The sequence below is a fragment of the Pocillopora damicornis genome, chromosome 7, assembly GCF_964200805.1.
Source record: "Pocillopora damicornis chromosome 7, jaPocDami1.2, whole genome shotgun sequence".
NCBI classification, from domain to species: Eukaryota; Metazoa; Cnidaria; class Anthozoa; order Scleractinia; family Pocilloporidae; genus Pocillopora; species Pocillopora damicornis.
Window position 1 is genome coordinate 23094641 of NC_142676.1, and position 62990 is coordinate 23157630.

The 62990-nt window shown below is 39.6% G+C and overlaps 4 protein-coding genes across 12 annotated transcripts; 1 reads left to right on the forward strand and 3 right to left on the reverse strand.

The window, feature by feature from the left end:
* Positions 1-542: 542 nt before the first annotated feature.
* Positions 543-2275, forward strand: LOC149043205 (uncharacterized). The gene has a single exon (XM_089212348.1). It carries the CDS (start codon positions 543-545, stop codon positions 2145-2147), a length of 1605 nt encoding a protein of 534 aa, XP_089068474.1. The 3' UTR covers positions 2148-2275.
* A 3013-nt stretch (positions 2276-5288) lies between these two features.
* On the reverse strand, positions 5289-26429 carry LOC149043206 (xanthine dehydrogenase/oxidase-like). Of its 7 annotated transcripts, none has more exons than XM_089212353.1 (41): positions 26190-26429; positions 25817-25893; positions 25124-25181; positions 24477-24573; positions 23525-23633; positions 23111-23237; positions 22879-22940; positions 22366-22440; positions 21868-21951; positions 21370-21511; positions 20943-21110; positions 20370-20446; positions 19949-20045; positions 19722-19831; positions 18864-19060; positions 18249-18414; positions 17052-17150; positions 16562-16679; positions 15956-16007; positions 15448-15574; positions 15257-15376; positions 14505-14624; positions 14292-14393; positions 13750-13813; positions 13135-13204; positions 12804-12891; positions 12516-12539; positions 12261-12347; positions 11515-11640; positions 10902-10967; positions 10307-10452; positions 10082-10163; positions 9897-9992; positions 9634-9762; positions 8938-9065; positions 8506-8620; positions 7966-8031; positions 7432-7620; positions 6089-6162; positions 5764-5857; positions 5289-5644 (listed from the first exon to the last, which is right to left on the reverse strand). In XM_089212353.1, exons 2-41 carry the CDS (start codon positions 25865-25867, stop codon positions 5594-5596), a joined length of 4053 nt encoding a protein of 1350 aa, XP_089068479.1. In that variant the 5' UTR covers positions 25868-25893; positions 26190-26429; the 3' UTR covers positions 5289-5593. The 7 variants fall into 7 exon arrangements, with proteins under 7 accessions (XP_089068479.1, XP_089068475.1, XP_089068477.1 ...); XM_089212349.1 differs by having other exon boundaries at positions 25817-25919; positions 26190-26428; XM_089212351.1 differs by having other exon boundaries at positions 25817-26022; positions 26190-26428.
* Positions 26430-27946: 1517 nt separating this feature from the next.
* Positions 27947-49813, reverse strand: LOC113669307 (xanthine dehydrogenase/oxidase). Of its 3 annotated transcripts, XM_089212357.1 has the most exons (39): positions 49643-49813; positions 48662-48719; positions 46248-46344; positions 45384-45492; positions 44971-45097; positions 44036-44097; positions 43168-43242; positions 42849-42932; positions 42351-42492; positions 41684-41851; positions 41008-41084; positions 40589-40685; positions 40362-40471; positions 40002-40198; positions 39484-39649; positions 38819-38917; positions 38311-38428; positions 37692-37743; positions 37264-37390; positions 37073-37192; positions 36789-36908; positions 36568-36669; positions 36008-36071; positions 35547-35616; positions 35200-35287; positions 34835-34921; positions 34243-34368; positions 33606-33671; positions 32983-33128; positions 32758-32839; positions 32435-32530; positions 32172-32300; positions 31436-31563; positions 31008-31122; positions 30450-30515; positions 29577-29765; positions 28826-28899; positions 28497-28590; positions 27947-28377 (listed from the first exon to the last, which is right to left on the reverse strand). In XM_089212357.1, the coding sequence occupies exons 1-39, from the start codon at positions 49691-49693 to the stop codon at positions 28327-28329; spliced, it is 4029 nt and encodes a 1342-aa protein (XP_089068483.1). In that variant the 5' UTR covers positions 49694-49813; the 3' UTR covers positions 27947-28326. The 3 variants fall into 3 exon arrangements, with proteins under 3 accessions (XP_089068483.1, XP_089068484.1, XP_089068485.1); XM_089212358.1 differs by lacking the exon at positions 34243-34368 and having other exon boundaries at positions 49643-49812; XM_089212359.1 differs by lacking the exons at positions 44036-44097; positions 44971-45097; positions 45384-45492; ... (1 more) ...; positions 48662-48719; positions 49643-49813 and adding an exon at positions 43333-43404.
* Positions 49814-52962: 3149 nt separating this feature from the next.
* LOC113669320 (uncharacterized) lies at positions 52963-55320 on the reverse strand. The gene is made up of 2 exons (XM_089212360.1): positions 55218-55320; positions 52963-54436 (listed from the first exon to the last, which is right to left on the reverse strand). The coding sequence occupies exons 1-2, from the start codon at positions 55318-55320 to the stop codon at positions 53757-53759; spliced, it is 783 nt and encodes a 260-aa protein (XP_089068486.1). The 3' UTR covers positions 52963-53756.
* Positions 55321-62990: the final 7670 nt, after the last annotated feature.

Here is a 62990-nt window from a genome sequence, read left to right on the forward strand (position 1 = left end):
AATCATCCTCTTTGTCATGAAAAAAGGCTTTCAACTGAACGCGGCGAAGGAATTTTTCAACGTCTTGCTTAACTGAAAATTCGTCGGTTTTTTGTGATATGGGAACTAAAGGCTTAAATTTTGTTCCCATATCACAAAAAACCGACGAATTTGACAGGGCTGGATGATTTTTGCTTTATTGGCACTTGCATTTTCAAACTTCATACTAAAATAACTAGAGTTTATTCATAACATGTTAATTATATGTCTGCGAGCCGAAGTATTCATTCTGACCACCTCTTTATGACGATTTGTTTAAAATTCAGACGATAGAAATATACATATAACTCATAACGTTGATCGTCAACATCTTTTTTCTTAAACTTTCATTAGACAGGTGAAGTAGTCAAAACTTCCGCTAACAGATGGCGGGAGTATTGTTTCTTCTTTGTGAGCACTTTCACTTTCAAAACATTATAATAAAAAACTGGAGCTTATTCGAAACATGTTCATTCGGTATCAAAGATCTCAAGTGTGCGCTCGAAGACTCTGTAACGCGGACAATGACTAACAATTTGCTGATTGAAGTTTTTGCTCGTGTTTTATTCAGCTTCACACGCGGCGTGACAGAGCATTACGACCCTGATGGGCCTGAAGTGGAGACCGTTGGATTTAACGATAGCTTAAGCAGTGAGGGTCGAGAGTGGAATTGTCAGCCCGTTGATAAACCTATTTATCAGGAATATTCACCGCCATCGGACGACGATCATGATCTCTTGTCAGTAGGGAACTTTCGGGTTAGATATCGGGTCATTGACGCGAGCTCACCAGATGAAGATGGAGACGATCAGCAAAATGAAGATGACGAAATGGCATGGAAGCAATTCAGACCATCCATTCTTCGCACAGTTTGTCAATCAATGTACATCGGCGCATTAATTTCACTTTTAACACCTACCATCTTTGGCCTTTTTTACATCGTGATCTCTTATGTCTCGTACGAAACGACACGTAACTGCCAATTTCAACCGAAGGAGACAATCCCAGTTAAAATACAGTGGATCAGAATATTGTCTGACTTGATATGTGATGCCTTTCTTTACATGTGGTTCTTTGTAGGAATGCTTTTTCTTTTTCGACCGTATCAGTTAAAGGGTGTGAAAAGAAAACTCATTCTTGTTCCTTTTGTCCTGTTCTGTGTTGATACAGTGTATCGTGTTGTACTTCAAATCTTTAGAATATCTCATTCCAAGCTTCCTTTCACTCAGAAGATTCCTCTCTATGTTATATTTCAAATTAGCATATGTTGCCAAGTTTATCTTCTAACAAATCACTTCCGGAAACTGTCGAGGAGAGCGACTTTATTTATAAAATTGACGACACCCTACTGCGCCACTTTTTTTCTTGCCATGTTTATAGCAAGGTTTATTTATCCAATGTACAACAAACAAACTGAAAATGGAAAACTCCTTATTGCACTCTTCTCACCTCTCTTTGGAGTTGTCTTTAAGGTAACCTCACGACTTTGCACTCAACGCTTGAAGAAAATTGTTCATCCGGGATACTCCTACGTCTTGTTAGTGCCGTGGTATTTTGGGTCAGCGATCATGTTTCGAATAATGCAGGCTGACCTTGACAACCTCAAACTCATCGCTGTTCTTGGAATAATCCACGGGGTGGTAGAAGTTTTAGAACGAAGCACCATGGTCTTCATTGATCATATTTGTCATGTGATCTTGAAAAGAAGATCAGCTCCATTGGGAAGTTTACGCACTCCTCGCCGTGAGAGACTAATGGCTGATATCGTTATCATAAGCATGTTGTCTGAATCAACTGCTATTGTGTGTGTCAACGGATTGTTGTACGTATACCAATTCATTTACTTACGAAACACGTCATTGCTAAAGCTGCTTCAGAAATTTGCAATTCATACCTCAGTTCCGCTGGTTATTGAATGGTTTTTCACCGGCGTATCCTTGGCCATCCAGACTCGCTTTCAGAATATAGCAGTTATGGCCATTTGGCGCAAGAGATGGAAAAGACACATATTGGTTGCGATAACTAACCTGGTTCCCTTGGCTATTTGGATGACAGCAAATCTCTGGGAATTTGTGGATGGGCGCTTTGATGAGTCTAAAGATCACCCTTGCAAAATGCCCTTCACATAGAGAACTTCTAAAAACTAAATGCCGGCAGTCTTTCAGCCTTCCTTGTGTCAATTGACTTATGGTGGTGCTTGAGATTGATGACATGTTACACTTACCTGTTATTATTATCCAACTGCACAAAGTAGAGTTCAAATATCCTGCGGTATTTTTCGGTTATTTGGACATTTAGTTATTTGGTACTGTAAAAAAACCAGTCGGTTGCGTGCGCTACGCTTTGCTTTTCCTGCCTTATGAGAAATGAGCAGAAAAAAAAGCAGTTGAATAAAAAATAACTTGTTAGAAGTTTTGGTGTATAAGATCGCTGAGCATTTTTACTCGTTGTACTTTTGTTTTACTCGTCAGCGATACTAAACACCAAAATTTCTATTAAGATATATGTATTAGTACTAACATGATTCCGAGTACAGTTAGGAGTTAATAAGCACGAGATAAATTGTTAAAAGACAGCAAAATTTACAATTTACTTATTACATCAAATTGCAAATGAAATCGTGTTATTACTTGTTAATAATGTAGAAGAAAAAACATCACAGAAAGTCAAGACCACGGAATTTTCAAAGCGTGCGGACGCTCTTTGTAATGTGCACTCGTTTTATAAGGATCCTACCATGAAGCTTTCAAGAACATCACCTTTCTTGTCGGTTTAAAAAAAGTCTCATATCTCCTTTAATATGGACATACCGTGTACATACAGACATTGAGGTACATTTATAATTCTAAACTTTTCAAGACAATGTATTTAGGCTGTACTGTTTCTAAGTGAAATAATTTACTGTCCAGCAGTCACGCACTCAACAAAATGATTGGTAGATTGGAAAAACAGAGTTCGGTTAACTCTCAAGAGACTCTTAAAATCAATCCACTGAACTCCACACTTAAGTAATAATTTCTGATGCACTCAAGCATGAATTCAACCTTTCAGAGTTTTAGGATTGAAAATAATTTGTACTGCGATTCGCTATCAGTAATAGTGACTTTCAATATTCCGATAAAAATAGACTTAAACTAATCTATTCTGAAGTTTTAAACTATTCGCCAGACTTAGTTAGATGCAGTGTTGGTAAACTTGTGCCCTTTAGGTACAACTGCTGGGGCGCAACTGAAAAGTCCCATACTCCATCCTGAGGGGTGGGGTGAGGGTTAATAAACGAGGATGCAATATTGACTATGATGTCTCATCTTCTAATGTTATTTATTTAATGACTGAGTGGAAGAGCCAGACAAGGAAATATTTGACTCGAGATCAGAACCGAGAGCCAAACATTTTCACGCCCTTAATATTATATAAAAAATTGATTAAGTAATTGTTTTATTATACAGTTTTTGAAACAATCTGCCAAGGAAGAACGAGCAGGAATAGGTAAAGTTTTGAAAATTTTGAAAATTTCTTTTGAAAATTTTTTAGGCAAGGTGAGAAATATATTTGGGAGCCACGGTTTTAGCTAAAAATTTTCAAATTTGAAAAATTGAAGCGGTTTTTTACAGATGATTTCTGGAAAGCAGTTGGCAAATTAAGTTAGGATGGCTCATGTACTTTACAGAAAATGTGGTTTAAGTTCTACTCATTCTTTATTAAATTTGAGTGGTATAAATACCTTGTCTAAAACAGTAGTGTAATACAATAGCAAACGAGATATACCCATCCCAATACAGCGTCATGTGATGAATAGCCTTCACTAATTTTAGAACAAGTTTTATAAAATCATTGTACTCTTTCTTGTTCCATCACTGAAAACAGTCAAGGTACTTCGACACGATTCAGTGCGAGAGCTACTGCCACTAGTTTGACTGGTAAGACGTTTTTTTGGTTTGTTTTGTTTTTTTTTCCTTTTTAGGTCTAGTGGAGTTGTTAGAAATTACCAAGCAAAATCAATCCGTGACTTTCTTCCATTATATGTTGTGCAATAACAGATGAAGTGCCCGATGAATGGATTTGTCCTTCATGTGAACAATAACCTAGGAAATCAGTTTTCCACGAAAAAAACTCCTTCCATTGCGGCTAAGCCATATTTCTCTACCAGAGCATGCTGTAAATTAAAAACATCGGTCGCAGCGTCACGCAACATTGCGTGATTTTCCAAACGTGACATGCAGTTGCTGCATTATTTTAAGACTTAGAACCTATGTGGCCCTGTAGTGATAAAAGAGAGCTTCATTTGTAAGCACTGTAGACTTCAACATAAGAAGAACTTAATAAATAGCTCTTTCAGTGAATAAATTATCTAGTCAGAACGAAAAAAAATTAGTATACGCATGAATTGGAGCCATTCCTGTCTGAGGTTAAATACACGAATGGCTCCAGTCTCTGGTCGTCCGCCTAAACTGACTTAATGAGTTTTGTCAGCAGAGTTTATCAGCGAATGACTTTTTATCGCCGGAATATCGCTGAACGACCTCGCTGAACAAGATAGACTCTGCCTTCTCTTCGTTATGTAAGTAGCCATTTCTTGTTTGACTCATCGGCGTTTTCACATTGATATTTCATTGTTCCGCTTTGAGACACGCGGTTAACAATACCCATGAGCAAGGAGTTGAGATATAACTTATTAACTTTAACTATTTTTATCATCCAATCACAGGTTGGAGCCATTCCTGTATTTAGTCGCTAGTCGGGATATTTAAATACGACTCAAAAAAGTTATTGCCTTCCATGATGGGTCCATCAACTTCTCGAAAGAAATGAAATGTTTTAAGAGATATCCAGTAGGAGAGATTTCTGGACGTGAACGCTCTACTCCGATAGATCCTGGGCATGGGTATCATGATTTCCAAGATTCATTTTTCGAGCGATTTAACGCATCTTCTTGGGATGTTTGCCTGTTTTTGGATTATTAATCTCTCTGAGGAAACGACTGTAATGAAGGGATCATTATATATTCTGTCATGGGACAGAAAAGTAGAAGACCAAACCAGCAAGTCAGTTTCTGATGTTAATTAATTCTGGGTATTACCCAAGTTTGTTTTGTTCGTTTTGTTCGTTTTGTTTTCTTCGGTTTTGTTTTGTTTTTTTTTTTTTGCGAGGGGCGGGGGTTCACCTCTGAACGTTGAATTTCACCCCCTTCCCCCTTATTTATTGTATGATGTACTAAAAAAAGTTTATGACTCGTGATTTCTTTGAAAAAAAATGAATAAATAAGAGACTAAGATAAGAAAAATCTTTATTTGAGGTCATTAGTGTTCAACTATTAGGTCAGGGTGAGCATATAAGGGACAAAGCTTTTCTACTTGATTTTGATAATAATAAGAGTAAAATGCAGGAAAAGATGCCAAGAGAACATTTAATTGAATTAGGAAGTCTTGGGAATGAATTGTGGTCTAAAACTTTCGAAAAAAAAAATTTTAATATTTGCAAAGCTCTTTTATTATTAAATAATTGAATGATATCAATTTCGTTGTTGCGATCAAAATTCTCCTGTTACAACATCAGCTTTTTAGCTTTGGTTTCTTCATGGGTACACATTAAAGTCCTTCACGCTGGGATCCGCAACGGCGGTAAACTGAGAAAATAAAATTAAGAAATGAAATCAAGAACAATCAGGAACAATAGACAGCGCTTGTATAGTTGTTACGCACAACACAAGAGAAGAAAACAAGCATGCAGCTGTGACTTTGTTACCTGTTGTGTCAACTGGTCAATACAAGCCATTCTGATGCGCTCACTGGTGGCAGGACTGTCCAGTCTGAAAATCCCTTCAATACCTGATTCACGTCTGTGAAGAAAAAACGATGAAATTAATTTACACTTTAATCTTTAACTTTGCCTCGGTCAGGACGTCAACATGCTAGCGCAACTCATGCCCTTTCGGTCAGCCAATTTCCTTATGATTGTTAAAACTAGAGCTAAAAATTGTTGCCCTAGCCTGAGAATTTGGAGCTCTAACATATTTATTAATGTTACGCTTCGCCTCACTTTGCTGCAGAATTTAGGAGATAAGTCTCACCTGGCGTCGGTGATGGCCTCTTTAATGGCGAAGAATACAGATGCAGCTAAAAACAAAGAAGGTTCTCCAACGCCCTGAAATTAAATACGAGACTCTATTGTTTACCAGTTTGGTTTAAAATGTGATTTATTCCAGCTCCAATAATCTTGCATCCGTTCAACAGGTCCAGTGACAAGACAAACGTGGTGCTGCGTCGGTAGGAGAGAATAATAGGGTGATTTAGTATTATTAACTGAGTTGATAGTGTAAATTGGCCACCGTAAAGAGTTTAAAAGCCGACGTTTCGAGCGTTAGCCCAATCGCTCTGAAGGTGGCCAATTTACGTTATCAACTCAGTTTATAATACTAAATTACCCTGTTATTCTCTCCTACTGATGCAGCACCACAGTTTCTTAAGAAACGTACCCCCTTTATTCATGATTGGTCAGTTAGCCGGTTAGTTGGTCAGTCAGACAGTCAGTCAGACAGACAGAAAGGTAAACAGACAATCACTTTGTTGGTCGGTCAGACAGTCAATTGGTCAAGTCCAGCAGCCAGTCTGTCAGGGACTCAAGCGGTGGGTCAGTAAGTAAATCAGTCTGACTGTCAATGAGTCAGTCAGTGAGTCAGTTAATGAGTGAGTCAGTTAATGAGTGAGTCAGTAAGGCAGTCACTGTCGATCGGTCGATCATCATTGAAAAAATAGAGTACCCTTAAAAGGTATCCGCCGCTTTCGCCCCCTATCGAGTTCGCCCCTTCGAGTTCGCCCCTACCTTATACCGTGTTCGCCCCCACACTTTTCGAGTTCGACCCCCACCAAGTCGAGTTCGCCCCCAGATTGAGTCATGTCTAAATTAGTTGCTATCGAACATTGCAAACAAGTTAGAACCAAGTTTATCTACCGAACATTTCGTGTTCGTTAGATAAACCGAGGTTGGTTTGCATCTTTTCCAGTCTGAATAATAAGTTAAGCAATGTTGTTTTGATTAAGTGTGGTTCTCTTTATCACAAGTTCAGTTTATACAGTTATTTCTGGTATTCCCAGATCCCACGCATAGTATTTAGTTGATTCCGTCAACCCAGTTCCCAAGCAGGTTCACGCAATTTCCGAAATTCAAAATGGTCGTCGCTGACGTGACATTTGGCACATTCTGCTAGTGCCTTCGTCACAAATCAACTCATCTGGATATCACTCAATCAAGGGGCGAACTCGACTTGATGGGGTCGAACTCGAAAAGTGTGGGGGCGAACACGGCATAAGGTAGGGGCGAACTCGAAGGGGCGAACTCGAAGGGGCGAACTCGATAGGGGGCGAACGCGGTGCAATTCCCCTTAAAATATAAGCCCTTGAGTGTGTAAAATACCTTCGAAGAATAAATGGCCATGTCGTTTGGAGCTTTCTGAAGAAGATGGACATTGAACTCTACCGGAATGTCTGCAAATCCAGGAATCTTGTAGGTCCCTGGCCCTGTCGTCCATAGGGTGCCATTCTGAGAACATCGTAATTCCTCTAGCGTAAGCATGCCGAGTCCCTGAACAAAAGCGCCTTCGATCTGAGGACATAACCAAAACATTTATGACATGAGGAAGTGCAAGAGTAACAGATAATTGCAGACTTTGATATAAAAGATTAAGTCAGCTTTCAACAGATTGATGAAACTATCAGGAATTGCAATGGTTTTGCTTGACACGTAACATTTCCGTGCATTTTGATTGGCCATTTCAATTGCGAATCACCGGTAGTAAGTAACTTACCGGAAGTCAGACGAACATCTCCGCCAGCTAAGAGTGACTTAGAGTAAAGGCATTTACGATTCTAATTAAATAAATAACACCGAAGTGAAATATATTGATACAAATAACGTCCTCGCAGGGTATGATGGGATAAGGTTACTGACCTGGCCGATGTCGATAGCTGGATTGAGACTGGTACCGACATCCATCACAATGTCTGTGCGAAGAACCTGTTCACACAAATTCACCCCAAAAAAGCGTTACAAGTATTGAGCGAATAGTTTGAAGTTAGAGATGATTGTCAAATCAACTCAAAAATGTTTTATTTGTTAAAAGTGACTGGGGTTAAATAGAGAGACTGCGCACAGACGAGCACTCTGAAGTATGGCTACGACCTTTGTTAACTTACGCGTCTCCTCCCAGCTCAAAAGGTTTGTTTGAAGAAAAGCAAGTTATGTAATTTTTTTGACAGGTGCAGTTTCCTTAGTTCTCGAGAGAATTGAAACATGTTTAACAGTCCGAGATTTGGAATTTTGCTTTCCCTTTTTTAAGTTGCGACCCTGTCTAATACCTCTAATACCTATATCTTCTAAGGCCGCCAAATAGTGTAAAAGATCTAGGCAGACGTTCACGTATAAGGTGCTTAGTTACATTATTTAGTTCGAAAAGACTTGCAATAGCGATGCGAGTAAGACGTCACCCACTTGATGATCTCCTGTTAGACAATCGATTTCCACTTCAGAACAGGCAGCGCCATAAGTGTAATAATTGTACAAACGCCCTGAATTATTTTTCCAATCGTAATTGAGATCGGGCACTCTGTAAGATTTAAAAAAATGACCTCGAATCAATATCAGCACAAACTTTCATTAAAATCGGCTTAACTTAGAAAATCGTCATTGAGTTAGCAAAAAAACAGAGGGAATTTTTATTTTTAAAAACAAAAAGAGCACGAATTAGGAACCTTACGTAAGAGATTGTGGGAGTGGTGGGGCAGGGGAGGGGAGGGGAGGGGAAGAAAAAAGGCAAAAAAGACTCTGAACCCCAAAACAGAACTTTATGGATGGGGGGGGGGGGGGGGCACATTGTGGAAAGTATATACTTGACATAGCTTAGACTGTAATTATTATCCTTACTTGTAAAACCCACTTGCAGAGAGGTTCACGCGGTCAAAGTAGGCCGCGTGTACCCAGTCCTCCCACTTTCCCTTGGGATCCTCCATCTGATAAGGCTTGAGTCTGTCCAGTATTTGGTCACAAGCATTCTGCAAACGACATTAGCAAGCGTACTGATGCTTTGTCCATCCTTTTACTCATTCAATTTTTTTTCTGCTTGTCAATAGGTTGTAAGTCCTTTCTTTGGTGGAAACTTCATCAACCCCTTGAGTGTGTCATTTATTTTCCATTCTCCCCCACCCCTCCCCCTCAACCTTACACTCTTTTGGTCGAAAGTTTCTTTAGGGTAGGGCATAACCTGTACGTCGATGGCGGGAAAGATACGAGAAAAAGGAAAGCTAGATGTATGTTGCACAATTAAACAAATTGTTATATGAGCGTTTAACGGTTGGTTTTGCTTTACGACGCTCAAAGTTGGTCCAGGAAACGCACGTAACTCTCGCGGCTGATCGAATGAAAAAAAAACCCATCGTGACTCCGTTGCTCGCGTTTTTCTTCACTCCAGGCACTGTACTTTTACCTGTCGTTCCTTTGAGTTTCTATCCGCTCCCTGAGCTGTGATTGTTTCTATCGAATCTTTCAGTTTTCAGTAATTCTATATGTACAGATCTCACGAAAAAAGCGCTCTTGCGCGACAAAGGTGTTGACAATTCTTACTTTAACCGCCATGCCGTTGAGATCAGAGGAGGCAGAACTTCCTGTCTGGGTAGTATTAGGAACTGTGTTTGTACTTGTTTCACTTATTATGATTTTGGATGCTGGAATACTTAAACATCTAGCTGCTACCTGCAAAAATATAACATAGGAAAGTTGAAATTTGAGTTCATGTCGTCACGTTTTGTATAACCTCACTGTACTTGTCGTTTCAGCGACATGAAGTCATAAACAGGAACAGCTCATCAGACTGACAAACATCTCACCTGCACCATTTTGGTGTGTAGTCCTTGGCCCATTTCTGTTCCGCCATGAGTTAAAAGAACTGATCCATCTGTGTAAACATGCACCAGAGCTCCAGCCTGAATATAAAAAAAATCACATACTGTTGATACGAGGCGATTAACTGAGGAAAAGTTGTTGACGGAAGCTTTCAATGCAGATTTCATACCTGATTTTTGGCGCGTAAAGCAACTCCAATACCGAGCATAGTGGGTATCAACGAAATTCCACGTTTCCTCCATCGATTTTCCCTTAAATCAGTATAAATTTTGTTTAAAAAGGTAATAACTTTTTTACATTTCAGGATTGGAAAGAATATCGTGAATCGTTTGTGCTAGCCCGCCTAACCAAAGCACGAAAAAGCGAGATGGGTGAAAATAGTTTCAGACGTTACCTGTTAAAGGATTGGACGAGTTTTCTCCGTTTCTCGTACTCGCATTTCTCTACTAGTTCATTCCATACTCGCTGAAGCTGGCAATTCGTCAATTCTTGGTTAATGTGAGTTAAATCTCCTTCTGTGTAAAAATTCAGTTCCCGCACCTGTTGGTGAAACGAAAGGTGACTCATTATGCGATTTTCAAAGATTTGAACAAAACAACACGTGATCCTCACCGAATACCAAACCTTCTACTCTTTGTTGATTCTCGTGTGTCGTTATATTGATAAGTTCTTACTTCAGTCGGTACATCTTTTTCTTAAGTAAAAATCACTTCTCTACTTAAAACAGTTTGTCGGTAGCTCAAAATGAAATTAATTTAATTTAATTAAAATTCCTAAATCGTTTCCATCTGTTTGACCGAATAGGGTGGAATGGGGTATAGAAGGAATTCCACATAACGATCAATCCTGATCAGACAGTTTCTCACGTTTTTGTTCTTTATTCGAGTACGGTAAGTCTAACAAGCCTTCTAATGTAAGAACAATCATTGCTACATCGCTCTAAATAAATTTAATGTCTATTTGATCAACGGTTAGGACACACAACTGACCTCTCTTTGGGAAATACCACAGATGGTTGCAATGTCAGAAATCAGTGACTCACAAAACAACATACTCTGCAAACAAAATCGTTAGCCATCAGAACAGTTTATCAATTTCTCTTTTTCATCAGTGGACAATTGAAAAAATAAGCATGAGCGAAACCAGTGGCGATTGATGTCTCTTGATGTTCGAAGGTTGTTTACAGGACTTTACCAATCTTTAATCATATTCAATACTAGTTAAGGAGAATAGAGCGCTTTTTGGTTGAGTGACGTAAAACCAAAACCAATGTAATCACAACGGCCAATCAGAAGAGAGGAAATACCTTTACGAACCAATGAGAACCCAGAGGAAAAACAACCAAATTGCCAAAAGCGCGGGAAAACGCGAGCGACCAAGTCGTGATGATTTTAATTTTGCATCTGATTGGTTGGGAGAGTTGCGCGAGTTTCCTTGACCAATCACAGAGCGAAGTGAAACAAAACTAGTCTCGTATATATTACTTTCGACCTTAAACTGAAAATTGCTCTGAACGGTCGATTCGATTTCTTGGTCTTATTTAAGACATTCTACCGTTTGTTTTGTACATACTTCAAAAGCAAGTTTTTTTCAATGTCTTACCTGTGGAACACCAAAGCCCCTGAACCCTGTGGTTGATGCAATGTTAGTTTTACAGAGGCGGCCAACCCCACGAATGTTTGGAATGAGGTAGCAGTTTGCCATATGGTACATTGATCTTTTCATGACCTGGCAAAGTGGATATGAAAAGCCAGCAGAGTTACAAACCCGTTAGTCTGATAACAATAAATGAGTCATTGATTAGTCTACCCACCGATCTCTACGTTGTTAAATCACATAGAGAGAGTTTATGACCTGTTGCAACATACCCCAAACGTGTCGGGTTCTCATCTGAACAAATGAAACAAATTTTAATTTTTGAAAGGCCATTAGAGTTTATCACCGACTTCTTCGGAAAAAAATGGAACTCGGAAATTCATAACATTTCACGATATTCTAACCGTCTTCTTGTCAACATCTGGTAGTCAACGAATATTTTGAATCTCGCGCTCGGAAATTGGCAAAGCGTCGGTTCTTTCAAACCTTTGTTCTAGAAACAATAGAGCCTCTAAGCTGTAAACAAGTAAAATGCCCATAAAAGGAAGGTAATCCAGTGCCATTGTCTACCAAAAATTAAACACAAAGTTTGATATGCTAATTATCTCACGAGTTTCTTAAAAAAAAACCGCTAAATGGCAACGCCTTAATGGGATCACATTAGAGTTCATGGATTGTCCATTGCAACGCGCAGACTCTACCTAGAGTTCCATTAAGTGTCTGTGCAGAGTCCAAAAACAAATCAGTCCTACCATTTCAGAAACATCCAGTGTGTTTCCAGCATTATTGTACAACTTGACGTCATAAGACTTTATTTTTCCATCGAATGTAAAACCCACCTAGGACAAGAAAAACGTAAACATATAATTCTCGGGCATAGTTTAAAATTCTCCATTTTCATGTTAAAAATCAATTACAAACCATTTCATGCTCAAAGAAGTATTCTTCTTGACAAAGATCTATCGTAAGGCATGAATGTGTTGGGAAATGGGAACACAAGACTTTACCTTTCCATCGAATGTAAAACTCAACTAGAGAAGGAAAAACGTAAACATATAACTATCGGGCGTAGTTTAAATTCTCCATTTTCACGTTGAAAATCAGTTACAAACAATATCATATTTAAAGAAGTATTCTTCTTGACAAAGGTCTATCGTAGGGCATGAACGTGTTTGGGAAATGGGAACGTTTAAAACCATTTGCTAGCACCTATGTACATGCGTCTTCGGGGAACGATTTCTCAATATTGAAACCTTTTAGCTAGACAATTTTAAAAATATACTTATAATAGCTACCTTGTACTTCGCTAAGAAAGGATGCCGCGTTCCAGTGCTCTTCATGTCTTCATCTCGATCAAGCATGCATCTAACAGGTTTACCAGTTCTTTAAAAAAGATGAGAAAAGAATTCAGGGGCCTTCCTCAAACTAGGATAACTTCCTAGACACTCAAGTTTACCGTGTCAGAAAAAAAATTATTTAGAATGAATGCGATATATACGAACAGTTTTGTTACCTCTCTCTGAACCTTTGAATGGATCCAAATTGTGGTTTTATCAACTTGAAATTCCAACAGAGGTAACGACACATTTAAATGCCGGTTTGTACTGAAAGTAAAGGAACACTTACCTTGCAGCAGCAACAGCGACTGCGTTTGTCAGAAAACAGTTCCGTGATTCTTTGCCACCAAAGGCACCACCTACGGGAGCAAAAGCACCTTCACGAACAAAGACAACTGCACATTTCAGTTTGTCAAGTTCTCAGAGCTGGAATCGAAGCCCGTTTTCTTTTTTTGCCTGTTTTCTATTTGTTTGTTGTACTAGCCAATCCAATGGTATGCCGATTCGCGACTCGGGGTCGAGATTGTCGACTGTCAACGAACCAGGAGCAGCCATTAGCTTAACCTTCTTGAACTTCACCTTGAGAAGGACGTGTTCAAATTTTCCTTTTTCCCAAGAACTGCTAGAGACTGGAATCAGCTCCTTCCTGATATCCCTGATATTACTCTCGTCGAGTGTAAAATTACCTTAGTTTATTAGCTTAATAAGAGCGTGTCGATTTGAAGAGTTAATTTTTTATTCTGTAATGTAGTTATTATTGTAGCATGTGATTTGTACTTTGGCATTTTGTAAGTGGTTGGTGTGTTGCCTAATCGGCTTTCACCGACCTCATAGAGATGGTGATGGATGAAAGATGTTTCGCAATTAAAGACTTCGCGATTCAAGGAAATGCAAAGAAACTTACCCAGTCGTTTGGTTCGCACCACAACTCTGTTGTGCGGAACTCCAAGAGCTCTTGCAGCAAGTTTCTACAGATACACAAAGAGAAGGTTACATAAACCTCTCGCTTGTGCGGCTGGTATAGAGTATGAAAGTAGGATGATTTTCTTCATGGATAATCTGTGGTGTTGATTGCAAACAGCACCCAACTTAGTGTTGATTATGAAGAATTTATTGTGACCACCTTCCATTACGTTACGTTATGTAAGTAGCAGTATAAATATGTTCCGTTGTCCACGTTATTTAGGTTAGGTTAACTTAAGTAAGTTATTATTTGTGTATCTAGCGATTAGAATCAGTTTTTTACCGTCGTTCTTTTAAACATTGTTCTCTGCTAAAACACAACCAGCCGATGTAGTAACATGCTACTCCCATTTCACATAAAATTGGCTGTTTGATCATACATCAACATGCCTAGCAATTTTTTCCTGAGATGAATTGTATTGCCATACTTGTCAGCAAATATGCAGGAGAGATTTAGAAAGACTGAGTATCTCTCCAACATACCTGTGTCAATGTTGGGTTTTGTGTGGAAACAAAAAGTTCCATCTCGCCATCTTCTCCCTTTGGAACAGCGATTGTAACTTGCGTCTCCAGATAGAAGTGTTCCTAGAAAAAACACATCTATAGCTACTTCTGTAAAAGTTAGACATGGTTAGAGATCAATTAGGCTTTGTAGCGTAAGTCTAAGCCTGATTCCAAAACTCTTCAATAACTTACCTGTCCTCCAAATCTCATCTCTCCTTCCAAAAGATGTTCAGATTCAGCAAATCCAGTTTCCAGGTCTCCCTTCTCGATGCTCAGTTCACAATCGTAAAAAGAATCTGCCGCTATAGCCTCCTGTAAAACAGCGAGTTAAGGATTAATGACTTGTTTCGAAAAGTGGCGCGAAGAACTTGGTAGTTTTACTAAGAATGAGCTGAAAGTGGTCATATTAGTACTTAGTCCATTGTGATCGCCCGGGCAAATTAAGTAGAAAAGCCCTGGTAAAAATATCCTGTGATCTCATTGTGATCAAATATCAAACCCGTGATCGCGGTCCGGATATGATTTCCTCAATCATCGTGATGACCTTTCCAAGGGGTGTCGGGGGTGATAACAACAGTAGTTAGAGTGATTAAAGTCGTGATTACTCTTCCAAGAGTGATTGCTAGTGACGATGTTGTGGTCACAAGGTGATTCAAGCCGAGATCTTTCAGATTTCAAAACCGCTAACATAGTGCTGCTTCTAAAATGGCTGATTTCAAGAGTCAATCTAAACACTTTCAGAGACAAAGCATTGCCATCTTATATACACACATAATGGCGAATGGCAATAATTAGCACCTCAAAGTTCAATATAAGCCACGAAACTTAAAGTTTATTTTTTTGTGCTTCAGGAGCTGAGCGCTGTCTCAGAAGTTTGATGATGGTGGAGATGTAACACAAAATTGTAAACAGAACTTTCCAGCAATGTTGAAGTTGCCGCCCACCTCAATGGTCAGTATTCTTGGTAAGTCTTTGTATGTTACTTTTACCATCTTGGCTGCTCTTTGGGCCTGGGCTTGAGTTTCAGCAGCTATTGCCCCTATGACTTGTCCGACGCAAGACACCTGAGAAACAAAACCATACATTATTAGAGCATTTATATCATACGTGTGAAATCATTGAGTAAGATACACACCTTGTCTGTTGCAAAAATCTCCTCATCATCTGCAGCATACCTCGTGACGTTATCTCCAGGGACGTCTTCTGCGCTAATGTACGCTTTCACTCCTGGGAGACATAACGCTTCTCCCGGGTCTACAGAACTAAAAGGAAAAGGATCAATGTCAGTATGTGAGCAACTGCATGCGCACCTACCCCTCCCCTAACCTGACACTAAACCTAACTTCTGCATTAGTTGACAAAACAATTTATAACAAACCCAAACCGTTTGGGTTTGTTATAAATTATAAGGCAATACAACCCGACAATCTTATACCCCTCACCTCTAGCCGCGGCTAGTAAAGGCAAATGTGGGATTATTTTGCTTGAAAATTCTATCAACCTTACAGTTACTTAACATCACTTTGCTTCGTATCTGTCCAGTGATTAACGAAATCTGATTTCATTCAGAGACTTTCACAGATGCTATCACCAGATGTTTTAGTAAAAGTGTGAAGCGAGGAAGAAAATTCTTAAGTACTTACACAATATTGGCATGTGCACGTGTGCTCCAAACAATCCCCAAATACAGTTCTCCTGTGAAAAGACAGAACCTCAAAACAGATGACATACTTTCTTACTCAGAAAGTTCGATGACCTACTTCTGAACAAACCGAAGAATGGTAAAATCGAGGTTATGCAAAAAGTTATTTGTAAATAGGAAAAATCGTATTTCGCAAAACATAAGGGACTAAGATTGTTGAAGTAACCCCTGATTGACGTTAAGGTCTAAACATTGTTTTCAGCCATACATAGCTTACATCGATTTTCTAGTGTTTATAGATGCTCAGTCATTCAACTAAATGTTCTGGTGCTTTAAATCCACTGGATTTTGCGGGTTGTCCGATAGAGCTGTACTTATCAGTTACTATAGTGTTCTCTATCAGGACGGCTGAACTCGCTGTAGAAGCTTTACACAACCTTTTCATCCCATTCAAAAATGTTATAGAAGAAAAAAACTCATTCCAGAGAGAATGCGAAATGGAAATTCGGCACACTTGATTCTGTAGCCTGTTGACGGCGCGTTACACATACTAATTCAGGTACAGGGATTCCAACCATATTTTTTATGGTCTCAGGGTTAACTGTACCTGCATATTGAGGAATGTCATCACAATAAACTGCCTCCCCCGTGGCGTGTTTGGCAGCTGCCAAGTGAGTCACAGGCCTGCCAACTAAATCATCCTCGAACTGATCGTCGGGCACCTCCTGAATCAACCAAAATCGGAGGGAGTAAATGAGAGGAGTATAGAAAATATTTACTTGTCTGGATATGTAAACAAACAAACAAACAAAAACAACAACAATATCGACAACTTGCCGAGACTTTCAAAACGATTTTCTAACTCTGTTTGTCAATCTAAGTCACAGCATACCATCTAAATCCTAGACGCGGAGCTCTGAGGATTACTTCTTGCACGTTTACACTAACTCTGAAAAAAGACGTTGTTGAACGAGGCTCATACTTTGATAGGTTACTGTACATTGCCATTACACGTCATACCGGCATATGATTCCCAGACTTTGGCTTGCAAACTACACTCTTAAACAACAAGAAATTGAATTCAACCCTTTGTTTACCTGGAAAGTCTGTATGCTCCGGGTATCTTCTCGGCGAAAAAAATTTCTTCCTGTCCCATAGCTTTTGGGTACAAAATCGCCCAAGACGGGCTGAATTTCCTATTAAAACATATGTGTAAAAATTGGATCAATGTCAGTATCTATAGTGACTGTGCACCCACCTCTCCCCTAACCCAACATTAACCTTAACTTGTTATCAGTTGATTGTCATTGGGGAGAGGAGAGATAGGTGTGGAGTTGCTCAAATACTAAGCTAAATCGATACTAAACATAGGCACGCCTAGCATGCAAGAGCTATTTTTTGGCTGGGTGGGTTGAGATGGGACAGTTTGTGTACTTAATGTTTTCAGTTTTGTCACCGAAAAGAGCATTACTTTCAAAAAACGAAAATATCGCAGAAAGACAGAAAACAACCCAATTTATCTGAACTCACACAGATATTATGTGATCTACTGTCTCTATAATCTAAATACTTCTAATTTAAAATAAAACCCATCGGTGCTACGCTTACTGTTGTCTCCTTCGCAGTTTTTTTGTCTCCTCACACAACGCCCTGGATTTCCCGTTTGAGAGAGAGTGCGTTGCGTGACGAGACCAAATAACGATTTCGAAAGAGACTACGCTTACTGCGGTCCCCTTCATATCCGGATATCTCGACCTTAATCGAGCCCAAAATTTCTGGTTAATGTCATTCTTTGATCCATGACATCATTTACAAGAAAACAATACCCAAACGCTGTGATTGGTGCAGGATATTTAAATGCTATGATATGATTGGTGCGAGATAAATACCCTAATGCGGCAATTCTGACTGGTGCGAGATACATACCCTAATGCGGCGATCTGATTGGTGCGAGATAGATACATACTTTCCGCGCGAGCTGATTGGCTAGTTCGGAAGTGAAAGGTAAACATTATTCACCTCCGAACAGCCGATGAGACAAAAACGCGCGTCGAGAGTGTGATTTTCGACCATTTTTCGGTATATTAAGAGAAACAAACTAATTCTTTGGGTACATGTGTGGTGTATACTAAAACAATTATTAACCTCAGCGTCGGTGAAAGTTGTGGATGTTTGATGAGCCGTGACACCTCCACTTTGGTGAATAATGGTTCATTATAGCACTTTAAGGTCAGTGATAAAGATTAGTGATAAAGAATCAAGGTTAGTTATAAAATAAAATCCTGAGTGCTGACCTCTTCATGGCCAAGCTGCTGAGAGACATTCAGATAGAACTTGAAAAAAAAGCTTGAGGCGAGCGATCTCCTGTACTCGACCTGACCACCGGGTGCTCCGGGTGCAAGCGGCAGATCTCCTGCTAACAACTGACAAGCTTCTTGTACGATATTTTCATTCCAGGTTCTGTGCGTGAATAACAGTAGGGAAGGTTTATTATTGGTGAGTGATGTAACCTGCGAGCAAGCCCAAACTATAGGCACTTCAACACGAGCTTCTCTTCGTCCGCGGGAAAGGATGAGGCCTGGAGCAAAGGTCTGCAAGAGGTCTGGCACTAAGTACTAGTGCCAGACCCTCGGCAAACTTTTCCCGATTCGTCTCAAATCTACCTGCGAGGGTGGGGGGTAAGGAGGTGAGAAACGCACGTCCTGCAGCGAAAATGAGGGTGCGCACGCTATAAAGGATGCGGTGATCTCGTGGTTGACCCGCGGACTCCTGATGTGAAGGTCAGAGTTCCGAGTTTTAGGCGAGTACGGGCGAGACAATTTACCCCGACAGAGCCTCTCTTCATCCTGGGTACTGATGAGTATCAATGCAAAAGGTACAGCAAAGTGTTAAGGGAACCCAGTCCTTACCTCCCAGTTAAGCTCTTCATGGTTCTCAAGGCCATTACTGTTGTCGGAGCCATTCCTCCGAAAGTGAAACTGCAGTCCATGATTTGCCATGAACTTGCATTTGTTTGCTTTTCAAACTGCACTCTCATGGCTGTATTTACTATGGCAATGTCATCCTCTCGCCTGCGAGCTTGTTTAAAAGCGAATATGTGTTCGCGCTGTTAAACGTAACGAAACAGGCATTAAGATTACGCTGCTTTTTATGACAGTTGAAAAAGTGAAACATAAAAAAAGGAGCGCTATTTACTTTAAAAAAAGTGCATAAGTTACTTTTTGTAAGAGATCGGTCATAATTTATCGCCGCGGGGGACAGTGGGTCGGAGGATGCTGGTTATGTCACGACAAAATTTTCCTCATGCCCCCATAAGGCTCTGATAATATTATTATAGGGCAGATACATATATTTTCTGTATTCCTCCTTTATACTTTGTTGGGCGACGACTGATCCTCCTTCTGTTTCCCCTGAAAGCCATGTAATCCCCCCTCCTGCACTAACCCCCCACCAAAATCCTCCCCGTCGCCCCCCCCCCCCCCGCCACCAAAATCCTCTACTCACCCCGCCCACCAAAATTTTCCACTCCCCCCCTTACCAAAATCCTCCACCCGCACTCCCCCAAAAAATCTCCACTCGCCCCCACCCTCCCTCCTCAAGCGATAAATAACAACTTGTCCGCTAACGAACAACCTTTTTCATCGGACTGTTCTCCTGGAACAAAACCAATCAGTGCGATCAGTGCTAACAGAGGGCGCACAAGCAACGGATGTTGCTCTAATTTCAAACTCCTGAAAATATAGATATTGTTGATAGAAGTTTATTACCTCCTTCGAAAATGGAATCAGAACGTTGACCAACACCTCGGTTGAACCTAAAATAGTTTTTCTGTATCCCGTGAAGAAATTCTCATCCAATTTGACCGACCTTGTTTTCCCTGTAAGTTTGTAATACATAAGAACAAATTATGATTTTTTAAGAAGACAGAAGTGAACAGATAGATAGATAAATAAAAAAAAGCATATAAATTAGGCAGGTTTACAATAACCAATACCTCCAGCACTCGCCAAAATCAAAGTACATCTTGCCGCCATTAGAACTGGATTTAGGTCTGATATCGGACTTGCGGTCATGATATTTCCACCTATGGCCTGACACAAAATAAACAAACGAAAAACAGTTTTAGAAGTAAGATTAGAAGAACAGACGATCTCGTGCGTGTTACTTTAGCGTCTGCTTGGGGGTCTCAGGTCGAGTTTTGGCGGATTTGAAAGCCTGATGACGGCTTAGATGGAATAAAAAATTAGTGTTTTGATTACTCTCTGGTTAACGTATTATCAGGTTAAAGAATCTAAAAACTGTCTAGTTTCTCTTAAGTGGACTGAAATATCGTTAGAGGAATCGATAAAGTCGTAGAACAGTTCACTCCAACGGAGTTTACTGACGAGATGTGAAAACATCAGCAGCATACTCACCCCAACATTTCTAATCTGATGACCAGCAAACCACTTGAGCATGTGAAGTATTGTTGTAAACCATCTGGTCTTGCATTCTATAGAGCAGAAAATAAATGATAAGGATATTGCGATCCTAGCAGTACGCAGGACGTTTGTCACGTTCCGAACCGTCTCGTTCACTACAAATTTTCTTTGTAGGCCCAATGGTAAAGCATCGGGGGGGGGGGGGGTGGGGTGGGTCGGGAAGTGCAAGTTCATGAGAATAACAATGTTATCACCTCATACAAGCAATTCGTTTAAGAAAAAATTCCATACAGACGTGTAACCAAAGGTTTCTGACTAACTTTTTTACATAATATGTTAAGCAAATTACTTTGCATGAGCTGAGTCCGAAAACGATCATCACCATATCGACCAATCAAAACGCGAACAACTTCATATTCACCTAAGCGCATTTCCTCACACGAACTACTTTACTCCCAATTACGCCGACTAACATTTTCATCAGAGATAAGTTAAAGACAATTTGGTTCGAACAGTAGAGGTTCCCTTTTAGTGGAAGGGGCATAAAATTAAGTTTCTCTTAAATACCTGGCATAAACTGACAAGCCTCACTGAGAACTTCCTCCAAGGTAGACAATGTCACAGACGCACCAAACCTGATGCCCTCTGCAGTGTGTTCGAAAGCATTCAACTCCGGGATGTGAGTAGGAGCTATCAGGATTGGATAATTCTGATTTTTAAATTTTACCTCAATTCCTGCAAATATGAAATAATTTTGATATTTAGAAATACGCGACCACAAAATGAAGGCGAAAATCGGAAAAGGTTGGGAAAACTGACGGGGAGAAATATCAGTATGGTGACGACATAAACCTGGTATAATTGATACTACACCTTTCTTTAAATTTCAACCTTACAACGTCTGATTTCTTTCTCGGTCATTCAGCTGCCTCAACTAGTTTGCATATAGACCGATATCAACGAAGAATTCTATTCAGGTTGTTAGGTTTATTACCTATTTCAGTGTTACCAATCACAAGTTTAGCTTGCGGATATTTTGCTCTGAGTTCCAACAATTCCTCCAAAGTTGTGGGTCTGATCCAAGTAACAAGGTCTCCTTTAATGTGCAAACGTCTTGGCTTGATAGCATCTGGAAGCTTATAAGACACAAAACAATAAAAACACAGTGGTATGAAAGATTCTTTCTGCGAGAAAAACTGAAGAGCCTTTTTTCTTCTTTATGCGCACCTGTTTAGGGCTATCTGGCATTTCAAGCGCTTCCATTTATAAAAAAAAAAAAAGAGCAACAGAAAAACGAAACAACAACAAAAAGAGACATCGTAAGCTTACAAATAGCCCGATAGAGGGGTTTGATGTTTGAGGCAAACGCGAGGAAAGTTTAAAAGGCGAATCGCGTGCGAAAAGAGGAGTGTGTACCCGAGCGTGTTGTGCAGTTACCTCCGTTCGCCTGAAACACGTAGTGGAGTTGTACCTGCTTTGCAAGTTGGCTTACCATCAGCTCTGGTGGAAAGATCGCGTCCTGTGTTGGATCGTATGGTGTAAACTCTTCAGGCTTGACAAGTCCACTGGTTGACTCCTGAGAGATGAAATAAGGGGCGAAGAGTTGGTAAGTATGCAAGAAACTCTTTAAGACAAAACCAATCGTTCTTTCTCCTGAACCCAACACATTTTTGTCGTGAATTTTTAACATCAGAAGATCCATTACAGCGCTTTTCAATCGAGTGTCGTAAACCGAATCTAGAGTAATCATAACGGTCAGTATTAGAACAAAAAAAATATCACGAGGGGCCTATGATAATTCAAAGCTAAAACAAGCAAAAACAAGCGCAGAAAAACGCGGGCGACCAAAACGGGGACAAGCAAAACGCGAACTACCAAAACACGGACGACCAAAACGCGCTTTTAGGGTTTTTCCCACCCCCACCCCCACCCATCAACGCAGCACCAGTTTCTGTAAAAACCTACCCACTTTACTCAAATCTGAACTTACATTGTCTACATTTTCTCCGGTAATATTTAAATTATTGTCAAGGCAACATCCGTTTCCACCTTTGCCGCAACATTCCTGGAACAGACGAGAAGGTATGGACGAAGGTTTACGTTTCTTAATAATGCAATTTCTGTGCGTTTAAAAAAAATGTATGGAACCAGACCTTTTGAACAGGAGAGGATGATATCGATTATTTAGTCGTGGCAGACTAGTTCCCTGGCTGTTGTTATTTTCATTATTTGAAGGCGATAACCAAACTGACGAGAAATAATCCACAGGAAAGAATTTTATATGCGAAAGATAGCGAAGAAATCTCACTTATTGTGGTGCGTTCTCGTCATATACTTTCCAGGATGGAAAACGGGAACTGTTAGGGTGAATGTATGACGTTGTGGCGCTGCTTACGTACTTCTTGGGCACTCTCTTCTTCTCGCCCTAGGAAAGGGAGGGGAGGGTAGGAAGAGAGACCCTAGGAAAAAGATCGTCAGAGTGAAATGATTGACCAGCACTAACCTTTGTGAACGTTTTAAAACCCTCTACAATTGGTCTGTAGCCAGTGCAACGACATAAGTTACCTGCAGATACAAATTTGAGTAAGAATAATTGCGACGACGTTCTTATTACAGATTTATTCTGTTTGATTTTCAAAACCAGCCTAAAACCTGTCTCTTCCTTCGTGCCTTTCTCTCATCCAGGAGAATTCAAAAGTCCGCGTTATGAGCATTACAGAATGTAAAGCTTTTACCCTCAAATGCACTTTCCATCTCTTTATACGATGGCAAAGGGTTGTTCCTCAACAACGTGTACATTGACATCACAATTCCCGGAGTACAAAATCCACACTGCGAACCATGAGACTTTGCGATCCGTTCCTAGGGTACATAATAGAAAGCAGACAACTACAAACTTAAAAGTTCTAAATTTCAGTCACACCATGTCAAACCATTGAATAAATCAGCTGTGGTGTTCGCGAGAAACCACATGGAAGCCAGAAACTGAACTAAACAATCTGAAGGGGAAAAAAAATTATTTTCTTTGTCCCTTCCAAATTATGATCGTTCTTGAGCATGTTCTGATCTCATCAAAATTTGTTTTGAATTTTTAAATTGTTAACAGAGGGACCTACCAAACTGGCCATACAAGCCAAACCTGTTTTTACCTGCACAGGATGCAAGACAGTTTTGGTGCTTCCAATTCCTTCCACTGTAGTTACAGCCATTCCATCGACTGCACACAATGGCATCAAACAGCCATTTGCTGAGAAATGTCTTTTTAAGGTTAAAGTCTGACTTTTTTCCGAAAAATCTCTGGCTTAAAGTGAATTTAATTAGTACTTCTACAGCACTGAAACAAAATTTTTTACTTTGATATTAAGGGTTGGTCGGCCTAGCGGACTACGTGTCCAGCTTAGAAGTCGAGTGCTGAAAGGATCTCCGTGTCATTGATGGCCTTTTACACCATAGTTAAAACCGAGCCAATTGTTAAGGTACCAAAAGCTAGAAACTGATTAATAGATCATTTTGCAAAACAACTACCTGGATTGGAAATTTCCCGTAAGGGAAATCCTGACACATCCTCACAGTTAGAAATCACGTCTTTTACACAGAACACACTGAAAATTTCCCGTCAGCGCAACTTATAATAAGAGACCATAAAAGAGAGTAGACATTTGTGTGAATGGTAGAATGACAAAACCCTTATCAGCAAAAAAGCAAGCATTTTTTCAAACTTGAAATTACATTTTCTCGGCTGAAACGACAACCAGCTGAGTAAGATCACCCAAGTCTAGGTGTTACTGTCTGACATACAGACAGGTGATATTAGTTTGGAGAATTTGGTATTGGATCAACTTATATTGTCTTATCTGTTATTTTACTTTATCCTCATCACTTGTCTGCTTGATATTGTCTTGATATTGTAAGGAGAAAATCTATCTTGGTCACTTGTGGGAGTGAAAGGGTTAATGTGTTGTTGCTGTCAATTAAGAGAAGCACCCCTAATGGGGCTTATAGGATGTGGAAACTGCAACACTTCTCAAGAGTCTCCTTATATAATAAACAAATGCTTACTTTCTTTAATTTCAAATTCTTGCAATTTCATATAAAGGATACTTGATTTTTTTCATTTTATGGTCGTATCTAGAGATCATGACTGTACATGCTCCACAGCCGCCTTCGCCACATCCAAGTTTAGTGCCTGTTAAACCCACTGAAGAGACATTAAGGCCAATAGCAATAGCAGGCCGGCGACATTCCTGGTGATTTTATTGGCCGATATCTGGCATGTCAGATATCAGCGAATCAGCGAATCGCAACGGGCATACCTGGCGATTTATGCCTATCAACGCAATCGGCGTATGAAATCGCTAGGTTTGTCACCACCTTTAAGCTCTTAAAACCTGGAGGAAACGTCTTGAGATAAACACGGCTTTCGTTCTCTGCTAGATGTACAACAAATCACTTAATGTCTGGTTTCCTGGGAAACAGTTAATTTTGTTTTCCCTCAGGTCTTAATATCTGTTATAAATAACAACCTTTCTGAAGTTACAACGGTAAGAATCATTGTAAAAATTCCAATTACGAAAAGAGAGGCTAGATGTCTAAACTCTGTAGAAAATATGCATTAAATTTGCTAAATGAACCACAACACTTGGCTAAAAGGAAAACTTCAAAACTTCTTAAAATTCCAAGCAAAGAGGTAACAAATTTGCGCCACGAAAGCTCAAAAACAATTAACTGAACTCGCAATCAAAGGATACAATAATTTCGAAGGTATTGTAGCAAAGACATTTCTGGCTGCGCATTGCGCTCCACAACCTGAAAAAAAAACATATGTTGATATAACAACACAGTCACAGCCCGACACACGCAGTCAGTTGAGATATAAATAACAGGAGCAGAAAATCAAATGATGTTTTATGGAATTCTAACGAGGAATAAGACAACTATAATCAAAACTGACTTAACGATGGCATCTATACCGATTTCAAATCCTACGGTTTCTATTCGAGAAAAGTGCGTCATGATACTAATAAAATATCGTCTCTCTGTTGTAACGAAATCTTAGCGAGAGATTATGTCCATGGACTGAAGAAGTGGATCAGGGAGCTCAGCACTGGAGTGTGGGATTATAATGAATGGAATAAGGCGTTATAATGACTGGGGAAAATCAGGAATGACTTTCACTGGTTTGCTGAAAAAAAAAGCCATGATTACTGGATTTGTGGAGCACTTACTTTAGCATTTTAGCGTAAACAGTTACAGTTGATCAACCTCCTTCCCCACTGATCTATCGTTCATCGTTTCGATTTTAAACAGAATATGAAGAGATGTACAGCTTAAGTATTCTTGAAATAATTTGTTTTTGAACTGCACCCAACTGAGCTCGTTCATAGTCTGCATCCAGGTATTGGTCACGTACTATAACATGAGTAAAAATTTATTTTCCAAACCTTTTTTCCGTTGACGAAGAAAACGATTGCTTGATTAGAAGAACTTGGCATCTTTTCTTGTTTGTTGCTTTGTTCAACTGAAGCGACACGACAAGACCTCATCCTTTTACAACAGAGAGCTTTAGATTTGATTACGAGCACGATTTGGCCGGGAGTAGAGTGGCACTAGTCCCTCTTAGTCGTCGTCTGCCGTGACGAATTTGTGACTTTCGAAGAACATGTTGCAACACACAAGAGCGTAGCTTTTTCAGAATCAACTGAACACTTCACAAATAAATGTCAGGCCTTACTGAATACACTTTCTTTGCAATTCTCTGCCTTTTTTTTTATTCCTGAAAAAGTCTTATCTGGAAAGAGGAGAATTTTGACTTACCTCTCAACTCGTAGTGCGACTACGGGATTTCTAGAAAAACTTGTAGCTAGTAACGAGGCGGCTACGACTTTTTTAGAGTTTGCGTGACCTGTCACGTTGTAAAGCATGCGCACTACTCCTGGCGGGGAAATCTCGTAGTCGTACTCGCACTCGTTTTCAATTCTAAAGCCCTTAAATAACTCAATCTATCCTGGGAGTTACTACATCACGGGCGACAAGCGGGCAAAGGAAAACAGTGTGAAATACGAGTGGTCAGCGGTGAAATAAGTTTAATACTTCATATAGAGACGGATCATTTATAGTTGCAGAAAACAAATCGTGTTGAAAAGCCGAAATGTAAACAGTTTACTTCGCTAAATAAAATGTTACGCAATTTTTCAAAAGTGTTGATTGTAAAAATATCTTTCACTGCTTTAATAAATAATGGAGGCATTGGAAAAGGCATCGGTGGTATCCGATAAGCACCAAAAAGAATTATATTTACGTTTTGTAGTTGCAGAAAACAATCGTGTTGTAAAGACGAAATGTTACCAAGTTATACTTCGCTAATTAAAAAGTTAAGCAAATTTCCCTGAAGCTTTGACTGGAACAATATTTTTTACTGCTGTATTAACCAACGGAGGCATTGGGAAAGGCATCAGTGTCACCGGGAAAGGCATCAAGAAGAATTATATTTACGTTATGTAAATTGTTGTGACGAAAAAAAAGTATCTTGACTTCCTGTCGTTCAAGGCTTTAATCACAATTGGCTCGTATTTCACTTGAATTTTGCAATCTCGACTGTCGTTTCCGGAAAAGTGAAAAGCTAAGCAACACTAAAAAAATTTCGTTCTCGATTTTTATATTTTAAGAGTCATTAGTAAGTTTGTATCCACAGCCCAAGATAAGAAATTTAAAATTTCAATCAGCTGAAGTACTTTTATCGTATATTACATATATTCAATAGCCCCCATTTCACGTGAAAAAAAGGCAAGTAGGAAAACATTGAGCTTTGAAAAACAACCAAGTTAAGGCTAATGTATTTACCATTCCTTAAATATTTATAATCAAGGCCATTTGTTTAGGAGACCTTTTCTCAAAAAAACCAGACGTTAAAATAATTCTGTTTTCCGTTCGAAATGTTTTTTTCCCATCCAATTCAGAACAAATGCACTCGGGATGAAAACTTATCGTCCGAACCGAACAAAAATAAAAAATTTTGAATTCTGGGATGTTCTTCACTATTGGCTCCATCACGTTACGATTCAGGACCATTGACGCTCGCAAAAATCTATTTTAATTGACTACCAAGGACTGTCGAGTATTACTTATCTTGGTAATTAAGGTCTGTACATGACATTAAATTCATCATCTGGTTCATTGTTTAAGTCAGCTTTAAAATTTTAACTCTACTTTTTCTGACAAGAAGCCGCCCTGACGGCAGGTGGAATGTTGTGTAAGCGTCTCCGCGAAAGGTACATCCAGACAACTTGCAAGGAAAGACTGGCCACAGCTATCGTACTCAAGCCAATCCTCTCCATCGTCGTCCTTGCAAACCTTACAGACCGCGGTATTTCTCGTATAACTGAGCAAAAGATATGGGAAGTGAAAGAGAGTGTTGCGGCGTTTAAGAATCAATGGTATTTGACACCATCAAAACTTACCCATCAAGTTCATTGTAACACGAGCCACATATGACAGACTTTACTCTTTCCCTTTCCACGTCCACATCGTAACTTCCATTGATATCTAACCTCTCAAACGAACATCAAGCAAAGTAAAAACAAACTACAGTAATTTTATTACATTCGAAATCAGGATGCAGAGTAAACCGTAAATAACCAATCAAAACTCGAGGCGAATGCAAGCAAGGGACGCGAGGCGCGAAAAACTCGTAAAGTGACCAGTCAGAAGCACAATGTAATGAAACCTAAAATGTATTCATATCCTGTCGAAATAAGACCTGATTTTTGCTATATTTCGGTTTACATCAATTGGATACTTGGAGTAAAAGTTGTCTAACAGGTGCTGTCATTTTTCATTGTCAAACTTTATAACCGACGTTCACATGGACCTATCCAAGTTTTGATGAAGGGATCGACCCTTCGTATAGATTCTCTTCTCCTGTCACAACATAGCTTTCTGAGCATTGATTTCTTCATGGGTACACATTAAAGTCCTTCACGCTGGAATCCGCAACGGCGGTAAACTGAGAAAATAAAATTGAGAAATAAAATCAAGAATAATCAGGAACAATAGAGAGCGCTTGTATAGTTGTTATGCACGACACAGAAGAAGAAAACATGCATGCAGTTGTGACTTTGTTACCTGTTGTGTAAACTGGTCAATACAAGCCATTCTGATGCGCTCACTGGTAGCAGGACTGTCCAGTCTGAAAATCCCTTCAATACCTGATTCACGTCTGTGAAGAAAAAACGATGAAATTAATTTACACTTTAATCTTTAACTTTGCCTCGGTCAGGACGTGAACATGCTAGCGCAACTCATGCCCTCTCGGTCAGCCAATTTCCTTACTATTGTTAAAATTAAACTAGAGCTAAAAATTGTTGCCCCAGCCAGAGAATTTGGAGCTCTAACATATTTATTAATGTTACGCTTCGCCTCACTTTGTCGCAAATTGAGGAGGTCAGTCTCACCTGGCGTCGGTGATGGCCTCTTTAATGGCGAAGAACACAGATGCAGCTAGAAACAAAGAAGGTTCTCCAACGCCCTGAAATTAAATACGAGACTCTATTGTTTACTAGTTTGGTTTAAAATATGATTTATTCCAATTTCAATGATCTGGCATCCGTTCAACAGATCCAATTACAAGACAAACGAGCAAACCAACAAAAAATATGAGCAAGAGGTACGAACAATTGGACAATGTAAATCGGTCACTTTGTGAAGGAATCGTTCATCAGTCAATCAGGGTATTAAATCTTATCAACTGAGTTGATAACGTAAATTGGCCACCGTAAATATTCTAAAAGCTGACGTTCCGAGCGTTAGCCCAATCGCTCTGAAGGTGGCTAATTTACGTTATCAACTCAGTTTTTAATACTAAATCACCCTGTTATACTCTCCCACCGACGCAGCACCACAGTTTCTTAAGAAACTTACCCCCTTCATTCAGGATTGGTGAGTCAGCCGGTTAGTTGGTCAATTGGACCGTCAGTCAGACAGACAGGCAGATAAATAGACAATCAATCTGTTGGTTGGTCAGACAGTCAATCAGCCAGTCTGTCAATGACTCAGTCAGCTGGTCAGTCAGAAAATCAGTCTGTCGATAAGTCAGTCAGTGAGTCAGTTTATGGGTGAGTCAGTAAGTTAGTCGCCGTCGATCAGTCGATCATCATTTGAAAATAGAGAACCCTTAAAATATGAGCCCTAAAGTGTGTAAAATACCTTCGAAGAATAAATAGCCATGTCGTTTGGAGCTTTCTGAAGAAGATGGACATTGAACTCCACCGGAATATCTGCAAATCCAGGAATCTTGTAGGTCCCAGGCCCTGTCGTCCATAGGGTGCCATTCTGAGAACATCGCACTTCCTCCAGCGTAAACATGCCGAGTCCCTGAACAAAAGCGCCTTCGATCTGAGGACATAACCAAAACATTTATGACACGAGGAAGTGCAAGAGCAACAGATAATTTCAGACTTTGATATAATAGATTAAGTCAGTTTTCAAAAGATTGATGAAACAATTAGGGATTGCAATAGTTTTTTCTTGACACGTGACATTTTCGTGCAAGTTGATTGGCCATTTCAATTGCGAATCAGCAGTAGTCTTGATCTCTAAATGCCTTATCCTCGTGATGCAAGTGGCATGAAAGGCATAAATGTCTAATACACACGATGGAAAAATGTGATTTTCCGATGGAATAAGTAAAAGTTTTTCTCGTAACACCTGTCCTTCAACGAAAGTAACTTACCGGAAGTCAGACGAACTCCGTCAACTAACAGTGACTTAGAGTAAAGGCATTTACGATTTCAATTAACCCTTCAACTCCCACGAGTGACCAAGACAGAATTTCTCCTTACAATATCAATACAATATCAACGAGATAAGTGTCCAGAATAAAGGAAAATATCAATTTCAGGATAATTAGTTGATCCAATACTAAATTCTCTGAACTAACATTATAAGAATCGTATGGTTGATAGTAAGGAGAGTTATAAATTTGAGCTGGGAGTTAAAGGGTTAAATAGATAATACTGAAATGAAATATATTAATACAAATAACATTCTCGCAGGGTATGATGGGATAAGGTTACTGACCTGGCCGACGTCGATAGCTGGATTGAGACTGGTACCGACATCCATCACAATGTCTGTGCGAAGAACCTGTTCACACAAATTCACCCCAAAAAGCGTTACAATGACGAAAAGAAAAAACAGTATTGAGCGAGTATTTTGAAGTTAGAGATGATTGTCAAATCAATTCAAAAATGTTTTATTTGTTAAAAGTGACTGGGGTTAAATAGAGAGACTGCGTACTGACGAACACCCTGAAGTATGGCTACGACCTTTGTCAACTTGCGCGTTTCCTCCCAGCTCAAAAGGTCTGTTTGAAGAAAAGCAAGTTATGTCATTTTTTTGGCAGGTGCAGTTTAGTTAGTTCTCGAGAGAATTGAAACATGTTTAACTGTCCGAGATTTGGAATTTTGCTTTCCCTTTTTTTAAGTTGCGACCTTGTCTAATACCTCTAATACCTAGATCTTCCAAGGCCGCTGGATAGTGAAAAAGATCTGGGCAGACGTTCACATATATGGTGCTTAGTTACATTATATAGTTCGTAAAGACTTCCGATAGCGGTGCGAGTCAGACGTCACTCACTTGATGATCTCCTGTGAGACAATCGATTTCCACTTCAGAACAGGCAGCGCCATAAGTATAATAATTATACAAACGCCCTGAATTAGTTTTCCAATCGTAATTGAGGTCGGGCACTCTGTAAGATGTTAAAAAAATGACTTCGAATCAATATCAGCACAAATTTTCACTAAATCGGCTTAACTTTGAAAATCGTCATTGAGTTAGCAAAAAAAAAAAGAGAAAAATTTTTTTTTAAAAAACAAAAAGAGCACGAATTAGCAGCCTTACGTAAGAGATTGTGGGAGTGGTGGGGCAGGGGAGGGGAGGGGAGGGGAAGGAAGAAGGTGAAAGGGACTCTGAACCCCAAAACAGAACCCTATGGATGGAGGGGCGGAACACATTGTGGAAATTATACTTGAAATAGCTTAGACTGTAATCATTATCCTTACTTGTAAAACCCACTTGCAGAGAGGTTCACGCGGTCAAAGTAGGCCGCGTGTATCCAGTCCTCCCACTTTCCCTTGGGATCCTCCATCTGATAAGGCTTGAGTCTGTCCAGTATTTGGTCACAAGCATTCTGCAAACAACATAACCAAGCTTTCTGATGCTTTGTCAATCCTTGTATTTATTCCCTTTTTTTTCTGCCTGTCGATAGGTTGTAAGTCCTTTCTTTAGTGGAAACCTCATCAACCCCTTAAGTGTGTCATTCGCTGTCTATTCTCCCTCACCCCTCCCCCTCAACCTTACACTCTTTTGGTCGAAAGTTTCTATAGAGTAGGGCATAACCTATGAGTCGACGGCGGGAAGAACACTAGACAAAGGAAAGGTAGATGTATGTTGCATAATTGAGCAAATTGTTATACAAGCGTTGAAAAAAATGCGGGGTTAATTTCTTTCACGGTTGGTTTTGCTTTACGACGCTCAAAGTTGGTCCAGGAAACGCACGCAACTCTCTCAGCTGATAAAATGGAAAAAAAAGAAAAAAAACCATCGTGACTCCGTTCCTTGCGTTTTCTTTCACTCCAAGCACTGTGCTTGTCGTTCCTTTGGTTCAGTTCTATCGGCTTCCTGAGCTGTTTATTTCTGCTGTGATTGTTCATATCGAATTTTTTAGTTTTAATTCTATATGTACACAAGTCTCATAAAAAAGCGCTTTTTCGCGAAAAAGGTGTTAACAATTCTTACTTTAACCGCCATGCCGTTGAGATCAGAGGAGGCAGAAGCTGCTGTCTGGGTAGTATTAGGAACTGTGTTTGTACTTGTTTCACTTATTATGATTTTGGATGCTGGAATACCTAAACATCTAGCTGCTACCTGCAAACATATAACAAAGGAGAGTTGAAATTTGAGCTTATGTCGTCATGTTTTGTATAATCTCACTCCACTTGTCGTTTCAGTGACGTGACGTTGTAAGCAGGAACAGCTCACCAGGCTGACAAACATCTCACCTGCACCATTTTGGTGTGTAGTCCTTGGCCCATTTCTGTTCCGCCATGAGTTAAAAGAACTGATCCGTCTGTGTAAACATGCAACAGAGCTCCAGCCTGAATAAAAAAAAAATCACATACTGTTGATACGAGGCGATTAACTAAGGAAACGTTTATTAAAGTTCACATGGCAACCAGGTGTACAATCAGACATGCTTTGATGCTACACTGGTTTAAAGATTTAATGTAACTTCTTCGGTTACATTCATCATATCTTTAAACCAGAGTAGCATCAAACCATGTCAGAGGAAAAGTTGTTGTAGCTTTCAATGCAGATTTCATACCTGATTTTTGGTGCGTAAAGTAATTCCAATACCAAGTAAAGTGGGTATCAGCGAAATTCCACGTTTCCTCCATCGATTTTCCCTTAAAAAAGTATAAATTTTGTTTAAAAAGGCAATAACTTTTTTAAATTTCAGGATTGGAAAGAATATCGTGAATCGTTTGTGCTAGCCCGCCTAACCAACGCACGAAAAAGCGAGACGGGTGAAAATAATTTCAGACGTTACCTGTTGAAGGATTGGACGAGTTTTCTCCGTTTCTCGTACTCGCATTTCTCTACCAGTTCATTCCATACTCGCTGAAGCTGGCAATTCGTCAGTTCTTGGTTAACGTGAGATAAATCTCCTTCTGTGTAAAAATTTAGTTCCCGCACCTGTTGGTGAAACCAAAGGTGGCTCATTATTTGATTTTCTCACATCCGCTAAGTATAAAAGATTTGAACAAAGCAACACGTTATACTCGCCGAATACCGAACCTTTTACTCCGTTTGTTGATTCTTAAAAGTCTTGTGTCGTTATATTAAGCTCTTACTCCAGTCGGTAAATATTTATCCCAGGTAAAGATCATTTCGTCATTTAAAACAGCTCATCGGCAAGTCAAAATGAAATTTATTTCATTTGATTAAAATTCCTAAATCGTTAGTTGTCTATCTGTTTGACCGAAAAAGGGGAAATGGGGTAGAGTAAAATTCCACATGGCAATCAGTCCTGATCAGACAGTTTCTCACGTTTTTGTTCTTTATTCGAGTACGGTAAGTCTAACAAGCCCTCTAATGTGAGAACAATCATTGCTACATCTCTCTAAATAAAATTAAAATCTATCTGATCTACGGTTTGGACACACAACTGACCTGTCTTTGGGAAATACCACAGATGGTTGCAATGTCAGAAATCAATGACTCACAAAACAACATACTCTGCAAACAAAATCGTTCGCCATCAGAATGGTTTATCAATTTACAGCAAAAGTAATCTATTTTTCTCTTTTCATCAATGGATAATTGGAAAAATAAGCACGAGCGAAGTCAGTGACGATCAATGTCTCTTGATGTTCGCAGTTTGTTTACAGAACTTTACCAATCTTTAACTATATTCGATAAAAGTGAAGAAGAAAAGAGCGCTTTTTGGTTTAGTGACGTAAAACCAATATTAATGTAATCACAACGGCCAATCAGAAGAAAGGAAATACCTTTACGAACCAATGAGAACCCAGAGGAAAAACAACCAAATTGCTAAAAGCGCGGGAAAACGCGGGCGACCAAATGCAAGTCGTGATGGTTTTAGTTTTGCATCTGATTGGTTGGGAGAGTGGCGCGAGTTTTTTTACCAATCACAGAGCGAAATGAAACAAAACCAGTCTCGTGTATATTACATTCGACCTTCAATTGAAAATTGTTCTGAACGGTCTATTCGATTTCTTGGTCTCATTTAAGACATTCTAACGTTTGTTTTGTACATACTACAAAAGCAAGTTTTTCAATGTCTTACCTGTGGAACACCAAAGCCCCTGAACCCTGTGGTTGATGCGATGTTTGTTTTACAGAGGCGGCCAACCCCACGAATGTTTGGAATGAGGTAGCAGTTTGTCATATGGTACATTGATCTTTCCATGACCTGGCAAAGTGGGTATGAATAGTCAGCAAAGTTAAACCCGTTAGTCTGATAACAATAAATGAGTCATTGATTAGTCTACCCACCGATCTCTACGTTGTTAAATCACAGAGAGAAAGTTTATGACCTGTTGCAACATAACACAAACGTGTCGGGTTCTCATCTGAACAAGTGACACAATGTTTAATTGTTGAATGGCTGTTAGAGTTTATCAGGCTTTTAGAGTTTGAGGCGACTTCTCCTTTGTGGGTGCGAAGGCATGGAAAAATAAAACTCGGAGATCCATGACAGTTCATGAAATTCTAAGGGTCTTCTCTGTGTATCTCACGAAGTTCTTAAAAACCCGCTGAATGACCATGTCTTAACGAGATCATAGTTGAGTTGATGGATTTTACATCGCAACGCGCAGACTCTACCCAGAGTTCCATAAAGTATCTGTGCAGAGTCCAATAGGAAAAAACAGTTCTACCTTTTTAGAAACATCCATTGTGTTGCCAGCATTACTGTACAACTTGATGTCATAAGACTTTATCTTTCCATCGAATGTAAAGCCCACCTAGAACGGGAAAAACATAAGTATATAATTTTAGGGCATAATTTAAAATTCTCCATTTTCATGTCGAAAATCAGTTACAAACAATTTCATGCTCAAAGAGATATTCTTCCTGACAAAGGTCTATCGTAGAGCATGAATGTGTTTGGGAAATGGGAACGTTTAAAACCATTTGCCAGCACGAAGACACATATATACGTATATATGTGTCTTCGTGGAACGATGTCTCAATCTTGAAACTTTTAACTAAACAATTTAAAAAATCTACTTATAATAGCTACCTTGTATTTCGCTAAGAAAGGATGCCGCATTCCTGTGCTCTTCATGTCTTCATCTCGATCAAGCATACACCTAACAGGTCTACCAGTTCTTTAAAAAAGATGAGAAAAGAATTCAGGGGCCTTCCTCAAACTGGGATAACTTCCTAGACACTCGAGTTTACCTTGTCAGAAAAAAAACTACTTAGTATGAATGCGATAAATACGAACGGTTTTCTTGACTCTCTTTGAACCTTTGAATAGATCTAAATTGTGTTTTTATCAACTTGAAATTCCAAAAGAGGTAACGAAATATTTATATGCCGGTTTGAAATTAAAGTAAAGGAACAAATGTATGAATAGTCACTTACCTTGCAGCAGCTACAGCGACTGCGTTTGTCAGAAAACAATTCCGTGATTCTTTGCCACCAAAGCCACCACCTACAGGAGCAAAAGCACCGTAATGTACAAAGATACCTGCACATTTCTGTGAGTCAAGTTCTCAGAGCTTCAATCGAAGCCCGTTTTTTTGCCCGTTTTCTATATTTTTTCCCAAGAACTGCTAGAGACTAGAATCAGATCCTCCCTGATATGCCCGATATTACGTCTCTTGTCGCATTCAAGAATTACCTTAGTTTATTAGCTTAATACGAGTGTGTCCATTTGTAGAGTTAGTATTGTAGTTATTGTGACATGTAATTTTTTTTTTAAATTTTCTAGGTGGTTGGTGTGTTGCCTAATCGGCTTTTACTGACCTAAATGAGACGATGATGAATAAAAGATATTTCGCGATCAACGACTTCGCGATTCAAGGAAAAACAAAGAAACTTACCCAGTCGTTTGGTTCGCACCACAACTCTATTGTGCGGAACTCCAAGAGCTCTTGCAGCAAGTTTCTACAGATACACAAAGAGAAGAGGGTTACATAAACCTCTCGTATGTGCGGTTGGTATAGAATCCCTGGTCTAGTCTATGAATGTAGGGTGATTTTCTTCATGGATAATATGTGGTGTTGATTGCAAATGGGACCCAAACTTAGTGTTGATTATGAAGGATTTATTTTGGTCACCTTTCATAACGTTATGTTATGTAGGTAGCAGAATAAACATATTCCGTTTTCCACGTTATTTAGATTAGGTTAACTTAAGTAAGTTATTAGTTGTGTATCTAGCGATTAAAGTCAGTCTTTCATCATCGTTCTTTTAAACGTTGTTCTTTGCTAAAACACAATCAGCCGATGTAGTAACATGCTACTCCCATTTCACATACAATTGGCTGTTTGATCATACATCAACATGCCTAAAAATTTTTTCCTGAGATGAATTGTATTGCCAGACTTGTCAGAAAATATGCAGGAGAGATTTAGAAAGACTGAGTATCTCTCCAACATACCTGTGTCAATGTTGGATTTTGCGTGGCAACAAAAAGTTCCATCTCGCCATCTTCTCCCTTTGGAACAGCGATTGTAACTTGCGTCTCCAAATAGAAGTGTTCCTAGAGAAAAAAAAAAAAAAAAAAAAAAGGGCTGTTTCTGTAAAAGTTAGACTGTTAGACATAACTTAGGCTTCGTAGCGTAAGTCTAAGTCTGAATCCAAAACTCTCCAACAACTCACTTGTCCTCCAAATCTCATCTCTCCCTCTAACAAGTGTTCAGATTCTGCAAATCCAGTTTCCAGGTCTCCCTTCTCGATGCTCAGTTCAAAATCGTAGAAAGAACCTGCGGCCATAGCCTCCTGTAAAACAGCGAGTTAAGGATTAAGGACTTGTTTCGAAAAGTGACGCGAAGAACTAAGTAGTTTTACTGTGAATGAGTCGAAAATGGTCAGCAGTTCGATTGAGGGGATGCAGCACAAGAATATAAACAGAACTTTCTAGCAATGTTGAAGTTAGCGCCCACCTCAATGGTCAGTATTCTTGGTAAGTCTTTGTATGTTACTTTTACCATCTTGGCTGCTCTTTGGGCCTGGGCTTGAGTTTCAGCAGCTATTGCCCCTATGACTTGACCGACGCAAGACACCTGAGACAAACAACCATACATTATTAGAGCATTTATATCATACGTGTGAAATCATTGAGTAACATACACACCTTGTCTGTTGCAAAAATCTCCTCATCATCTGCGGCATACCCTGTGACGTTATCTCCAGGGACGTCTTCTGCGCTAATGTACGCTTTCACCCCTGGGAGGCATAACGCCTCTCCTGGGTCCACAGAACTAAAAGAAAATGGATTAATGTCAGTATGTGAGCAAATGCATGCGCATCTACCCCTCCCCTAACCCAACATTTAACCTAACTTCTGCAGTAGATGACAAAACAATTTATAACAAACCCAAACAGTACAACCTGGCAATCCTCTGCCCCTCACTACTAACTTAAGAGCTACTTAACATCGATTTGCTTCGTTTCTATCTATTGATTAAAGAAATCTGATTTCACTCAGAGACTTATAAAAGTGACATCACCAGATGTTTTAGTAAAACTGTGAAGCTCTGAAGAAAATTCCTAAGTACTTACACGATATTGGCATGAGCACGTGTGCTCCAAACAATCCCCAAATACAGTTCTCCTGTGAAAAGATAGCACAATCAAAAAAGATGATATACTTTCTTACTCGGAAAAGTTCGATGACCTACTTGTGAACAAACGGAAGAATGGTTGAATCGAGGCTATGCAAAAAGTTATTTGTAAGTAGGGAAAATCGTATTTCGCACAGCACAAGGTACAAAGATCGTTGAAGTAACCTCTGATTGAGATTAAGGTCTATACATTTTTTTCACCCATAGATAGCTTACACCGATTTCATAGTGTTTTTAAACGCTCAGTCATTCAACTCAATGTTATCGTGTTTTATATCCATTGGATTTTGCGGGTTGTCCGAAAGAGCTGTACTTATTAGTTACCATATTGTTTCTCTATCAGGACTGCTCGGTTTTTGAGAAACTGAACTCGCTGCAAGGGCTTTACACAACCTTTTTATCTCATTTAAAATGAAATACAAAAAAATTATTTCAGAGAGAATGCGAAATGGAAATTCGGCACATTTTAATCTGGAGCCTGTTGACGGTGCGTTACGCATGCTGATTCAGGGATTCCAACCATATTGTGTGTGGTCTCAAGGTTAACATAACTGTACCTGCATATTTCGGAATGTCATCACAGTAAACTGCCTCCCCTGTGGCGTGTTTGGCAGCTGCTAAGTGAGTCACAGGCCTGCCAACCAAATCTTCCTCGAACTGATCGTCGGGCACCTCCTGAATCAACCAAAATCGGAGAGAGTAAATGAGTCTTTTGCGAGTAAGAGAGGAGTATAGAAAATATTAACTTGTCTGGATATGTAAACAAACAAACAAACAAACAAAAGCAACAACAGCATCGACAACTTGTCATAGGCTTCGAGGGTCACTCGTCAAAACGATTTTCTGACTGTTTGTCAATCTAAGTTGCAGCATAGTATCTAAATCCTAAAAGCGGAGCTATGAGGGTTGTTTCCTGCACGTCCGAACTCTGAAGCAAAACGTTGTTGAACGAGGCTCGTACTTTGATAGGTTACTGTACATTGCCGTTACACGTCATACCGGGTTATGATTCCCGGACTCTGGCTCGCAAACTACACCCTTGAATAACAAAAAAAAATTGTTTACCTGGAAAGTCTGTATGCTCCGAGTATCTTCTCTGCGAAAAAAATTTCTTCCTGTCTCGTGGCGTTTGGGGACAGAATCGCCCAAGATGGGCTGAATTTCCTGTTGAAACATATTTGTAAAAATTGGATCAATGTCAGTATCTATAGCGACTGCGCATTTACCCCCTAACCCGACATTAACCTTAAGTTGTTATTAGTTGATTGTTGTTGATAGGGGAGAGATAGGTGCGCAGTTGCTCAGATACAAAACTACATCGATCCTAAAATTCTTGAATGTATGTATCGCACTAAAACAATACAATAAACTTAGTCAGTCTATACCACACAGGTAAATAGTACTTTTCGCGCGTGCTGATTGGTTAATTCGAAAGTGAAAAACAAGTACTATTAACCTCCGAACAGCTTGAGACAAAAACGTGCGTCAAGAGTGTGATTTTCGACCATTTTTCGGTATATGAAGAGAAACAAACTAATTTTTTGGGTACATGTGTGGTATATACTAAAAAAATTATTAACCTCAGTGTCGGTGAAAGTTGTGGATATTTGACGAGCCGTGACACTTCCACTTTGGTAAATAATTGTTTACCATAGCACTTTAAGGTCAATGATAAAAAATTAATTATAAAGAATCAGGGTTAGTTATATAATAAAATTTTGAGTGCTGACCTCTTCATGGCCAAGCTGCTGAGAGACATTCAGATAGAACTTGAAAAAAAAGCTTGAGGCGAGCGATCTCCTGTACTCGACCTGACCACCGGGTGCTCCGGGTGCAAGAGGCAGATCTCCTGCTAACAACTGACAAGCTTCTTGTACGATATTTTCATTCCAAGTTCTGTAAATGAATCATAATAGGGAAGATTTATTATTGGTGAGTGATGTAACCTGCAAAGAGGCCCTAACTGTAGGCGCTTCGACACGACGCGGAAAAAAGATGAGGCCTGTAGCAAAAGTCTGCAAGGGGTCTGGCTTTAGTAATAAATCTTTCCGCGAGGGTAGGGGGAGAAGCGCGCGTCCTGCAGCGCAAATGAAGGCGCGCACGCAATAAATGATGCAGTGATCTCGTGGTTGGCTCGCAGACCCCTGCTGTGAAGGGTTCAAGTTTTAAGCGAGTACGAGCAAGACATTCTACCAATGAGCATCAATGCAAAAGGAACAGCAAAGTGCCTGGGGAACCCAATCCTTACCTGCCAGTTAAGCACTTCATGGTTTTCAAGGCCATTACTGTTGTGGGAGCCATCCCTCCAAAAGTGAAACTGCAGTCCTTGATTTGCCATGAACTTGAATTTGTTTGCTTTTCAAGCTGCACTCTCATGGCTGTATTTACTATGGCAATGTCATCCTCTCGCCTGCGAGCTTGTTTAAAAGCAAATATGTGTTCGTGCTGTTAAACGTAACGAAACAGGCATTAATATTACGCTGCGTTAATTGACAGTTGAAAAAGTGAATCATGAAAAAAGGAAGCGCTATGCAGAAGCAACGAATGTTGCTCTAATTTCATATAAAAACTCCTGAAAATATAGATATTATTGATAAAAGTTAATTACCTCCTTTGAGAATGGAATCAAGACATTGACTAACACCTCTGTTGAACCTAGAATAGTTTTTCTGTATCCCGTGAAGAAATTCTCATCCAATTTGACCGACCTGGTTTTCCCTGTAAATTTGTAGTAAATAAGGGCAAATTATGATTTGTTAAGAAAACAGAAGTGAAAAGATAGATAGATACATAAATAAAAGGATCTAAATTAGGCAGGTTTATGATAACCAATACCTCCAGCACTCGCCAAAATCAAAGTACATCTTGCCGCCATTAGAACTGGATTTAAGTCTGATATCGGACTTGCGGTCATGATATTTCCACCTATGGCCTGATACACAAAATAAACAAACAAAAAACAGTTTAGAAGTAAGATTAGCAGAACAGACGATTTCTTGTGTGTTACTTTAGCGTCTGCTTGGGGGTTTCAGGTCGAGTTTTGGCGGATTTGAAAGCCTGATAGCGGCTTAGATGGAATCAAAAATTAGTGTTTTGGTTACTTTCTGATTAACGTATTATCAAATTAAAGAATATTAAAACTGTCCAGTTTCTCCTTAGTAGACTGAAACATCGTTAGAGGAACCGGTAAAGTCGTAAAACAGTTCCCTAAAACGGCGTCTACTGACGAGGTGTGAATACATCAGCATACTCACCCCAACATTTCTAATCTGATGACCAGCAAACCACTTGAGCATGTGAAGTATTGCTGTGAACCATCTAGTCTTGTATTCTATGGAGCAAACAATAAAACGAAAAAGATATTGCGTTATTAGCAGTACGCAGGACGTTTTTCACGCAGTACGTTTGTCACGTATAAACTTAGTGAACCACGGTTTGTTCACGACAGGACGGAAACTGCACGCTCTGTAAGTACCTTAATAAATCCTTGAAAAATTTTTTTAAGGATTTTCGAAGGACAATGAGATGTATTTACAGCACACGCGGTTTCCGTCTCGTCATTAAATCTATTTTTGCTTTATGGTAAAGCATCGGTTCAAGTCTGTTCAAGTTCATGTGAATAACAAATTGATCACCTCATACAAGCAATATAAAAAAATCTTTACAGTCGTGTAACCAAAGGTTTCTGACTAAGTTTGCACATGTTCTGTGTTAAGCAAATTACTTTGCATAAGCTGAAACCAAATATGATCATCACTGTATCGACCAATCAGAGCGCATACAACTTCATTATCACCTCAGCGCATTTCCCAACACTACTCTGTTCCCAATTACGCCGACAAAAATTTCCCTCAGAGATCATCATTATAAGTAATTGAAAATTCGCTTCTTTGAGTGGGCGGGGCATAAAATTAAGTTTCACTTAAGTACCTGGCATAGACTGACAAGTCTCGCTAAGAACTTCCTCCAAGGTAGACAATGTCACAGACACACCAAACCTTATGCCCTCTGCAGTGTGTTCGACGGCATTCAAATCCGGAATGTGAGTAGGAGCTATCAGGATTGGATAATTCTGATTTTTAAATTTCATCTCAATACCTGTGAATATGAAATAGTTTTGATTTTTAGAAATACGCGACCACACAATGAAGGCGAGAAGAGAAAATATCATGCAATTTGAAAGATTGAGACGAAAGACATCAGAAAAGGCTGGAAAAATCGACGAGGAAAAATAGACGACGAAAAATAGACGACGACATAGACCTGGAATTATTGATACTACACCTTTCTTTAAATTCCAACCTTACCACGTTTGATTTCTTTCTCGGTCTTTCACCTGCTTCAACTAGTTTGCATTTAGACCGATATCAACGAAGAATTCTATTAAAATTTCCTTAGGCAATCTTTTTAGATCTCAGTGCTGTACCTAAATTTCCGAGCTGCCTGGCCGTTGAATCGATGTTCGTGGCATTTTTTTATCTCTATCCTACCGCTGTAAAAAACTTTTTACATTCTTGAAGAATAGATAGACAGCATCATGAGAATTTTTTTCAGTTTGTCCGCCCAAGCATTAATCACAGCTTTTTAGGTCTATTACCTATTTCAGTGTTACCAATCACAAGCTTAGCTTGCGGATATTTTGCTCTGAGTTCCAACAATTCCTCCAAAGTTGTTGGTCTGATCCAAGTAACAAGGTCTCCTTTAATGTACAAACGTCTTGGCTTGATAGCATCTGGAAGCTTATAAGACACAAAACAGTAAAAATACGTGGCACAACACATTCTTTCTGTGAGAAAAACTATAGAGCCTTTTTTTCTTCTTAGTACGCGCCTGTCTGAGGCTACCTGGGTTTTTAAGCGCTTCCATTTATAAAAAAAAAAAAGAAGCAACAGAAAAACAAAAGAACAACAAAAAGAGACATTATAAGCTTACAACTAGCCCCATAAAGGGCTTTGATGTTTGAGGCAAACGCGAGGAAAGTTTAAAATGCGAATCACGTGCGAAAAGAGGAGTGTGTACCCGAACGTGTTGTGCAGTTACCTCCATTCGCCTGAAACACGTAGTGGAATTGTACCTGCTTTGCAAGTTGGCTTACCATCAGCTCTGGTGGAAAGATCGCGTCCTGTGTTGGATCGTATGGTGTAAACTCCTCAGGTTTGACAAGTCCACTGGTTGACTCCTGAGAGATGAGATATAGGGCGAAGAGTTGGTAAGTATGCAAGAAACTCTTTAAGACAAAACCAATCGTTCTTTCTCCAGAACCCAACACATTTTTGTAATGAATTTTTATCATCAGAAAAGTTATTACAATGCTTTTCGATTGAGTGGTGTAAACCGAATCTAGAGCAATCACCGCTAACGCAGTACCACAGTTTCTGTAGAAATTTACCCACTTTACTCCTATCTGAACTTACACTGTCAACTTTTTCTCCGATAATATTTGAATTATTGTCAAGGCAACATCCGTTTCCACCTTTGCCGCAACATTCCTGGAACAGACAAGAAGGTATGGATGAAGGTTTACGTTTCTTTATAATGTAATTTCTGTTCGTTTAAAAAAAAAACGTATAGAACCGGACCTTTCGGACGGTAGAGGATGATCATTTAGTCGTGATGGACCAGTTCCCTGGTTGTAGTTGTTTTCGTAATTAGAAGGCGATAACCAACCCGCGGAGAAAAAATCCACAGGAGAGATTCTAAAATGCGAAAGATAGCAAAGAATTCTCACTTATTGTGGTACGTTCTCGTCAAATACTTTCCAGGATGGAAAACGGGAACTGTTAGTAAGGGTGAATGTATGACGTTGTGGCGCTGCCTACGTACTTCTTAGGCACTCTCTTCTTCTCGCCTCAGGAATGAGAGGGGAGGGTAGGAGGAGAGACCCTAGGAACGAGTTTTGTGGTGTGGATATTACCATCTTTTGAATTGGCTTTTTTTTTGTTCAGGACTTACTTCGCAACACCACATACAACTTCAACCTAGACACAGCCATGATCACGATTTCTTGTATTCCAGCTCAAAGATTCTAAATTACATGCGGTAAGGTGGTAAATTTAAAGTCGTAACCCCTTCACTCCTAAGAGCGACCAAAAGGTAATTTCTCCTCAAGAAAACCATACTCTATCAAGAAGAATGGTGATGAGAATAAAGAAAAATGTAAACAAGGGAATAGTGTTTAATTTAAAACCAAATCTCAGAACTGACAGTACAAGGAATTTATGATAGACAGTAAGGAGAATTACTGTTGAGATCGTCAGAGTGAAATGGTTAACCAGCACTGACCTTTGTGAACGTTTTAAAACCCTCCACAATTGGTCTGTAGCCAGTGCAACGACATAAGTTACCTGAAGATAAAAATTTGAGTTAAAATAATTGCGACGACGTTCTTATCACAGTTGACCCTTTAAACCCAAAGAGTGACTAGCACCTAATTTCTCCCCACAATATCACCCCTGAATCACACGTTAAGGTTATGAGAATATAGGAAATGATCACCAACGAAAGACGCTTTTGATTGGTAAACAAATTCTCCTTGTCAGCACCTTAGGAGATGTATAAAGAGTAGTATGGAGAATATGCATACTTATTTTAGGGTGTAAAGGGTTAACATTTTCCTTCCTGCACCCGGCTCCATGTCAAATTAGTGTACATATCCCTGGAAAAGGAGAGGTGCGGAATGTGAAGACAGCTTATGGCTGTTCACTTGAGAGGAGGATTTTCTCGACCGGAGCTTATCCTACAGACAACTGTTAAACACAACAGTTTAAAGCCCTTGCGATCGTGAGCCCTGAAGACAAAAGCTAAGTTATCACAACGACCAACAAAGACAGGGAAGATAATACAAGGACCCCACAAGAAATCAGTGAGATATGAAGAAACAACCAAAGGCACGTGCAATGACGAATGAGCAAGCTGCGAGTAGCTTGACTTTTGTCGCAGCTGATTGGTTGAGGGGGTTGTGCTATTTTTTTTTCCAGGCCAATCAAAGAGCCAGCAATGGAAACTAATACAACTTGGGATAATTTTTTATACTCAGGCTTACTTAGTAGATGAGCCTAATCTCAGATTTCCTTCAGAATGGAAAAATAAAATGCATTTTTTTATTTATTCTGATTGTCAAAACCAGCCTAAAACCTGTCTCTTCCTTTGTGCGCTTCCCTCATCCAGGAGAATTCATAAGTCCGCGTTATGAGCAATAAAGAATATAAAGCTTTTACCTTCAAATGCACTTTCCATTTCTTTATACGATGGCAAAGGCTTGTTCCTTAACAACGTGTACATTGACATCACAATTCCCGGGGTACAAAATCCACACTGTGACCCATGAGACTTTGCGATCCGTTCCTAGGGTAAAAAATAGAAAGCAAACAATTAAAAACTTAAAAGTTCTAAATTTCAGTCACACCAAGTCAAACCATTGAAGAACTTAGCTATGATGTTCGCTAAAAACCACATGGAAACCAGAAACTCAACTAAATGATCTGAAGGAAAATAAATTTATTTTCTTTGTCCCTTTTAAGTTATGGTCGTTCTTGGGCATGTTCTGATCTCATCAAAAATTGTTTTGAATCTTTCAATTGTTAACAGAGAGACCTACCAAGCTGGCCACACCAGCCACACCTGTTTTTACCTGCACTGGATGCAAGACAGTTTTGGTGCTTCCAATTCCTTCCACTGTGGTTACAGCCATTCCATCAACTGCACACAATGGCATCAAACAGCCATTTGCAGAGAAATGTCTTTTCAATGTTAAAGTTTGACTTTTTTCCGAAAATCTAATTTAATAAGTACTTTTACAGGTCGGCGCAGTGGACAACGTTTCCAGCTTAGGGATCGAGTTCTGAGAGGATCTCCGCTTTACTGGTAGCCTTTTACACCATAGTCAAAACCGAGCCAATTGATAAGGTACCCAAAGCTAGAAACTAATCAATAAATCCTTTTTCAGAACAACTACCTGGATTGGAAATTTTTTGGTAAGGTAAATCCTGACACATCCTCACAGTTAGTTTAGAGCACACTGAAAATTTCACATCGGCGCAACTTATAATAAAAGATCATAAAAGAGAGAAGACATTCCTGTGAATGGTGAAATAACAAAACCCCTATCAGCAAAAAATGCAAACATTTTTTCAAACTTGAAATTACATTTTCTCGGCTGAAACGACAACTGGCTGAGTAAAACTTTTTAAGATCACCCAAGCCAAGTTAAGGATTGGTCTTTGGATGCTGGCGTCCCTTTGAGTTTAATGTGTTTTTGCTGTCAATTTAGAGTACTCCTAATGCTTGATATTGTATTGATATTGTAAGGAGAAATTCTATCTTGGTCACTCATGGAAGTTAAAGAGTTAATGTGTTGTTGCTGTCAATTAAAAGAAGCACTCCTAATGGGGCTTATAGGATGTTGAAATTGCAACACTTCTGATGAATCTCCTAATATAATAAACAAACGCTTTCTTTCATTAACTTCAAAATCTTGCTATTTCTTAAAGGATACTTGATTTTTTTCATTTCATGGTCGTATCTAGAGATCATGACTGTACATGCTCCACAGCCACCTTCACTGCATCCAAGTTTAGTGCCTGTTAAACCCACTGAAGAGATGTTAAGGCCAACAGCAGTTCTTGTTAAATACCCGCGATTTACCTGGTTCTTAAGACAATCATGAATGGCTGATTGGTAATCACGTGACCATGCGAGCAATTTCCAGGTTTGCACGTGACGTGATTGGTAATCGGGTGTCATAAATTAAAACGTATGCCTAGGGAAATACATTTATTGATTACCATCAATGTCCAGGTTTTGCGAGTGTTATGATAGATGCGTGATATTTCTTAGGACGGCGACATTCCTGGTGATTTTATTGGCCGATATCTGGCATGTCAGAAATCAGCGAATCAGCGAATCGCAACGGGCACATCTGGCGATTTTAACGATCGCTGCGATCGGCCTATGAAATCGCTAGGTGTGTTGCCAGCTTTAAGCTCTTTCAACCTGGAGGAAATGTCTCACGGTAAATACGGCTTTCGTTCTCTGATAGATGTACAACAAATCACTTATTGTCTGGTTCCCTGGGAAACAGTTAATTTTGTTTTTCCTTAGGTCCTAATATCTGTTATAAATAACAACTTTTCAAAAGTTACAATAGCAAGAATCATTGTAAAAAAAATTCCAATTACGAAAAAGGGCTAGATGTCCAAAATCCGTAGAAAATATGTATTAAACTTGTTAAATAAATGGCTGAAAGGAAAACTCCGAAACTTCTTAAAATTCTGAAACAAAGTGGTAACAAATTTACCCGAACGAAAGCTCAAAAACAATTAACTGAACTCCGTTTTTTACCTAACAACAAAAGTACTCGCAAAATGTCCACGTTAGTTATCCGGCGAGTTACTAAAACAAGGAATGGCCTAAAATGACCTAAAACGACCCAAAATGACCTTGAATGATTTGTAAAATGTCCTAAAACGACTTAAAATGACTTGAGTTTGCATATTGGATCACGAACCGGATCACGGATCGGATCACGGATCATGGATCGGATCATGTAAAATAACATTAGAAATTTTGCACGACATGCCAAAATAAAGTCTGCGTGACAAAATAGGGCGTAGGCCGCTCTGAGAGTTTTTCTTTTTGCCCAAAAACCCCATGTAATCACTTTCACGGCTGTGTCGAGGAGTGTTGTGTAGGGCTACCATAGACGAAGGCAAGCTGGAGGCATGTATCATTTCATCAGTCAGTTAAGAAAAACGCGCGACAATCCGCAGTTGCTTCTTGCTTCTTGCTTAAGGTCTTTGAGCTTCTTCCGTTGCTGATGCAACGACCTAAGTGCTCTACTTTACAAGATCAAGTCTCGGGTGCTATTCAAGGCGCGTGACCTCCTATAGATCTCTAAGATATTCAAACAACATTTGGTTTGTCACGCATTCCTCCCAATAACATTTACATTTCGCGGCTGTTTGAGATCAGTCTAGGCGCTTAATTGCCACTCAGATCGAAGACAAACCGGAAAAAATTTTGAAATCCCGTTTGAATTTTTGACGAAAACCGAAAACCGAAAACCAAATGTTATATATATATAACATTTGGTTTTCCAAAAAAGGAATTTGATGTAGATTAGTATTTGTACAAATTAGGCTTATATTATTATATAACCACAACATAAATTAAATCTAGCCGACTGTGAATGTAATGTAATGTAGTATTTCGTAATTAGTGTTAGTGAGTAGCGTAAGCGTTAGTGTAATTAACTCTGTATTTTTTTGTATTACTCTAGTATTTGTGCTTTAAGTGAAAATAAAAAAAAAAAAATAATAAAATAAAAAAAAATAAAAAAAAAAAAAAAAAAAAAAAAGAAAACCAAATGTTACGTTACGTAAAATCCGCAAACCGAAATGAACGATCCGATCCGACCCGGTCCGGTCCGATCTGGATTTTGTCGACGCCGCATTGTTCACATCACTTAAGGTCATGTTAGGTTATTTTTAGTCATTTGAGAATTCACTCAAGGTCATTTTGAGTCATTTTAGGTCATTTTAGAAATCGCTTGAGGTCATTTAGATCATTTATCTCATTTTAGGTCATTTTAGGTCGTTTTAGGTCATTTTAGGTCATTGTAGGTCACTCCTTGTTTTATTAACTACCTAGTCATCCGATGTTAAGCTTAGAGTTCTTTGACGTAATTGGCTTATTTGTGAAATCCTGCTCGCCGTGCGTGAATACAAAAAGTATAACAAAGGAGGAATGGAAGAGAAAAATTGTTACTTAAAATTTAGAAGAGAAAGAAATTTTCCACAATCATAAGTACGTCAGAAATTACGTGACGCCGCGGCGATCTTTTAACCTTAGAAAGGATTGCGTGACGGACCTAGGAAGCGACGTAACAAATCTTTCGCAATGAAAGGATACAATAATTTCGAAGGTACTGTAGCAAAGACATTTCTGGCTGCGTATTGCGCTCCACAACCTGAAAAAAATATATATATGTGGATATAACACACTGCATAATAATATGCAGCACCCGATATTTTAAGTCGATTACTAGACATAAAGGTCAGTGAACTTACAACGTAAACATGTTTCAAGTAGTTTGATCGACGCGACCTCGTTTATTTGCATAGTGAAAACGCAGGAAGGAACGTTTACCTAATTTATACCTACAGAAATAAAGGACTCGATCGGACAAAGCTGTTTTGAAGATACATGCACAAAGAATTCTCTGGTGAAGGTTTTTTGGCGGGGGGGTTTTCGGGGGGGCAGAAAATTCACTTTTTCTGTCCTGTCCAGGAAAACAATACGGTCACAGCCTGATACACACAGTCAGTTGAGACAGGAGCAGAAAATCAAATGATGTTTTTATGGAATTCTGGCGAGGAATAATACAAGGATAATTAAAACTGACTTGACAATTGTATTAATACCGATTTCGGACCCTACGATGTCTATTCGAGATAAGTACGTACGTCATGATACTAATTTTTAAAATATCGTCTTTCTGTAGTGACGAAATCTTAGCGAGAGATTATGTCCATGAACTGAAGGAGTGGATCAGGAAGCTCAGCACCGGAGTGTAGGATTATAATGAATGGAATAAGGCGATATAATAACAGAGGAAAATAAGAAATAACTTTCACTAGTTTGCTGATAAAAAAAGCAATGATTACTACATTTACAGAGCACGTATTTTAGTATTTTAGTGTAAACAGTTACCGTTGATCAACCTCCTCCCCCTCTATCGTTCATCGGCCCGATTTTGAACGGAATACGAGGAAATGGAAAGCTTTAGTATTCTTGAAATAATTTGTTTTTGAACAACACCCAACTGAGCTCGTTCATAGTCTGCATCGAGGTATTTGCCACGTATATTAAGTAAAAACTTATTTTCCAAACCTTTTTTCCGTTGACGAAGAAAATGATTGCTTGATTAGAAGAACTTGGCATCTTTTCTTGTTTGTAGCTTTGTTGAACTTAAGCTTTTTGATCTAAAAACCACACGACCTTATCCTTTACTATGACTCAATCTAAACTGGTGATTGAGCAACGTAAAGAAATTAAACCAGTTAATCCACATTACGGAGAAAACCGAGACTGATCAAACTGCCATTTCAATCAGGAATTTCATTACCTGATTACTTTCTTGCACCAGGTGTGGTAACAATAGATTCGTAGCGCCTGCGAAACCGGACTGATCTGTTTTATACGGATAATGATTACAGCAGCTGATGATCGGGATTTTCGAGAGCTAAATTGATGAGATTGAGAAGGTTAATCTCTCCTGTAATAACGGTACATAAAGAAATGCTAAATACTAAAGGAAATGATCACAACAATGTAAAGTGTAATGGATCGGAACCGAGGTGACAAACAAACTAGAATACGTGATATTATTTCCACTAGCAACACTAATTATAAACAAACCCCAAGTGGTGTGCTCTTTCAAAGGTCATGGCCGATTAATTCCTAGGGGTTAACCGCTAGCCGTGAAGGGCAAAAGAAAATTTGCCGTTGGTGATAAAAATTGGGGACGAATTTTAACAGTTAGTCGTTAAAGACGTTAACCATTAAATTTTCCTTTTACAAATAATGGAGAGAAATAAACCGTTCGCCGTAAAAGTCATCACCCCATTGAGACCCGCTTCACAGTTATCTTCTGCAACTACGCCTGAACTGTGCATTCATCTAGAGTCTTATATGAAACATATAGCTACCGATGCTTTTCCCAATTGTTTTAATAATATAAAAGTGTTTATTTAACCACAGTTCGAATGCAAAATCATGGAGGATAAACCACACAGTTGGCCCGTCTAACAACCATGAACTTGCCTAAAAACCAGAATGTTGCCGATGGGACCGGTATATCGGCGAGTTGACCAAAGGTGTGTGAAATTTCTGCACAGCGCCATACTGTAAAACAAATCTGTTTTCCCAATGGCAATGTATTGTTTTTGTCATTGTTTTCTCTATGCAAGAACTGAATGCATATTGTCGTATAGGGATGTGCGGAAATTTTACCCCAAAGGTGTCAGTAAGTTGACTAATTATGTCGGTGAGTTGATTTTTGGCGAAGTGAGTGAAGTGGGCTCTGGCATATGAACATGCTAGAGCATCCAACCATAGACCAACTGCTTACTCTAGAAGGCCTAATATTTTAATTTCTTCGATTGATTGTCTAGCGTACACTGGTGCACAGTCACAAATGCTAGAGGGCGTACCTCTGTTACCTTTTTGTCTCCCATGAATTCAACAGCATAGCAGATCCACAAACAAGGGTGATATTGCCTCCGTGCTATCAAGCACGAAGTCTCCTACATGTTTCTCAGACAACAGTCAGATACTAGAGACCCTGTGTATAAATGGTGGACTTGATTGGCATTCTTTTGCATGATGCAGATCTGCTCAACTGCCCTCGTCAGTATGCTAAGGAACAATGAAACTATAACCCAGAGATGAGCTGAGACTTGTTGAGCAAAGTCATATGGAGCCAATGAAAACTTAATACAAACAAACCGCCTGAAGCGCGGGAAAACCCATGCAACCAAGTCATGACTGGTGTTAGGGTAATTTAGTATTATAAACTGAGTTGGTAACCTAAATTGGCCTCCGTAGAGAGTTTTAAAGCTGACGTTTCGAGTGTTAGCCCCTCGTCAAAGCGAATGACAAAAGGCTGACGCTCGAAATGTGAACTTTAAACTATTCACGGAGGTCAATTTGCGTTATCAACTCAGTTTATAATACTAAGTTACCCCGTTATACTCTCCCACCGACGCAGCATCACAGTTTCGTTAGAAACTTACCCCCTTTACTCATGATTGGTTTTAGTTTTGTATTTGATTGGTTGAGATATTCGCGCGAGTTTTCTGGACCAATCATTGAGCAGAGTAAAGTAAAAGCGATGCAATACCGGATAACTTTCGACTTTAAGTGGTAAATTGCTCTGATTTAACCCTTTAACTCCCAGAAGTGATCAACATGAAACTTCTCCTTGTGAAATTCTTACATTATACAGCAAACAGCTAATGAGAATATTCAAACTTATCAGGTGGGAGTTGTTATCTTGATCTAACACCAAATTATCATAACCAATTTACAAGGATGTGTGTACAAGCTAAAGGGGAGAATTACTAATCATATCTTGGGAGTTAAAGGGTTAATCAGTATTGCTGCGTGGTAATTGAATTCTTTTTGAACTTCAAAAATATTTAAGCTAGCTAACCAAGCTCGAATCCTACGGCGTGAAAGAGTCCGAACTTCGGTGGTTCAACAGTTACCTATCTGAGAGGTTACAGTATGTCGTCTACAAGGACGTTAATTCAGATCCCATGCGTCTTTCTTTTGGCGTCCCGCAGAGATCAGTTTTAGGACCAACGTTATTTAATATTCATATAAATAACATATCGAAGGCATGTCATTCGTCCACTCTCTCGTTATAAGCAGATGATACTGAGATGCATTCCAGCTTGAAGAATATCGATTTAGCTGTGTACAATGTCAACAAGCATCTCAAGAGCGTCAGACACTGGTTTTGTAGGAATGGCCTCATTTGTAATACAAAAAACTCGAAAGCCATGATTATTGCGTCCCTCAAAGCACTCAAAACCAACCGAGACATTAACATTTTTTACGCAGGCTCATTATTAAAACAAGCGTGATATTTCGTACGTGATAGTAAGGAGAAAACCGCAAACAATACACACAAAACGACGGTGAGATACTACTGTGTGTAGATTCAAGTGGAAACCGTCTTTTTTCCGGAAAAGAAAAGTTGAAGGGAGAATGCATACTGCGAAGTACCAGCAAAGGGAAACTAGTCCCTCGTCATGTAACCAAAGGTGAAGAAAACCCAGGCAAAAAATTTAGTCGCTTTCCCTCTATATTTGATGTAATCAACACCCATCCTTATTCAAAAACTACATCTAACATATATGTTCAACCATCTTTTCCACTGCACAGAAAATATATGTAATTCTCAAGAAAAAGAGCGGCCTATTATTATATTTGACATGATCCTAACCCACCTACCCGCACAAGGAGCCCAAAAAAAACAAAATAAATTATCATGATTTTAACTTCACAAAACATGCGGAAAAGACACGACACATACAGACAGGTATACGTAATTCTTCCCAAAAGGCTTTTTAGAATAAAGATACATGGTACTTTTAGAATGTAAATACATAAATATAAAAAGTAAAAAATTGAAGTCAAATAAAAAGGTAATTCATATTTTATTAAATTAGCAAAATATGTAACTTATAAAAAGTGTATGCATTCTTGTAAATGAAACAGCTCTCCTAATGATGAAATGAACAATAAATAATGCAGAAAACTTTAGCCCAATTCCCTTTCCTACGTTCTGTTGTAACAGAAGCACTGATTATTAAAAAAAAAAACACTAATAAAACGCATACGCTACAAAATATACTGCTTTTATTGACATGGTCATTTCTGTTATTTTACAAAGAACCTCCCTCCCCCACCCCCTCAGGATACAAAAATAAACACGCCCTTCCCTTACAATGTAGCCCGCTTAACAAACCACTTCATCTGACCATGATAGACTTGCGTTACCTGCCTGCGCAGTAGCTGGAAAGTACTCTGACATTTAACGCAATGAACCATAACCTACACCGCAACATGACTTCATTGAACACTCAGTGACGAAAATATTGTCTGCCCTAAGAACTAACTTAAGAGAGGAAAATGTTCAATTTCTTGCTAGTACCGAGATCGCATCAGTTGTTTTCAGGGAAAACAAAATCAAAGCTTACTATTTGAACCAATTCTCAACAATACCAAGCAGTTCCATGAGGGACAAAAATTATTCGCTGTTGACACGCAATCTGCTGAACGCTCTACAGACTTAAAAGAAATGGTACTAAGTTTTGTTTACAATACAAAATTTAAAGTTAAAAACGACATATTCCAGATTGGACTGAAACTTGAAAATTTAAACAACCTTTTCTAATTGCAATTTCAACTATAATCTAAATGGCCGAAACTTTCTTTATGGTTTGGCTGCAATCAATACGTAGTAATAATCTCCTTCATCAGTATAAACCGTCAACGGTTTAGAATTTTCTCCGCTTGTGTACTGAGCACAAAACCTCGATACCTTATCTCTCGTGGCTAGCTCTGAAACAAACCTGCCTTGATTAGTTGTCAAGATAAATGAGCACAAGCTTTCAACATTTTCGAACTCCTGATCCTCCATTTTGACGTCGACACTTTTTATGATTTCAAATCCTGCAGCCGAACACATCTCTTCAATTTTTGACCTTCTCTCGAAATAGAGTTTGCTTAGCATACGTTCCATGCTTTCTGAGTTTTGGAGTTCACGATAAATTTTACTGACGATGGAAGGTAAGCGATCGTTGTAAGTCAGGACAATTTTCCCTGCTGGTTTCAGGCTCTGAAACATGTTCTTGAATGCCTCTTCTTTATCCCGAATCCAGTGCAACACAAAGTTGGAGAAGACGATGTCGTAAGTCTCCGAGCCCATTCCTGGGAAGCTGGCAAAGCTTCCTTCTTGAAATGTGAGATTTTTTACTTCCCTGTGTGATTCTCTCGCCACTTCTACTCGATAACTGTCGGGATCAACGGCAACGACTCTTCCATCTTGTCCTACGAGCTCGGAAAGATACGCAGACAATTCTCCAGTGCCGCAGCCCAAATCTAGGATAACATGTCCGCGATGAATCTCTACATGGTCGATCAGTTTTTTTCCATGCTCTCTTTGCATAAGCGACACTTGCTGATAACTCTTTGCAACATCTTTGGAATTGGACATTTTGATTACTTGCTCAAGCTCAGGCGACCAAATCTGGGTAAAGCCTGCCTGTGAGATGTCCGCAAGGGATCTGGCACTAATAATTAGTGCCAGACCATCTGAAGACCTCTGTTTGTCATGTGTCAAGGCCCCAAACCCAGGGTCATTTTGACTCCTTGTCAGCGGTATGGTCACCAAATAATGACCTCGGGGAGAATGGATTAATTCTATTTTTTTGATTGCGTGGTTGATAGGAAAACAATGGACTCCACACAGTTAGTGTGATTTACGCAAGGAATCGATCGGGCCGGAAATAGAGCGTTAACAACGATAAATTTTAATTTTTTTCTACTGTTGTTGTTGCTGTTTTTTTTTTCTTTTCGTGTGAAAGTTTTCACTTGTTAACGATACGTGAAAAATATCCAACCAAAGCCGCTGCGTGCTTCAGTGGCGGAAAGCTGTTCTTCATAGAACGATGGATTGGTGTCGTTGTTGTTGAAACCGCACAAGTAGAAATAAATCATTATATTAATTGTTTTGAATTAAAAAGCAGAAAAGAAGGTATTGTAGAGGCCGCGCAAGCGTAAGGAAATGTACTAGTGTAAAAGAGTTCGGCAACGACTCTTCCATCTTGTCGTACGAGCTCGGAAAGATACGCAGACAATTCTCCAGTACCACAGCCCAAATCTAGGATAACATGTCCGCGATGAATCTCTACATCGTCGATAAGTTTTTTTCCTTCCTCTCTTTGAAAAAGCGACATGTGCTGGTAACTCTTTGCAACATCTTTGGATTTGGACATTTTTGTTTATTACTCAAGCTTAAGCGACCGAGTCTTGGTAAAGCGTGCCCGTGATATGTCTGCAAGGGATCAGTAATTAGTGCCAGACCACCTGAAGACCTCTCGCCGTCTTGTGTTGTTCAAGGCCCCCAAACTTATTCAAAAGCGAAGTTGTGCTCGTACTTTGGACCCCCTTATAATGAGGGCTTGCTTAAAGGCTATCAGTTTGTGAGGGTTTTTGGTATCAGCAGTTCTTTCCTAATCTGAATTACTCGTTAACTTGTTTGAAAATGTATTTTCTACATTCACGATGCTATGACAGAGGTAATGGAGTCTTCTGTCCTATTTCTAGCCCTAACAAATTAGGTATCAAGCACCACTTAGGCCCTCAGCTGGTGGAAGCAAGCGAAAGAGCGAACGCGCTATTAATGACTGTGTGCATGATTGTCAAGGAAACGGCCAGGGAAACATAAAAATTTGGAAGGAGTAATTATTCCTTGCTCCAAGTTCACGACAAATTTGGAACTCCGCCCTTTACTTAAGGCTAAAAAAATTACAGTGTAAAGCGTAGTTTCTCTTGATTTAAAAAGGAAAGATAAAAGCAGTTAGTTAAGTCCTCCAACCTCGCCTGAACAATTCAAAACACGGAAGTTAAACGATCAAATTGAATGAAAGAATGCAAACTAATCTTCTTCCTCGACAGACTGCTGACCACTAATGTGTAAATAACTATGGCGCACTAAACGAAAAATTAGTGCCATGCCACAATAGCCATTTTAAAATGCTACGAATTGCTCCCGATCTGTAATAATTTTTAACAGCTTGACCTAATGATCTTCAGTCATGTGTACTCATGTACAGCTGCAAAACAGGAAGATCTAACGGAATACGGTTATGCTTGAATGAAGATGTACGTCAATTATAAATCTATTTCCATCATCTGAAAGCATTTCTGGTTAATTCAAAGAGACTGACATTTCCTTTCACGATATTTCCTTGCAATTATCTAACTGTTTCAGTCTTTCTGAGAGAAATCCAAACATTGTTGTGCTGTTCTTGCTAATCATCCCAAGCGTAGTTAGTTAGTTTTTTAGTCAGTCTGAAATATAATTTGTTGTGTATGCGAGAGGATCTAAGAAAAATAAAAATCTGGAAGGGAAAAGCTACAACGTGGGTTGCTAACTTATTCCCCACAAAAGAAATGGTAATACGTCTTGTATACTCTACAAAGTTTAAAGTTAAAAACGACATATTCTAGATCTGACTGGAACCGTCGGTGGTCAGCGGTCAGGAAGTAAAGCGGACGTGTTCAGTGTTTGTAAAACTAGCGACTAAATACAGGAATGGCTCCGACCTGTGATTGGATGATAAAAATAGTAAAAGTTAAGAAGTTATATCTTAACTCGTTGCTCGTGAGTATTGTTAACCGCGTGTCTCGAAGCGGAACAATGAAATACCAATGTAAAAACATCCGATGAGTCAAACAAGAAATGGCTACTTACATAACGAAGAGAAGGCAGAGTCTATCTTGTTCAGCGAGGTCGTTCAGTGATATTCCAGCGATGAAAAGGTCATCCGCTGACAAGCTCCGCTGACAAAACTCATTTAGTCAGTTTAGGCGGACGACCAGAGACTGGAGCCATTCGTGTATTTCACCGCAGACAGGAATGTCTCCAACTCATGCGTATATTAAATTTTTTTTTTCGTTCTGGCTAAATAATTTATACACTGAGATAAAAACTGAAAGTGCGATTTATTAGGTTGAAGTCTACAGTGCTTGCAAATGAAGCCCTCTTTTATTACTGCAGGGCCATGCAGTTTCTAAGTTTTAAAATAATGCAGCAACTGCATGTCACGTTTGGAAAATCACGCAATGTTGCGTGATGCTGCGACCAATGTTTTTAATTTACAGCATGCTCTGCTGGAGAAATAAGGCTTGGCCGCAATCGAGGGAGTTTTTTTTCGGGGAAAACTGATTTTCTAGGTCATTGTTCACATAAAGAACAAATCCATTCATCGGGCTCTTCATCTTTTTTTGCTCAACACCTAAAGGGAGAAAGTCGCGGATTGATTTTGCTTGGTAATTTCTAACAACTCCACTAGACCTAGAAAAGGAAAAAAACAAACCGAACCAAAAAAACGTCTTACCAGTCAAGCCAGTTGCAGTAGCTCTCGCACTGAATCATGTCGAAGTACCTTGACTGTTTGCAGTGATGGTACAATCAATCTTCGAACAGTTTTCGGCCATAACAAGAAAGAGTAAAATGATTTTATAAAACTTGTTCTAAAATTAATGAAGGCTGTTCATCACATGACGCTGTATTGGAACGAGTATATCTCGTTTGCCATTGTATCACACTACTGTTTTAGAAAAGGAATTTATACCACTTAAATTTAAGAAATAATGAGTAGAACATAAACCACATTTTCTGTAAAGTACAGGAGCCATCCTAACCTAATTTGCCAACTACTTTCTTGGCATCGTCTGTAAAAACCGCTTCAATTTTTCAAATTTGAAAATTTTTTGCTAAAACCGTGGCTCCCAAAAATATTTCTCACCTTGCCTAAAAAATTTTCAGAAGAAATTTTCAAATTGTTCACAGCTTTGCCTATTCCTGCTCGTAGGTCCAGCCAAGCCCTTATGGTCATTGGCCCCCGCATTGGCCGCTGACAATGGCTTATAAATACAGGCGTTTGGTGTTGACTTGTTAAACTCCCTGAGGAAGTTTACGACAGTTGGACGAAACGCGTCAGAGAATAAAGAATTTTTACAACTACTGTTCGCACAGCGCTGCTAACTAGTTTTAGTTTTTTTTTTTTTTTTTAATTTTTAAAAAATTGTTTGAAAATTACTAAAAAATTATTGAAAAAAAATTAATAAACGTTTGAGTCGGAGCTATTCCTGTCAGCGGTGAAATACAGGAATGGCTCCAGTCTCTGATGGTCCGCCTGAACTGACTAAATGAGTTTAGTCAGCAGATGACTTTTTCATCGCCGGAATATCGCTGTACGACTGTCTTGAGATCCGTGGTATTCCTCTTCCAGAGGATTCGCGGGTGGAAGATACTAACGACTTTGTGCTTCAGTTAAGCCAGAAGATGGGCATTCCGTTGGAAAGTAACGATGTATCTGTTAGTCATCGAATTCGGAGTAGTAGGGCTTCAGTGGATCCTGCCAGAATAGTAAAGTTTGTCAGACGAGAAATGAGGGAAAGTTTGTATCGGCCGAGGAAAAGGCTGAAATCTATCACCACAGCTGACCTTGGCTTCTCTGTTGATAAGAAGATCTTTATCAATGAAAGTTTAACGCCTAAGAACAAGGAACTGTTCAAAGATTGCTTAAAATTCAAGAATGACAAGAACTACAAGTTCCTGTGGACTAATGCTGGAAAGATCTTCTTGAGAAGGAATGCTGACTCTCCAGTGATACCTATCAACTCTTTTGCTGATATACCACCATCTTAAAAGATAAGTTATATTGAAACTTGCATGTTTTGTGATGGGTGTCCTGATAGAGTTCCTTATCCTGACAGCTCCAATTGTCAAACCAGCTATGCCTCATTACCTCAACTGGATATTGCTTTTCCTATTTCCAACATTGAGCACCTCACTAACTCAGATATTGACGTCCATACGCCCTCTGACTTGAATTTTAATTATTTCACTACACATGATTTTCATGCTAATGAAGATATTATAAATTGTCTAACTAGTAATTCACTTTCTTTTTTGAATAGTAATATCAGGAGCTTGCAGGCTAATTTTGATAACCTAGTTAATATGTTATCTGAATTATATTTCCCTATATCTGTATTAGGTGTAACTGATGTGACGTTGTTTATAGGAAGAACAAGACACACACAAGTCTATTTGATCGATGTCCGACCAACTCTACTCAACCGGAAAGCATGGTCTCTAAAGTTTTGTTGCCATGGTAGTTATGACGTAAATGCGGACCGGAAGTAAATAGAACGATAACATCGATATCGTTACATCTCCCTTTCTTCAGGAAACAAAAAAAAAATGTAAACGTAACTGAATGTCTCAATCCTAGTTTAAAATAAACTACAAAAAAAAAAGAAAATTAAGAGTTTGTCATGTCCTTTTTTTGTTCTTTCGATAACCCCAATCACTGGTAACGTGTGGGTGGTCGCACAATTCGTCCAGATCGAGTGGTGGTCACCGATGGGGAAATCTCCTGCTTATCTGCTGCAGACTGAGGTGGATATTCCGGATGTGGCTTGTCCGTGTTCTGCAAAGGTACTGTGTCTGATTGGTCCTTACTGACTGCAGTACTTGGTATGGAAGGTGGTACCGATGGTATTTCATTACCAGAATTTGCAGTAGCAGAAATTGGTGTTGCTTTTGGGGATAATCTCATCCCATCTTCACTGTGTGGCATCACTTCACGTGTATGTCTCAGGTGTCTGCGGTTCCTCCTATAAATTCTTCCATCTTCTGTTCTGACTTGATAGGACCTTATGTCGACTTTGCCTTCGACTCTTGCTTGGGTCCAATCCTTCTTCTTTCCCAAGTGGGATTTTAGTGGCTGCAATCGCACTGTGTCTCCTGGGCGCAGTTCCTTCAGTTCTTTGGCGCCTTGATTGTAGTACAGGGATTGTTTAGCCTTTTGTAGCTTCAACTTCTGATCAACCTCCTCTGGTAGCTTCGGCTTGAGCAATTGGTTTGAGGTTGGGAGTGGAGTCTTTGTTCTTCTACCGAATAATCGCTGAACAGGTGACGAGTTGAGTGTTTCTGTGGGAGTATTTCTCCAGTCCAGCAGGGCAAGATATGGGTCTTGTTCGGACTTGACGGCTTTCTCTAGCAGATGTTTTGCTGTCTTCACCGTGTTCTCGACTTTGCCGTTGGACTGAGGATATGTTGGAGAGCTTGTTATATGTTCAAAACCATAAGTGTCTGCGAACTGTTGGAACTTTGCGGAAGAAAAGGGCTGTCCATTATCCGATACAAGCTGGTCGGGAATTCCATGGCGGGCAAGATGGGCTTTCAACTTCTTCACAACTTCGTCTGCTGTCTTGCTTGTCATTCTGTCGACTTCAAAGAAGCTTGAATAGTAGTCAACGGTCACCATGAAATCTACACCGTTCAGATCAAAAAGATCAACTGCGATTTTCTCCCAGGGTCTACTAGGCAGTTCGTGACAAATCATTGGCTCTTTTCCTTGCTCGACAGGCTGGCTGTTGCAGACGGCACACTTTGCTACATAATCTTCGACATCTTTGTTCATCCCAGGCCAGTAAACTGCTTCTCTTGCTCTTCTGAGACAGCCTTGGATGCCGATGTGGCTCCGGTGGATCTTAGCCAACATGTCAGCTTTCACGCTCGTAGGGATAACTAGTCTTTCACCTTTGAACACCAGTCCATTCTGTAAAGACAGTTCGTCCCGAAATGTAAAGTAACCACTGATGTTTGCTGATACCCCAGCTTTGGTAGCTGGCCAACCTTGCCTGATTGTTCTCTTCAGCTCTCTCAGGGTAGGATCGGATTCTGTTGCTTGCTGAATGGCAATCAGCGTTGGTTCCGATACTGGCAAGTATTGTATCATATTGATGTGCTCTAGCTCTCTTTCAGTGTCTCCTCTCATGTCCTCTATGTACATAACATCTTCTGCTACATCTTCTTTTGTGCTCTTGCGCACTCTGTATGCTCTGCTCAGTGTATCTGCCAGATACATTTCAGTCCCTTTTTTGTAAGACACTTGAAGGTCAAACTTCTGCAATCTTAGCAACATTCGCTGGAGACGTTTAGGCGCACTGAGTAGACTTTTACGGAAGATGCTCTCCAAGGGTTTGTGGTCAGTTTGGATCTTGACAGGTTGACCATATACAAACTGCTCAAAACGTTCTACTCCGAAAAGTATTGCAAGCATCTCTTTCTCTATCTGGGCATAGTTCACTTCTGTTTCTGTCATGGAACGAGATACATAAGCCACGGGCTGGCCTCCTTGCATTAGACATGCACCAAGTCCTCGGTCTGATGCATCACACTGCAATTCCACGTCGTCTTTGGGGTTAAAATACTTGAGGACAGGGGCAGCTGAGAGTATCTCCTTAACTCGCTTGAAACTACAACCTTGTACTTGCTCATCCCAACGGAACTGGTTCCCTTCTTTCAAAAGGTCTCTCATTGGGGATGTAACTTCTGACAGGTTAGGAGCAAACTTCTGGAGGTAATTTACCATACCGAGAAGTCTCTTGAGATCTTGTTTGCTTGTCGGGGTTGGCATCTCTTTGATACCTTGTACCTTGTCTGGGTCAGGCTTAAGACCATCTTGACATATAACATGTCCCATAAACTTCACTTCTTTGCGACGGAGCTTAAGCTTCTCTTTGTTTAACTTAATGCCAGTAGCGCGGCAGCGTTCTAACAATGCTGTCAGCTTTGCATCATGGTCAGAAAGTGCTTCAGCTTCTGTTTCTCCGACACCAAAAACAAGGATATCATCAAATATTGGCTTAATTCCATCAAGACCTTCCAGGGCGTATTCCAATCTCCTCTGAAACTCTTCCGGAGCGGGTGATATGCCGAAGGGCATCCGCGTCCAGCGGAACCTTCCCCAGGGGGTACCAAATGTGGTCAGAAGACTGCTTTCATCGTCTAGCTGCACATGCCAAAAACCATTCTTCGCGTCGACGACACTGAAGACTTTAGCATTCGTAAGCAGCGGTAGTAGATCATCGATCACTGGAAGGGGAAAATGATTTCTCCTGAGTGCTTTATTCAGAGGTTTTGGGTCAATACATAACCTTATCTTTCCATTGCTCTTCTTAATGACCACCATTGAGGAAATCCAGTCTGTTGGAACATCTACTGGTTGCAAGATGCCTATCTTAACTAAGCGTTCTAGTTCCTGTTTTAAAGGCTCTTTTACTGCAAAGGGGACTTTCCTCACTGGCAGTGCCACAGGGGTTACAGACTTATCAATCTCGAGGTGAAGCTTTCCTTTGAGCTTTCCTTCTCCTGAGAAAACATCTCCGAATTTGCTCACGAGATCCGGCTGTGTGGGAATCTCATTCGAGAGAGACATGATGTTATCGGTGTTAATCACTATGAGGCCAAACTGCTGCACTGATTCAGCACCAAGGAGTGCTGTGTGACCTGTTGGAACGACGGTGTATTCCGTGTGGAAACACTGTCCATTCTTGGGGTTGAAGGTCTCGACCTTAGTACATCCTAGAGGTTTCAGCTCTGATTTGTTGAACATGACAAGGGTAGTTTGAGTAGGCTGAAGGCGTTCCATTCGCGGATCGTTAAATACCTTCTGATAAATATCTGCTGGGAGGATATTGACTGTTGCTCCACAGTCTAACTGGAATTTCACTGTTTCATCCCTCAAGCGCATGTTAGCATAAATCTTCTTTGGACTGTTTTTTGCATAAAGGACGCTCACAGATTCTACACTGAATAAGTAATCATCAGAATCTTCGTCATTAAACTCCTGAACTTCTTGTTCTACATTGTGAACTGACTTCTTAGTTTGCTTTTTGTTAGCTTTCTGACTTCTGCAAGCCACTGAGAAGTGGTTCATTCGACCACAGTTATCACACTTGTGCTGCCATGCTGGACAGAGTTCCTTTTTTAAAGGATGAGTTCTGTGGCAGAACTTACATCTAACTGGTTCTGTTACTTTGTTGGGGACGGGGCGTTGGACTTTACTGAGATTTCGTACTT

Coding starts and splice junctions, on each gene's coding strand:
- LOC149043205 (XM_089212348.1), top strand. CDS start 543: ATGACTAACAATTTGCTGATTGAAGTTTTTGCTCGTGTTTTATTCAGC.
- LOC149043206 (XM_089212349.1), bottom strand. CDS start 26,296: ATGCTTTACAACGTGACAGGTCACGCAAACTCTAAAAAAGTCGTAGCC. Junction 25,182..25,816: donor TCTTCGTCAACGGAAAAAAG/GTTTGGAAAATA, acceptor TTTTTTTTTCAG/GTTGTGGAGCGCAATGCGCA. Junction 13,205..13,749: donor GGTGCGAACCAAACGACTGG/GTAAGTTTCTTT, acceptor TTGCTCCCGTAG/GTGGTGCCTTTGGTGGCAAA.
- LOC113669307 (XM_089212357.1), bottom strand. CDS start 49,693: ATGCCAAGTTCTTCTAATCAAGCAATCATTTTCTTCGTCAACGGAAAA. Junction 38,918..39,483: donor AGCAGCTTGGCCATGAAGAG/GTCAGCACTCAA, acceptor ATGTTTCAACAG/GAAATTCAGCCCATCTTGGG. Junction 36,072..36,567: donor AAAATCCAACATTGACACAG/GTATGTTGGAGA, acceptor GTGTATCTGTAG/AAACTTGCTGCAAGAGCTCT.
- LOC113669320 (XM_089212360.1), bottom strand. CDS start 55,320: ATGTCCAAATCCAAAGATGTTGCAAAGAGTTACCAGCACATGTCGCTT. Junction 54,437..55,217: donor TGTAGAGATTCATCGCGGAC/ATGTTATCCTAG, acceptor TTCATCGCGGAC/ATGTTATCCTAGATTTGGGC.